This window comes from Macrotis lagotis, chromosome 1, assembly GCF_037893015.1.
Source record: "Macrotis lagotis isolate mMagLag1 chromosome 1, bilby.v1.9.chrom.fasta, whole genome shotgun sequence".
NCBI classification, from domain to species: domain Eukaryota; kingdom Metazoa; phylum Chordata; class Mammalia; order Peramelemorphia; family Peramelidae; genus Macrotis; species Macrotis lagotis.
The window spans coordinates 591,080,840-591,152,928 of NC_133658.1; positions in this window are offsets into that span (position 1 = coordinate 591,080,840).

The window sequence follows — 72,089 nt, forward strand, 5'->3', positions numbered from 1 at the left end:
TCCACCCATCATTTCTGTGACTCAAGAACAAAAATTCCCTTTTTTGGTAGGCTCTAAAGAAGGGACAAATTATCAGAGGAATTTTAGGAGAAAATAATTTCACTCTCAACAGAATGGGTGAATAGAAGCATTATGGAGAAATCTTTTAAATGTTAATGTGATGTTGGACTGTCTTTAGAAATCCATAGTGAGCAGGACTAGGGTGGTGAGGGTCACACAATTCTCTGCTATTGTCATAAAGCAGATAAAATACTGCCTTGCTGTAGGAAGAACATTGATAAACTGGACCATGTCCAAAAAAAAAAAAAAAAAAAAGAAACCAGGATGGTTTCTCAAGGAAAGACCTTGAGTTCAAGTCAAGTATGGATTACTTGAAATTATTGGTAATATTTAGCCTGTAGAAGAAAAGACCTGGACTTACGGCGAGGGCACCATCATAGTTGTCTGACTCTTGGATGAGGGTTTAGGTTTGTTCTCATTGGCCCCAAAAGGCAGAATTAAGAGAGAGGCATGAAATAAGTCTGATACTCCTTTCACACAATAGATCTTCAGGTACTTAAGGTCAGCTATTTAACTGGACCTTGTCTTCTCTAGGATAATTCTTCCCAGTTCCTTCAATTCTTATTTGGCATGATCTCTAGGTTTGATCCCTCTATTTTGGATACTTTTCAACATTTCATTGTCATTCCAGATATAATCTGTCTGGATTTGTTTGATTTATTGTATTGATTGTATTGATTCTCGAACAAGAACATAGTTTGATTACAGTTTCCTTTTTTCAACCATATGTTTCAATGAATGTAAAAACATTTTAAAAAATCTAACTATACTTTACTTATAACTTGTATTCCACTTAACATCGATATTTTTAACATGAATTATTATCTAGCTATATCTAACCTATCCCACTCATACAGCTGATTTTTTAAACTAGAATATAAAACTTCATTTCTATCCTTATTAAATTTCATTGAATTGTAATCAACTCCCTATTCTAGTCTGTATAGAGGTCTTTGTATCCTGATTTTGTCATTGAATTTTGTCATTTGTTTTCTCTCTTAGCTTTGTTTCATGTGTAGAAGTGATGACTGAAGGCATGAATTAATTCATGCAAGCCATTGATTAAAATATTGAACAAACAGAACCAAGGAGAGATCCCAAAAGCACTTCTCTTAGAATCCTCCTTTCAGTTTGATATCAGGTTTGATCATCTAAACCATTCTGATTCTACCTAATGATATTGGCTTTCAGGTCATTTTCATTTCATCTTATCCTCAAGGATACCATTAGAAACTTTGCCAAATCCCTTTCAGAGAACCAAATATATTTTCTCTACAGTATTTTCCTATTTGCTAGTTGAATAATTCTGTCAAAAAGAAAATCAGATTAATTTTGCATTTCCTACTTTCTTTTCTTTCTTTTTTTTAGGGTTTTTTTTGAAAGGCAAATGGGGTTAAGTGGCTTGCCCAAGGCCACACAGCTAGGTAATTATTAAGTGTCTGAGACCAGATTTGAACCTAGGTACTCCTGACTCCAAGGCTGGTGCTTTATCCACTAGGTCACCTAGCTGCCCATGCATGTCCTACTTTCTTGGATTTATGTTGACTCTTTAGAATCATGATTTCTCTTTCTAAACCTTTTCAAATCATCTTTTCAGCAATATTTTCTAGAGTTTTCCATAAATTGAAGACCAATTCATTGCCATAAAATATGAAAAATCCTCCTTTCTGACTAAAAAAAAAATTTGGATGTCTCTCATTTCACAGCGTTTTTCATATTATCTATGATATTTTAAAAAACAGAAATTTGACAGTCATGTCCTTCAAATTCCCCTCCTTCCTATTTTCTTCCATATTATTATGAGACTCTGAAGGGTTGAATTCATGGAAGGAAACCAGAGGTTTTCTTACCATGTTTCCACTTCTCTTGCATTTCAAATCCTTATTTTCATTTATTATTCCCCTTATTAAAAAAAATTTGTTCTTCATGGTAAAGAAAACAAATACAATAAAGATTGAATAGTTTTTCATCATCCATTAGTCAATCAGTCCATAATAATGATATCCTTTTTTATTTTTCCTTCTGCCTATAACATAGCTAAAAATAATTCTTTTTTATTGTCTATATCATTTATCACTAATCTGAATTCATTCTGAACTTTAACACTCTGGACACTATTCTCATAGGACTCTTATTAGTCAGCCACAATGGCCTGTTTTTGCTTTCATCTTCTTCACTCAGCTTTTTTCCCCAGACATTTCCTTTTTTTGTTATGAACTTAACTATCAACATTCAAATATACAACAACAACAGGACTGTTCATGAAACTGTATAAATCAATTATTTTGCAAACTATGTATTAAATTTAATAAGACAGTAACAAAATTGCTCCAAATCTGTGAACTTTTTAGAAATTTCTACTTTTTTATGTTTTTAGAAAATTTACTAATGCAATTCCTGTTTACTTTTGTATCTCTGTAACTTTCTACTGATCCCTCCTTCTTTCTACCTCCAGCAGTCGAATCTTTCTTTATAATAGTTATAATAAAATAACATAAAACATTGATTAAAGCATGTCTAACACATGACAAGACAGATCTAAAATTGCATGTTTCATTCTGTCTCTGATCTATCAACTTTCTCCCAACAAAGCAGAATGCATGTTTCACCATCAATCTTTGGAAAGCATGATAGTGACTAAATTAATCAGAGTTTTGGAGTCTCAAATTAATTTCTTTTATGTTATTGTTGAGATCATGTACTTTGTCCTCTAAATCGGTTCATATACATCTTCCCAAGTTTCTCTGAATTCACCATATGGACCATTTCTATAGTGTTGTACATATCTTTTATTTTTTTCTGGATAATTCAATAAATTTTATTAACCATGCCAGCATATTTATTCAAAAAGATGGCCATTTGGTCATCTCTTAGATCTGAGCAAATATTTTAAAAATTTATGTTGGGAGAAGAGTTCTTTGTGCATCTACACCAGGTCTCTTTAGATAGATCCCTATTCTTTCCTATTAGAATAATTTGTGTTTATATTGTCAAAGTTTTACTCCTGAAAACATTTCACTCCTCTTAGGTCCACTTTTCTCTGTAGAGTTTTAGGCCATGGAACTCTACTTATCTTTCCTCTAAACCCTTTGAAATCTGATCTGATCTCAAAATCTAGGATTGGTGTCAGGACTGGGTTTTTTCCTGCCTTATCTATAATGAACTCAAAGATGTTATGGTTTCTTCTTCCCAGTCTGCCTTTTTTTTTACTTTGGCGATAAATGCTCCCATCTTGGTCAGAATCGTATCCAGAACTTAATAGTCCCCCCTATTGCTTCCTCCATATTTTGAAGATTGAAATGATCATTAAAAGCAAGTCAAGATTTTATCAGCTGCTTTGCTTTTAGTAGAGAAGAGAGACAAGATTAATAACTTTTCATCATTTCTATAGTTGGTATAAATCATAATATGTGTGTGTTTGGTGTGTATGTGTATGTTTGTGTGTTTGTGTCCATGAGGTCACCAAGATGCAGATTACAAATGTCCCCCAAAACTTGCTCTCAGAAAGCTCCATACTTTAGCAAATCTCTTTACTTCTCTGGGCCTCAGCATCATTATCCAGTAAATGAGGAGTTTGAGCTCAGTGACTTCTGAGACCCCTTCCAGTTCTAACTCTAAACCCCAGTGGTTCATATTTACCTAGCACTCAGTGACACATTTTATCTTCTTGAACCTCTCTGTGGGCTGCTGGCTAGAGCCAAAGTGCATAGAGCACTAGATTTGAAGTCAGGAAGACCTATGTTCAAATTTGATGCCAGACATTTATTAGAAATGTGATTCAGGGCAAGTCACTTAACCCTTTTGGCCTTAGTTTCCTCATCTATAAAATGAGCCAAAAAAGGAAATGACAAACTATTCTAGTATCTTTGCCTAGAAAACTCTAAAATGGGGTCTTGAAGAATTGGACAGGATTGTAATTACTGAATAACAAAAACCCTCCCTGAAGCTTCTCCCTTTTTATCCTCTTCTTTCTCTTTCCTAGCTCCTGTATGCCAACAATCTCTTTCTGAATGACCATGAATCATATTTTATACCACTGATGAATTTCCAAATATTAACTCTTCATGTATAGTCTTTTGTTCACCACATCCAGTTAGTTTCTATCTCCTGAAGCAATCAACATTATTACTATTTCCCAATGCCAGTATTAAAGCAATAAGATGGAGTGGTTAGAGTTGTCCTCCCAGTTAGAAATATTTGGGTTTAAGTTCCACTTCTGATGCATGTTGTCTAAGTGACCCTGTGGAAGTTGCTTAATTTTTCCCAGTACTCAGTGCCTTTTCTAAAAGGGAAGAAAGTGCAGATCTGAATTATTGGAGGAAGTTTCCCTACCTGGGAGTTCCCCATATCATTAAAATCATAGATTCAGTTCCTCTCCCTCTTGTTAGGACAGGTAATAGCAGCCAGCTTGAGTTGAGAACTGTTCTTTCTTTTCTGGTTTCCTTAATGTCTGAATAGTTCTGTTCTTTTCTCCATCAATCCCCATCCAATAACAGGTAGATTCAGAAGAAATCTGCAAGGAATCATGGTAGTAGTCATTTTTGTAGACCATGAAACAGAAGTATTATCTTTCTCCCTCTGGTTTATAGCTTTTTTTCTGTATGTCTTCTTTTTTTAAAAAAATTTACAGGATAATGGAGTTAAAGGACTTACCCAAGGTCACACAGCTAGGCAATTATTAAGTATCTAAGACCAAATTTGAATTCAAGTCCTCCTGACTCCAGGGCCAGTACTCTTTCTACTGTACCACCCAACTACCCCTGTATGCCTTCTTGATATATAATGCCATTCTAATGTTCCTTTGTTAGATTCTATAAATTTAAAAAAATTAAATTTTTTGTTACATTTTAGTTTCCTGTCTCCCTCCCTCCTCCTAGCCTATTTCTACAGTAGGGAAGGCCACTATCTGGCACAGATTTATAAATCTACTCTGCATACTTCTATTTATCGGTTCTTTCCCTGGAGGAAAAAAGCATTTTCCTTCATAGATCTTTTGTAATTGATTTGAATATTTATGTTGCTTAGAATATCTTAACTTGACTGTTAATTATGCTTTGAATAATATTGTTGTTACCATTTGTTTTGTTCTCTTAGTTCTGCTTATTTCACTTTTTAGTTTTTTCATGTAAGTCTTTCCATGTTTTTCTATTATTCTGTTACTTTTGATGTCATACCCTTCTTTTTATTGTCATATTCCAGTCAGGGTTGCCTACTTTGCTTTAGATTTTCTAGTTTACCCATTTATTATTGACCCTCAGAATATAGAAGATATTTGATGACAATGAGTATTTCCACTTTGTCTTGAAGCACCAGAGCTTAACATGGTCCCTTAAAAATTGCTTAATAAATGGTCATTAACCTCTTCAGGCTTTGCTGTAAACATAGTTTTTGCTTCTACTTCTTCATTGTAGATGAATTACCCTCTCTGGTCTTTCAGTTCCATGACGTATATTCCAAGTAAGGGATGTTAGACTCCTTTGCATAATGAGGCAACCCATAAACTGCTAGGAATCTTTTGGTTGTAACCACCTTTCAAACTGTGGGGACACCCAACAGAAGAGGCAGTCAGCTGTGGGTGGAAGGTGAGAGGGTTGTATAGATGTCTATAGCTCCCCTAAGAGAGAAGTCAAGAGGTTCTCTTCATCCTAGTAATAGGTAGAGTAGGTATGTGAGGAAACCATAAGGTGCATATTAGCTATATCAAGCAGAGTCATTATTAAGTGAGAATAGGAGTAGAGAATAGTGGTAACAAGAAGGAAAGAAAGGAATCAAAGAAGATTGTAATTGTCAGAGTTGAGAGTGAATTAATGTGTACTTGCAGAGTTGTTTGAGTACAAATCCCTAAGCATTTTGAGCATATGTTTCAAATGTATATCTCTGGAAGTTTATGAGTGTCTTTGTGCATATCATTTCATAGAGTTTGGATTGCCCCTTTTGAAAATCTCAATCTAATGAGTATGGTGAAAGTGAGAATGAAGGCAGGCACCCTCTAGTGTATTAAAACTGTGAACTTGGGTACCATATACATTCCTTTACTGATGATAATGAATAAGTACTATTAGATGTAGATATGTGAATGTTCTGATCTCTCAAAAGATTTTTTATAGAAAAAAGAACACTTAGGTGGAGAGCAAAAGCAGACACAGAGAATTCCTTTGTGTGTGTGTGTGTGTGTGTGTGTGTGTGTGTGTGTGTGTGTGACAACCTTCCTCTCCAGGATACCTAATCCACAATGGTTTATTCAGATTCATAGGACCAGAGATCAAGTTGGAAGGGTATTAAAGGTCTGCAAGTCCATTCCCTTCCTTTTATGGATTAGTAAAATAAGGCACAGAGAGGTCAGATGACTTGCTGAGAGTTCCACAGTTAATGTCTGGCAATATCTGAACCAAGATCTTGACTCCAAGCTTAGTGACTCCACCAGACCATGTTACTTCTTATACATGGAGACTTCTCAATTGTAGCTTAAATGGAGGTGGGTTACAGTATCTCGGACTTTTCCATCATGCTCAGGGCTTGATTGTCCAAATTTGGAGAGTTAGCTCTATGAACCTTTCCACAGGGCAAACTAAGTGAGACAACACCCATTCCTTTATCCTCAGTGCCATTTGGATTCTGCTTGTAGTGAGCACAATGCTTTTCTTTATTGGAATTGGATTTCTCATAAAAATCAACTTTCAGTGAGTCAGCCTACACTGCCATGGCATTTTTTAAAAGGAAATGGGAGTAATTAATTGTCTTATCTGATGAAAAGTAATGCTGCTAATGATTTATTAATTATCACGCAGCTTATCTTTCCGCTTCTTATTAATCAAAGATGTTCCAGAGCGGGAGATCTTACTTGGCTCAACATGAGGAGAACAGATCTCTCTGAGGATGGGGGAGGGGCTCCCCCTTCCTCAACCCCTCCTTCTTCCTGGTTATTTCTCTTGTATGCAGACCCACCAGAGAGCTTGCTTTCCCTTGCTGTTTGATCTCAGTCTTCAGAACCTTTCCTGGATGAAAATCCCTCTTTCTGTTAGATGTCCCCACAATTTAAATGGAGGTTACAACCAAAATTTGGTCTAATTTCCCAGGAGCCAAGCTAGCAAGAAGAGAAATGGTGGGGAGCAATGAGTAGTAAGAACAGAGTTCACAATGACCTATATAAGGAGAGTGAATGTTAACTCTTTATGTAGTCTCTCTCCTACTTCCTTCTTGCTCAATATTCACTTCTTTCCCCAACATCCTAACCAAATAAAAGGGATTGAGCAACTACTATGTGCTTTTCTCCTCTGTGCCTTTCTCCTCTGTGCCTCTGCTCTATAAAGTCATATTTATATCTTCTTTTTGAGTCAATCAGGGTTAAATGACTTTCCCAGGGTCACATGACTAGTAAATTTTTAAGATTTAATTTGAACTCAAGTCCTCTTGACTCCAGGTGTGGTATTCTATACACTGTACCATATAACTGTTCCAGTTACCCGTACATCTTAAGGTCATAGGTCTAAAGTTGGAAGGGAACTTAGAAGCTATCTAAGCCTATTTCTTCATTTTACAAAAGAAACAACTAAGAATCAGGAAGCTTAAGTGGTCACTCAAATTGTAAACTTAAAAGATAAAATTTTAAATGAAGGAAAAACTTAAAAAGTAGGACTCATTTCCTCTGACTCCAGAATTGGGGTTCATTTCATTGTGTTACTCTGTTTTTCCATTGAAAATTGGATTTTTAATCTCTCTAACTCTTTGAATCTCTTTCCCATTGTCTAAAACATACTAGTCAGGTCTTCTCTATTCTAAATAGACAAAACAAAATGAAGCAAGCTTTACACCAAATCAAAAGTAAAACTTTTCTTTTTATTCTATTACCTCCTCTAACTATTACTCTAGATTCCCCTTTACCACGAACCTTCTAGAAAGAGTAGATGAAATTTATTACATATCCTACCAACTTGTACATTCCTTGTTGCCTTCTAATCTTAGTAAGGAAACTATGTTTTCTAAGATCTTTAACGCACACTTATTGTCAGATCTATTGGTCTTTTTTTCTATTTTCATTCTCCTTGACCAAAATCTCTATAGCACCTGGTATTGTGGCTTCTCAAACTTTGATAGGACTTATTGCTTGGCTCCTTGATATTGCATACTCATCTCATAATTCTCATCTCATTCTCATTCCATTTTTCTTCTTTTCTGGATCATCTCCCATACCTTTAAACATTAGATTCATTATATCTTTTGGGCAGGTAAATAGAAGAATCTAGTTTTGCTTCATTATCTATATTTATTATGTGGTTTTATTTTTCTTTTATTTTAAGTGATTATTAATGAAGGGAGAAAAAATAATTGCTTAATTTTTTAAAATGGAGGTATATCCTCCTAACTCCAAGCTTCTTTCTTTATCATTTTTCCTTTCTACTATACATTTTCCTTTGATAATTTCATCACTTAAAATGGCTTTACTTACTACTTTTCTGCAGATAAATCGCAAATCTAAACCACTGCTGCCAAATTCTCCCTAAAACTCTCATCCCATATTTCTGTTTGCAGGATATTTCCACCAGGATGTTCAAGTGGCACATCAAACCCGATACATCTTAAACTGATCTCATTATCTTCCTCCATTATCAACATAAATTTCTTTCTCTTTTCTTGATTTTCCTTAAAGATCAACCATACTTATAGCTACCCAAGTTCTCAATGAAAGTTATCTTGAACTCTTTTTTCCCCTCACTTTCCACATTTGATCAGTTACACAATCTCATAGGTTCCATCTCAATAATATTACACATATCATTCCCCTTCTTTCTAGTTCCACTGGCTCACTCTACTACATGTCCTCACTTGTTCATGCCTAGAATACTATATTATCTTCCTGTATTTTCTGCCTCTAGACTGTTCACTCTCTGGTCTTTCCAACATACTGTTGCCTAAGTAATTTTTTTTAATGTACTGCTCAGATCACACAGAAACTGTATTCAAAAGCCTTCGATGGCTTTCCATTCTCAACCAAGTAGACTATATAACCTATTTTTTAAAAAATCAATTTAAAAATCAATCAGTCTGCATTATGTCCCTCCCTACTTTTGGCTCCCCTCCTCACCACCATCCCCCTACCCTTACCCAGGCCACTACTCTACCCCCTGATAGAGTGTAACCTTTTAATCCTGACATCAAGACCTTCTACAATCTGGTTTCAATCTACCTTTTCAATTTTATCTTCTGCTAGTCCTACTCTACATTCCAGCCAAACAGGATTAGTTACCATCCTTCATTCTCCTCCCCTTATTCCCCAAACCAAGAACGATTTAGTCCTGATTCCCAAACTCTGCTTCATTTAAAGGTCTTTTTTATACTAAGATGACTGAACTCAGGTGCCAATCTTTATAAAGTTTTTTTCTGACTTCTCCCCAGTGAAAATGATCTTTCTATCCTCAAATTTTGCACAGTCCTTTGCCTCTCCTTTACGTTAATCACAGCTCCTTTTACATTAGTTATTTATGTTCATATCTCTCCAGTGTTTGGTTGTAAGCTTTTTAAGAGTAGGATCTATGTTTTATCCATCCTTGTAGTCACCTAATTGAGTTTCTATAATTAGTTAATATACTTGTATATATAGATATATGTATATGTATATACATATATATGTATTTAGTATCATAGTATCTATGTGCTAACCTAACACATAGTAAAATAAATATTTTCTAAATGACCTGACTTTATTCTAGAATAATTAAGTGGTATGGTGACTGGAGTCTTGGACTTGAAATCAGGAAGACTCATCTTCATGAGTTCAAATCTGGCCATAGACCATTTACCTACTTGCCCAATTGGGCAAATATTTTAATCCTGTTTGCCTGAATTTCTGCAGTTGCAGAAGAAATGGCAAACCACTTCAATGTCTTTGCCAAGAAAACTCAAATGGAGCCAGAACAAAAGCTGGATATGCCTGAAAATGACTGAAAAACAGCAACAATTTTATTCTAAATATTGGAAAGTGAATCAAGAGAAGATTCACTCCCATGCCTTTATTTTAAGATTAATAACAATATATGATATATTTCTTTTATCTCTTTTCTTCATATATTATATAATATATTTGTGCCACATCAATCAATAATCAACAAGAATTTATAAGCACTCACTCAGAGTCAGGAATATAAATACAAACAAAAAAATCAGTTCCTGCCCTCAAGGAGCTTACATTCTCATGAAGGAAGATAATACATAAAAGGAATCTGAAAAAGGAAGGATGTGTATCTCGAGAAGCATAGAGAAATTCAGATTACAGTCTAGTTAGAAATGAAGAAATGGTTGATCTGGGGATCAGCCTTAAATAATTATTCTGTTAGGACCATGCTATTAGAGGAAGAAACTGAAGGGGACTTTCAAGTTACCAGATCTAGGGTTGTACTGATCTTTCAGGATAAAAAGGTTGCTGGAGTATGGTAGAAAAGTAAGGAGGGCAGCCCAGAGAGAAATGAAGTCCTGACTTGTACCCCTTCCTTAAATGGAGGTTCTAGGTCTAGGAAGAATTATTTAATTTGAGGGAAAAGCCACAGTGGGGAGGGTACTTCTGAATTCCAGGACTGTAGTAATTTTCCAGGATGAAAATATTACTAGGGCTTTTATATATACATACATACATACATACATACACACACACAGATATATATAGATAGATAAATAGATAGATAGGTATGTGTATATACATTTATGAACACATATGTATATATCTGTGTAATACATAGATTCATAGATATATGTATGAATCTTTCTCCACACAACACACACACACACACACACACACACACACACACACACACACACTCATGTAGAGTAGAGGTAGCTTGCTATTGTGGATAGAAGTTCATTTCCAAACTGAAAAGAGCTATGTACAAGTACTGCCACTGGTTATATTTGGCTGTATGACCCCGAGCAAGTAATTTAACCTCTCTTGACTCTAGTCACTAAGACCTTAAGTTATAGGGAACATACTGATTTGCATTGGTAAATGGAGTTTTCTTTTTCTTAACTAAGGGTTTTCTATAGCAGTAAAGCTAAAGATCCAGTCCCCCTCCCATTTTATGCTACCTTCCTCTATTAGAATATAAGCTCCCTGAAAGCAGGAACTGTCTTGATTGCCTGTATTTGTAACCTAGCATTTAGCACAGTGTCTGGTACATATCAGCACTTAATAAATGCAAAAATAAAATAAAATTAAAACAAATAAATGCTCTATCTATTACATATTGTTGTTGCTTAGTTGTATCAGATTCTTTGTGACCCCCATATACCATAGCTCAACAATACTGTCCATGGGGCTTTCTTGGGAAAGATACTGGAGTGGTTTGTCATTTCCTTCTCCAGCAGATTAAGACAAATAGAAGTTAAGTGACTTGTGCAGGATCACACAGCTAGTAAGCATCTGAGGTCAAATTTGAAATCAGATCTTCTTGAGTTCAGTGCTCTATCCAATTGAGTCAACTAACTGCCTCCTATTACATTCATATTATACATATATGTATATGTATATACATATATGTATATACATATACCTATCCATATATATATATGCATGATGGTATATATGCACATGTATACCTGTATACATAATATATATCCCAAATTAGTGGCACATAAATACCATAGAGGTTCAGAGACCAGTATAGGTCAGAAGAATTAGAAGAATCTTTATAGAGAAACAATGACATGAAGAATGGCTGGGATTTGAAAAAGAAGCAAGGAGGAGGGAAAGCATTCAATGGGTAAGGAAAAGTATCGGCAAAGATACAAAATTGGAAATGAGCCTAGTTTGGGAGGATATACAAGCAAGTTAGAATGAACAGTCTGTGTGATGAAATTGTTAGAGTTAAATGAGTTAGGTATGGATAGAATGGAGAGGGACTGAAAAACTGGATGTATCCTGGGTTAGCACAACCTCCATTCTAACCTTGGATCCAGATTCTCATCTCTAAAGTGACTTATTCTAAGCTTCAACAGCATCTCCATGGACTTGCTATTCCAAGTCCTGGGAGTTACGGACTACAAATAAGTGAAAGAAGTGACAGAATAAAGATTGTGGGGCAATTGGGAATAACAGTTGGGGATAAGCAATTTCTATGTCTATATATGCAGGGGGCAGTGAGAGCAAGCAATGAATGAATGAATGGAAAAGCATTTGGTTCTGTGGGACAAGAAATCACTGGGGTTTCTTGGAATACAGGAAACCATATTGCTTTTATATAACATGGTAGTCACTTTCTCTCACCTCCCTCTTACTTAGTAATGTTCATATACCATCAAACACTACTCCCTCTCTCCCCCAAGGTGTTTTTTTGTGACTCTTTCTGACTAATTTTTTTCGAAGGAGCATGATGAGGAAAACATTAAGACTGTTAAAACCATGAAATTAGATAAATTAGAGAATTTGAAGATGAATTTCACCAAATATGAATCACAAATACAAATTCTTACATATACACAAACATATATCCTGTCTTACCCTTGAAACAGATAGTAACTCCTATACCTTTGTGTCTTCTATTTCCTGTGCCCTATCCATTATTTCTTCCTAAAGTCTACATTCTTTCTCAAAATCACCTATTCTATGCTTTATTCTCTTTCTCTACTTCCTCCATTTTTATCAAAGCAACCTTTCTTCACCTGTTCCACTTTCTTCCTCAGTCTCTTCACTTGGAGGGAACAGTTCCTTTTTTCTTCATTCCCTATCTTTCTGTGTTATTTTCATCATGATTATTCTGATATCAAATTTTCCCCTCTTTACCTACTCTCTCCCTCTGATCTCTTCCATCTTTCGTACCTTTCCCCACTCTCCATTTCTGATGCCTCATTTTTCCTCCATTCTCCTATATTCCTTCCAGCCCCTTCATATTCAGTCTCCCCATTTAACCCTCAAAATCTACTCTGACTTTGGTGCAGAGGATAGGGTGAAAGGGAGGAAGGAGAATGATTGAAGGCAGATCAGGGCCCCTAGCTGAACTTCACATGCCCCTCTGAGAAGGCTGTTCTAGCATTGGCACTCTGCTGCCAATTTCATCTGTTCTGAGCCTGGAGGGCTGGAAGGGTAAGGGGTGGGGGTCTGGCTCACTTCAGGCAGTTGGGCTCCAGATGCAAACTTCCAAACACATAGTTTTGGAGGTCATTCTGGCCCATTGGCTGTGGCATTACATTATTACAGTGATATATCTCTGAACAGACTGTAATTCTTGAAACTGTAGCTCATCTTTTAGTTAGAATCAGAGAACAGGGTTGAATTTTGACTCTGCATTTTGTCTCCTCCTCCCTTGGGACAACTAGATGGTGCAAGGGATAGATTGGATAGGAATCAGGAAAATTCATCTTCTTGAGCTCAAATCTGACCTAAAACACTAGCGATGTGACCCTGGGCAAGTCACTTAACCCTGTTTGCCTCATTTTCATCAAATGTAAAATGAGCTAGAGAAGGAAATGGCAAACTACTCTGGTATCTTTGCCAAGAAAATTTCAAAATGAGGTCATGGAGAGTCAGAAATGACTCAACAATAACTCTCAGCAATTTCTTTCTTTTTGTTTATTTTTTGGCAAGGCACTTGGGGTTACACAACTAGGAAGAGTCAAGTGTCTAAGGTTGGATTTGAACTAAGATTCTCCTAACTCAAGGGACCAGCCCTCTCAATCCACTGAGCCATCTAGCTGTCCCAACAATAATTGTTTTTAAAGAAAGATTTTATTTTGAGTTTTACAATTTCCCCTCTATTCTTGCTTCCTTTCCCTCACCCCTCCCAACAATAACTCTTAAAAAAAAGAAATGCTGATCTCTTAGCTGAGAGTTGAGGAAGAAACAGGAGTCATCCCTTTAGTTTTGTTCCTATCCCAACATTTTACAGTAAGAAATTTGAAGTCTAAGTGATTCGACTAAGGCCATATAATGAATTGGTAGTAAGATCAGGACTAAATTCCAGGTCTCCAGATGCCTGCTCAATTACAAAAACAAATTCCATAGATATACTGAATTTGTACTGCACTCAATTACTATGGTAGGAAATATATTACTGAAATTTTTGAGTACAGAGATGAAATATTCAGAGTGGTACATTAGGAAGATGATTTAGCAACAGTATATAGGATGAACTGAAGAGGGAATAAATTGGTTATGGTAGTAAATAAGGAGAGTAGTACAATAGCATACAATAAATTAATTAAAAAGTAGTCGGTGTCTACTGGATAACAGTGTTTTGCTAGGAGAAAAGAGGTGAGAGTCTGAACTGAAAGTATGAGTGAAGGGGTGAATTCAATTGCAAAAGATATTTTGGTGGAAGAAGCAATAGGAATGGGATGGTGAGAGAAAGGTTGGCCAAAGATAGCTATAAAGTTTGCAGCTTGGTGACTGGGATGGTGGTGGTACCATCCAGAGAAAGAGAGAAATTAAGGGCAGAATCAGATTTTAGACAGGATTCTAACCCATGGCAGATTATAACTGGGTCAGATGCTGGGATTTTGACACTACCCAGATACCTAGAATATCTGTCCTCAATATACTTATGGCTTATTAAAGAGGCTAAGGTAGATGCCCAGACAATCATAATTAAGAGCAGAATGTGATGTAGTATGTACAAGAAAGAAGTCCATAGAAAATGTTATGAGATATTTGAGGAGAAAGGGCAGAAGAGAGTTCTGGACTCATGTTGTTGAATAACAACTGGGCATGAAAGAAGTAACTGTAGGGCAAATAATTCAGAAGAAACAATGGGGAAGGTAAAAATTTGCAGTGTTGTCGGGATTATGTTCTGCCCCTGATTCTCAAACACTATTTTCCTCAACTGTAGGTTGGCTCCCCAACTGTTGATCAAAAGGCAAGTAGCAAAAAATATGAAAACACTATCTTCAAACTTTGACATATTGGTATTTTGAAAAGAAAATTGGATGATGAACCAACAGCTCTGTTTCTAATCTTGAGCCTGACATCAATTTATGGTTTAACACTGAACAACTTGCTTTGCCTTTCTAAGCCTCAGGAACTCATCTGCAAAATGGGAACAATAAAATTGTAGTATTCTCCCCATGGGGGGATGAGTGAGGAAGAAGGGAACATTGAAGGGTTTTTTTTAAAAGTATTTGAGTCTGTTCAATACCAAGAAACTGCCATCATCAATCTTCCAAACTCCAAGTCTTGAATATTCTGGCATAAAACCAGCAAGCCAGAAGGCTGCAAAATGGGCACAAAGGAGGATATTCAATGGGAGACTCTGCCAAAGTATTTTTTTTTCCTGTGGAGACTGTGGCTAGATATGCTCTGACTAAAGAAGGCAGCTCCTTTATAGTGATTCATCATATTCAGTTTAAAAAGAAGAAAAGGGAAAACCAACCAAACCAAACAGAACAATCTTATTGTGGCTTCATGGTTTAAGTGATAATTGCACAACACTTGGAGTTCAAGTGAATTTGAATCTCGATTCTGCCACTTCATATCAATATGACTTTAGAGAGTCATTTTAACCCCTTAGACTCAATTTGTAAATTGAAAGAGGTGAACTAGATAAAAGGTGACAAGTGCATCAGGAACTGGATTAAAATGTAATTGAGAAATATTTTTTTAAAAGTAAATCAGTGGAGAAAATGCAGCAAAAAATTTTAGTGGAGTTGAGTCTTATGTCCTTTTAGGACTTTCTCTTCACTCTGGGAATACAAGATCTTCTTTCAGAAGAAGCATTGTCATAATGATAGCTAACAATTGCAAATTTAAAATTTGCAAAATATTTGTTTTTAAGTTTTTGCAAGGCAATGGGGTTAAGTGGCTTGCCCAAGGCCACACAGCTAGGTAATTATTAAGTGTCTGAGGTCAGATTTGAACTCAGGTCCTCCTGACTCCAGGGTTGGTGCTCTATCTACTACACCACTTAGCTTCCCCACAAATTTAAAAAAAATTTTGTTTTATCTTTTTTTTTTCTTGACTTTGGATACCAAGAAGTCAACTGGGAAGAAAAACAATAAAAGGTTGTAAGTATTCTACAAATGTATATCTAAGGTGGGGGGGGGGCAGGACACTGAGAGAGCATATGTCACTTTCTTTGGGTCCCTCAGTGAGCATTGTTGCATCACAGGCAAGGCCTGAACCCTAAAACATGCTGCCTTGATCTACTGGATTTGGAATTTCTCCGTTCCTATATAAGACTCTATTGCTCAGTTAAATATAAATCCCCCAAGAAGGGAGAAGACATATTAACTCCTAACTTCTCATTGTAAAAGCATCTACCAGATGCTTTTCATTTGAGGTCATTAGGAGGCTTAGTGGCTAAAGTACAAGACCTAGTAAAAAATAGTCTGAATTCAAATTCTATCTTATCACACAAGCTGTGTGATATTGGGTAAGGCACTTCTCAGTAACTCTTTCCTCTTCTGTAGAAAGAGAATAATAACATCTATTATAAGATTCAAATGAGATGACTCAGAAAACATTTTGGAGGGGCGGCTAGGTGGCACAGTGAATAGAGCACCGGCCCTGGAGTCAGGAGTACCTGAGTTCAAATCTGACCTCAGACACTTAAAATTGCCTAGCTGTGTGATTTTTGGCAAGTAATTTAACCCCATTACCTTAAATAAAAAAAATTTTTTAAAGGACTAAATTCTTTCAGTATAGATACTGGCAACTCATTCTGTCATCTCCTCTTGAATAAAATATAACATCAGATCCACAAATGTGTTTGTGGCTTTCTAGTTTTGTCAATATGGACAAATGGAGCATTTAGGCTGTCTATGGTTATTCCAACATCTTGCTACATGACTGTCTCACCTTCTATTCCTGTCATACATCTCTGGGACAACATCATTTTTGTATCTCTTCATTGGAGAAATGTAGCAACCCACAGGACACCTTTTTATTGCCCTTTGGGTAATGTACAACTTTAATTTTTTGGAGGACTGCTGCTTTCTAAGATTCAAAGCCTTATATCATCACCAAGAGAATATTGATGTAAAAAAGATGGATCTTTGATTCAGAAGGGAGAAAGTTGGAGTCATTAATAGTGCTGTGCAATATTTCAAAAACAATCCAGATCACTTTATTCACCTTGTTCCATTCTGAACTCAACTCATTGCATATATATATAGCATCTGAAGTGGTGGACTGACAACTTAGTGAAATGAAGAGTTGTCATAAGCAGAATTTCTGAACTTTTCAAGTCTCTCAAATCATCTCAAAGAAGCAATCATCTACATGGAAGGGAGGCACTAAGTAAGCACTGAAAGGGAATGAGCTTAAGTTGAATTAAGGAGAGGTAGAATAATCACCAGTTAGGGAGATGTCTCAGTGGTTATACATTGGAATTTGGAGTCAGGAACACCTGAGTTTGTGACCTTGGAGATGTCTATTAATCTTACTGTTCAAATGCTGAGCAAATAAACAGAAATCCTTATCATCTCCTTCCCTCTACCCCTTCATTGCTATGAAGATCAAATGAATTAATATTATGAAGCTTTACAAACCTTAAGTCACTATATAAATGCTAGTCATTATTCCTGTATCAAGTACAGAATTGGACTAAGTGATTTCTATAGGTCCTTTCAACCCCAGAAATTCAAGGTTCTATATTTAATCATTTATTAGCTGACTTGGACTGGGAACTGAGTTTCTTTTCTATATATAAATAGTTCTTGTGAATATATTATCACTTTTAAAATTTTTCACTTTTTGTTTTCTTCTGGCAAGACAATGGGGTTAAAAACTTGCCTAAAGTCACACAGTTAACAACTATCAAGTGTCTGAGGTCAAATTTGATCTCAGGTCCTCTTGACTCCAAGACCAGTGCTTTATCCACTGTACTACCTAACTGTCCTCAAATTCTTACTTTTAGCTGATATCTTTTGCATTTATGTTATATTCATTTCTAAATATTTCTGCCCTCCTTATCTTACTCACAGAGGCATCCCTTGAAGTAGATAAAAAAATGAAAGAAGACAATTGTTTAGCAGAGCCAACACATCAATCATATCTGACAGTATATATATATATATATATATATACACACACATATATATATATATATATATATATATATATATATATATATATATATAATATTCCACACTCATAGTCCCCCCACCTCAGAAAAAGAGTTAAGGTGCAAGCATAAGTAATAATTCTACAACATTAATAATGATTTCAGAATCTCTTCTTATCCAGTCAGTTTCAATCATTCTGCCATTTTGAAGATTGAATCATGGTTTTAAAATGTTAATAAAAATTAAAAGAATACATTCAAAATATAGATAATATCCTCAGTCCTAATTTTGGGGAAAAAACAAATTCTGTCTCATCTCTCCCTATTTGGAACTTTCCTGCTGTACTTAGAGGTATTTGGTGAGCTTTTCACATCAGCCTCTGAATGTAGGCAAGGTCTTCTTATGGGTCTTTTCCCTCCCCATTCTAATTATTCTTGTACTCTAAAACTTATCCTCAGTGACAAATGCAAAGGGAGAGATTTCACCTTTTATGTAAAGGGAAAAAAAAATCCCAAAGAGTTGATGGCTGTAGCATTTCATCATTTCCAGTGCTGAGTTAATTGGAGTTGATGGACAGTGCACTCAGTTAAAGATCTTCATTAAAACCATTCTCTGTTCCTAATTATTTTAGAAGGATTGCTTTGTGGTGGTTGGCAATGTATTTGGTGGGATAGAAGGGCCTGAACTCCCACAGAAAAACAAGGGCCAGAACCTGAAACTCTAATAGAAGTATGATGAGTTTAAGTTGGGAGGCTGATTTAGTCATCCAGTTTGAGCTACAGCTGTACAATTCAATTCCATATTCGTTCAGAGTTTTTTGGGGGGTTGTCTTGGCAAAGATTCTGGAGATTGGTCATCTCCTTCTCTCTCATTAAAAAAATAGATAAGGAAATGAGGAACACTGGGTTAAGTGACTTGCCTAGGGTCACACAGCTAGTATCTGAAACTGGATTTGAACTCATGGAATTGAGTCTTCTTGATTCCAAACCCAGTCTTCTATCCACCATGCCATCTTGCTGCTGTTTTTGTTAGAGTAAGCCATCTACATAAGGACCATCATGTGCTAGGTGCTGCACAAAGAAAGGTAAGACCTAGACCCTATTCTCAAGTAGTTTTATATGTATTTAAGAGGTGAGGGTGGGGGTGGGGGAGATATGTAGAAATAAGACACATAGGACAGTATTCTACATTCAAGGGAAAAATCCAGGCAAAATGTTAGAAGAAAATCATCAGAAAAGGAGCCAGACTTTGTTAAATCAGTTGTTGGGATGTTTACATTTAAATGTCAGATTTGGCTCCAGTTTGTTTCATCAATAAAAAGAATAAAATATTTGCTGTTTGATAGTAAAGACTGAGTTCAGTGAGACACTCCTGTTACTGCTTTAGTGCCTTGCTCATCTGGATATTTAATCCTTCACTTGTTTATAACACTTTATATGTCCAAAAGGATGCACTTTATCTCATTAGATCATTGAAACAAATCCTATGGCTAGATAGAAACAGACATATATTATTCCTATTTGACTGAAGTGGGGAATAAGCTCAGACAAGAAGTATTTTAGTCCCTGAACCAGACTCAGGACCCAGAATTATTGACTCAGTCTGATGCTATTTCTACCATACTGCTCTACTCTCTCTGGTGTGATTTTCTGCAAAGATTTTATTTCCAGTTTATGCAAAAATAATCTGCCATGTATAGAATGTTTTATCTTCTCACCTCTGGGTCATAGAATCCTTGGCTTCCTTCAAAGTTAACTCTTACATGAAGACTTTCCTGACCAGTTCCTTCATTAATTACCCTTTCTAATTATTAGAAATTGTTTCCCTATTGAAATTTTATCCTGCTTGGTCTATACTTTGTATTTGCTTTACTCAGAGGAAAAAAGGCACAAAAACCCATCATCAAACATTTACAGTTGTATGACCCTGAGCAAGACACTTAGCTTAACTAAGTCTCAATTTCCTCATCTGTAAAATGAGCATAACACTTATTTCACAAGATTGCTGTGAAGGTCAAATGATTTCATACACTTAATACTCTTGAAAAATGTTATATGGTGACTGTTATTTTTACTATCACTTGCATATAAATTGCACTCCTTGGGAAAAAGTGAACTCCTTGGGGGCAGGGACAATTTTGTTGCCATCTTTGTATTTTTAGGAGCTAGTATAAAAACCTTGAACATAGCAATAACTAAATGTTTACAACTCAAATTGAATCGAAGCACCCTGAAAACACAATTTATAACTTCACATGGGTTGGCTTTTATTCCTCTCAGAGCGGGTCCTTTCCTTAGCATGAGAATCAGTGTTCCACAGGCACTTGGGTCTACTAATTTTTTTTAAAGCACAAGACTAGTCTCCTATTGGATCCAGATCTCCTGCTTTCTTGGTAGAGTTTCTACAGAATATCGACCACACAACAGGCCTGCCTGCTGGGGAGGATTAGGAGCAATCACTGAAGTCCCCAGCTTCAAAGATGCCAGGTCTTCAAATGCCGAGCAAATAAACAGAAATCCTTATTCAATGCAGCATCCCCTCTTTTTCTGCACTGACAGTTCTGAGGTTTGGCATCTTCAAACTCTTGCCCCTCCACCCTGCTTAACTCCCAATGAATTCTTTGATGTCCTTCTGTGATCAATACTGGAACCAGGCCTAGTCTGGCCTTAGGAGTCTATGAAGTACGTTACATGGTATGGCTTTAGGGCCAAAAAGACTTAGCCCATTCACAATTACCTTTCCCATACCTGGTTTGATGCCAAACATTCCATAATTGGAGCTTATCCTTTTAACTTAAGACTTTGACAATGCAAATCCCTTGCTTGGGGAGGGGTCATCACTTAAGCTATAATTTTCAGGGCCTTTCCTAGGAAGAGATTTAATGTGGGGAAGAAGATAAGAATGGTGAGAGAGGATGGCAGCATAGCCAAATGGGAGAGATACAGAGTTATGGGACAGTTTCTTCCTGAAACAATGAAGGATTTGTTGTTCAGTTGTTTTAGTTGTATCCATCTCTTTGTGACCCCATTTGAAACTTTCTTGATAAAAATACTGAAGTGGCTTGTAATTTTCTTCTTCAGTTTATTTTGCAGATGAAGAAACTGAGGCAGACAGGGTTAAGCGACTTGCCCAAGGTCACACAACTACTAAGTGTTTGAAGCTAGATTTGAACTTGGTCTTCTTAACTTTCAGACCAGGTACTCTATCCACTGTGCCACCAGGTGGCTCATCGAAAAATTACACTTAGTGAATAATACCCCAGACAGGTTGTTGGGAGAACTGATGGCCTTTCATTTCTAAATTTTTCTACACATTGACCTCTAAGGAATCTCTCCTACTTGAGGCCACTCCAAAGCACTACCATTCCTCCCCATCCCCACCCCCACCACTTGCTATTGCTGCCTCCCACTCCCCTTACAATGTATTTGCTTATCTTTCTAAAGTGATATTTTCTTTTGGCGAAATGTAGGCTTCCTGAAGGCAAGTTCTGCTTCCATTTTATCTTCTGTCTAGCACTTAGCATGATGATTGATGGATAGTAGGCACTTAAAGATGCTTGTTGAATGAAATAGAATTGAATCCTTAGAGATACCACTTCAATTTTCTCCTCAACAGATGACACATATAGTCCTTTGTTCCTTCTATGGATAGTGTCAAGATTCAGTGGCCATCACTAGTGTGATTCCAAGAGTATTTGATCCACTTTTCATCAGCCTGATGATTGAAATTTAATCACCAGAGTGTAAGTTTAAGTTAAACATTTTAATTTAAGCCTCTGGCCCTTTCTAAAACAAAATTCTAAACTGTTATCAGTTATTTATACTTAGGGGAAAAGTCTGGAGTAAAGAAAAATGGAGATTGGGGTAATAGAGGAAGCATAATATTGGCTGGTGGCTTGGGGGTACCTCTTCCTAGGAGAGGTCATTAATGAGTATCAGAGGGTACAGAAGGTGAAATCTGTGGGTGACAAGATTAAACTTCCCAGTCTTTACATTTTCCTCTGAAGGCTGGCTCTGTGACTCTGTATAGGCAACTAGGTGGTAAAGTGAAGAGAGTTAGATATGGAGTAAGAAAGACTGTTTGAATTCTGCCTTAGCGCAGTGTGATGCTGGTCAAGTCACTTAACAACTCTGTGTCACAATTTCCTCATCTGCAACATCAGGATAATAATAACTTTTTACTTCTGTTAGGTTCAAATATGATAATGTTCTCAAGTACATTTGGTTGACTAAAGAGAGAGAGACTGAAATCAAGAAAGTCAGTGTGCCCCAAAGGACAGGTGAACAAAATCTCTCTTTCCTGGAAAACATTCTGCATTTAAAATGCAAAGAATTTCATTAAAACTAGTTCCAAAGTATTTTTTGGTGGGGGGGGAAGAGAGAGAAAGAGTTCATTCTCTGCTTCCACACTCACTTTTGGCGTAGTCTTTCCGTAGTTCCCCTGCTTTAGAAAAATCCCGAGTCCAAACAATGGGAGAGTTGGAAGACTCTAAACCTATCATCATATGCTTACCTCAACCAGTCTTCTCGTTTTATAGACATTTTATAGAAGCAGAGACTCAGAGGTATTAGAGGGCTGCTGAAAGTCACATTAATAGATGATGGGGGATCTTGGAATAGAACTCAGGCCCTTTGTCTCCTAGCTAGTGTGCCATTCAAATCTTTGAGTCAATATACTTAATTTCTCATCTAATTACAAACATATTTCCAAAAGGATAAAGATAGTACTAGCTGAAATTTGGAAAAACACCCTTTGCTATATTGGTCCACCCTCATTCAAAATTAGGGGGCCCCCAGGTTATTGGTTACTCTCATCAGTAACAGGAAATGGGACACTTTGGAAAGTGTCCAGGAGATATTCTCACCTGAATGGTTTCTCATCTTTCCTGTGGACTCCCTAACCTCCCTCAGGTGGCCAATCCCAGGACAGAGGGAGACCAGGTGTTAGTGAGTATTTACAGAAGAGCACTCCAAGAATGAGTGGAATTCCCCTTACTGGCCACCCCAGCTGCCCCTGACTCTTGTTTCACTGTATCACAATCTCTCTCCCCATCGGAGCTCGTCCCAGTATCTGAGCAGATGACAGATCCTCAAACTCTGCCACCTGGCCTTTCTCAGTGGTACAGGCCAGAAAGCCCTGGGGATGGAAAACCAGATGGAAAGTGAAACTCAGCAGCAAATATCATCAAAGGCCATAGGGATGTGGTCACAACTCCTTGGTTAAGTTAGTTACTCTTTGCTAGTATGTCAGCTCTGGGGAGAAACTACACTTGTAAGAAATTCATGTTTACACTTCTCACCTACTGTTGATGGTCAAAATCAGTTTTTAGTAGAGGGAGAAGACCAGCCTTTAATGGAAGTAAATTCAGATTGCTATATATAGTATGATTTCAGAGGGTCTGAGAAAAATTCTTCCTGCCTCCAAATGTTACATTTTCCCCTCCGTCTCCCTCCACCTTACCTGATATCTACTTTATAATTCCTGCAGTGTTTAGGGCATTTCAACTGAGAATGATGATGAGAGAATTATTTGTTTGTTTTTACTGAGAAATACCCTTTCCCTTGCCTTTAAATGATCCCATACTGGTGATTGTGTCTTTTGCCTTCATGGTAGGTCAGTCTTAAGCTTGTTACCAATAGTTCAAGGCTTTTTCTAGAAATCTATGAAAGTGTTAAAAATGAAAAGGACCTCCTGCAGAAGAAATCCAAGAATATGCTATACCAAATTCAAAACAACAGAATCTCACCACTTTTGCCTATAATCAGCATAAATGTAGCAACTAGGTTTGGTTCAAAATCAAATAAATACTTGAACATCAACTACATTAAGAGCAACAGATGAAGCACTGAGGAACAAGGGAACACAGCATAAATGAAAAAAAGTCTTTTCCAGCTGCTTATAGTCTTTTTGGGGAGGCAAGGCATTGTGGCATTTAAAGCTTGACATAACAGTATATCTCCCATACCAACCAATAAAAGACTATGGAATTTTTTTTTTTTTTGCTATTGAATGTTTCATTTTTCAGTAGCTAAAGGGAAGAGGATGACAGATGAGAAAACCATTGGTCTGAGTAGAGACAGAAATCAACATTTACTCCACCTGCCAACTCTTCAAACCCATTCCTTCTCTTCAATAGCTACAAAGGGCTGTAGCTTCCCGGTCAGCTCTCATATATCCCTGAATCAATTAGGGGAGCCAGAGTTAAGGCCACATTTGGCACTGGAGGAACTAAGTGCATTTCCCTTGCAGCTGGAATGTGTCTGACATCCGGGGGGGGGGGCTTTGAATGTGAACATTCCCTAGTGATTTGAATGGCATCTGGCTTCAGCTAAAGAGTGCCCAGAGAAGAGAAGCCTTTCCCAGAGCTGGCCTACACATGCCTACATAGAATTCCCCATTAGCCTCTTCACATTTTCAAAAAGCTCAAGTGAAAGGAAATGTTTGGTTTTCCAGTATATGCTATGAATCATCTTCCCTCTGCCCCCCCCCCGAGATTTTTCTCTGTCTATTCAGGGGGCCACTAATAGGAATCTAGACTCTGGGGGGAAAGCAAGGGATTGGTTGGTATAATAAAGCAATGTCTTTAGAGCAAGGAGGAGCTTTCTCTACCTCAAGACAGCAGGAGAAAGAAAAATAGAAACTGAATGCAAGCATGAATTTATGTTTAAATCCTATGACCTCAGACAATTCTCCAAGCCTCAGTTTCCTCATGTATAAAACTAAGAGGTTAGATAATATGACTTTTTAAAAAAGAAATTTTTTTTTTTGCAAGGCAATGGGGTTAAGTGACTTGCTGAAGGTCACAGAGTTAGGTCATTATTAAGTGCCTGAAGGTGGATTTGAACTCAGATCCTTCTGACTCCTGGGCTAGTGCTCTATCCACTGCACCACCTAGCTGCTCCAATAATATAACTTTTAAGGTACCTTCCAGCTCAAGATTCATGATACTATAAAATGCTTTATATAAACGGTAACCTTTTAACCAAGAGTTCTTAAATTTTTGTTTGTTATGGATCCTTGGGCAGTCTGATGAAGCTCAGGTAGTCCTTTTCAGAATAATGTTTTCAAATGCTAAAAATAAAATACATAGGATAACAAAAGAAATCAAATATATTGAGAAACAGAAATCAAAAATACTTTTCTAATCTAAATTTATAGATTCCCTGAAATCTTCATTAATTCTTTGAAGTATATGATCCCCAGCTGTCTTTTTTTTAGATAGCTAATCATTATACATATATGAATATTTGGCAGCCAGGTAGCTTGGTGAATAGAGTATTGGGCCTGGAGTCAGGAATTCCTGAGTTCAAATCTGCCCCCCCACACACACACTGTGTGACCCTGGACAAGTCACTTAACCTGCTTGCCTCAGTTTCCTCATTTGTAAGATGAACTGGAGAAGGAAATAGCAAACTACTCCAGTATATTTACCCATAAAATCTCAAATGGGGCCACAAAGAATTGGACATGTCTGAAGTAACTGAACAATAACAAAAAAATAGCAAAATAGTATATAATCAAATATTGAGAGACCAGGTAGAGACAAGTGAAGTGTGAATATATGTGGGATGTTTCTGACAGTGGGATTGCTGGAAAGGAGGCATGGTCTGAAAGAGACTGATAAAGAAGTATATTTATCCTTTCCACATACTGACTTTCCCCATCATGATTTTGATATATCACAGGTAGGTTTTGCTATATTACAAGTCAGCAAAAGAAATTAAATGGGACCTTTTTGGGAGTTCTGCAGATGACACAGAAAAAGTTCAAAAACTTTAGAAATGCACAAATACATGTATAGTATTATACAATATTAACCTAAATTTTATATAAGGTACTTCAAATACCTCATAAAAGAAGAGGAAGAAATTTTGAACATCTTCTCTGGTACAAAGGGAGGGCCAAAAATTTTATGGAGATTTTCCAAATCAAGGAGGCTCTGTACCCCTAAACTTTTTTTAAAAAGTCTTTTTATTAAAAAAATCTTTTACTGTATACTTATACAACTCTCTGCCCCCACTTTCAAGAATCTATTCTAAACCTTTTATGTTTGAAAAAGTCCTAGTTTTTCCTTCTAATTCTAAGTGACCCCTGTACTTCCAGAATTAGCAAGAAGATTCAAATCTCAACCCTCACTCCCCCCTCCCCCCATTCCTACAAAAGGATAAATTAAATACAAGATAATTTTTTGGAGAATATTAAAAACTGGTGGTCAGGAAAGACCTTATATAGAAAGTTTCATTGAATTTGACTTTAAGGGATATTTGAAGCTTGGATAGAGATGGTGTGTGTGTGTGTGTGTGTGTGTGTGTGTGTGTGTGTGATCCCAAAAAGGAGTATGGCAACAAAGTTGGAATTAGGCTATGAAAGACTTTAAAAGTTTATTCCCTAAGGGCTTTATATATCTGCCATGCTGTAACTAGTTTGAAGTTACTACTAGAGTGGAGCCCAGCAGGTGAAAAGAGTGAAGGATCTCTGTGAAGGAAAACAGGTACCCCATTTGATGCTAAGTCTTTATTGCTCTCCCCACTTCAACCACCAATGGAAATGCTCATTAACAAGGAATGGAAATTTACTGAAAAATTGGGGTTATTTAGACTGGATAAGAGATTCCTAAAGGTGGTAGATTATGATTCTTCTCAAGCATTTGAAGAGATGCCATATGGAAGAAGGATCAGATTTGTACTGAATGTGAGCAGAACCAAAAGCAGTGAATTACGAGTTTTGAGGAGGGAGATTACACTTCCATATAAGAAAACACTTCCTAATAATCAGAGGTCTCTAAAAGTGAATATGGCTCAGGAGGTAATGACTATCACATTGCTGGAGTTCTCTAAGGAATACCAGATGGTCACAGAGAAAGTAGTTGACCTCTGAGGTGTTTTTCACCTCTGAAATACTATTATTTGCTTAGTCTAAATGTGGGAGAGACAGGTTTCCTGGGTGAGAAATCTGTCCAGATTGGAAAACAGAACAGTTCAAACCTCCTGTTCAGATCAGAATGGGATTAATTTGTGAGTAACTTGTTTTACCAGTCTGAGAGTAATCAGGAGACCGTCTCCCTCTTAAAAAATTAAGAGGTGTCGTTCTCTCATAGACTGACATAAAGAGATTAAATAGGCAACAGTGGGAAATAAAATCTACAAAATTAGACTGGAGCTAGATTTTAGAGGGTCTTGAATGGCAAGCTGAGGAGTTTTTCTGGCAGAATTGTTCAGGTGAGAAAGAATAATGACAATACCAGTTGGGAGGTTATTTTAATATTTTGATCAAGAAAGGTCTGAACTAGGGTGATCACAGTAGAAGTAGAAAGGAAAGGATGAATACAGGACCTATTTTGAAGGAGAAATCAATAGAACTTGGAAATTGATGAAGGGAGAAGGTGGGCAGGAAGGTTATTCCAAGTTTTGGAAGTTAAATGCTTAGGATAATGGTAATTCTCCCATTATGGAAATAAAGAAGTTAAGAAGTTGAATATGGGACAGAATTTGGAGGAATGATGAGTTTCATTTGGGGCATGTTGAATTTGATGTGCCTCTGGAATACCTAGACTTAAATGTCTAACAAGCAATTGGAAATATGAGAAGAGTGTTCAGAAGAAAGGTCAAGCTTGGAGATATTGATTTGCAATCTTCCATATGGAGGTGATTGCTAAAGCAATAGGAGTGTATTACATCATCAAAGAAGAAAGTGTAGGGAGATCAGAGTTCAGCAAAAGACTGAGTTTAGGTGGATGCCCATTTTTAGGGATTGAGGTGAGGATGAAAAACTAACTAGACAGAGAGGTAGAAGGTAAGCCAAGACAGCACAGTATGGAAGGAGCCAAGGGAGGAGAAAAAAATTAGAGAAGTTAATAGTGTCACATTGTGCAAAGAATTGAAAGAATATAAAAACTGATCAATGAAAGTAATAAAAAGTAATAAAAAAAGATCAGGGGGAACATAAAATCATAGTTTCAGAAAGGTGGTAGAAATACTACAGTGAGAGAAATGATTATTTCTTTCATATATTAATAACCAATTATTGAATTAGGACTAAAGTGTTTTCTACTTCCTCATCTGGCAATTAACCATTGTGCAAAACTTAGGGCAAGACCTACCCAGCAAGGAAAGCTAAGATCTAATCAAAAAGGATAAAGAGATTCTATGTTTAGGCAAATGGGTAGATTTTTACTCATTGTGTTTGCTCAGACAGGTCTGGAAAAATGTGGTAGATACCACCTTTGTCAAATGATAAGTATCTGACTAATATTGGATGCTCAGTGTCATGACCCTGACTAGAATAAGTCCACTTCTCATTATAATATTCATTCCCTTATTACTTGTTACACCAATCAGAATTGATTTCTACCATCAGGTACACACTCTACTAAGGGGAATAATGAACCCATTTCATTGACTGCTTCCTAGATGTAGTTAATAAAAATGATTATAATTTACCCAGAAACTCTGTCTCTCAAAAATTTTCCACTGTCACAGCTGTGAGCGGAGAAGTGAGTTTCAAGGAAATGGAGCCATGATTATAGAGAAGACTGATTGTAAGGGGGAAAGAGAATGGTATCTTAGGATAATAAATTTAAAGCTATAAGAGATATTAGAAGTCATATAATCTAATGTCTATATTTTACCAGTTGGGAAGCATGCCCAGACTGGTTAAGTGATTAGTCCAACCTCTCACAATTAGTAACTGGCTGAACCAGGTTTCATACCCTAGTCCTTTGATTACAAATCCAGTACATTGTACTTGCAGGGAATGTTTTTTCTTTGTATGTTTTCGTGTAGGAAAACCAGATTATGTTTATAGAAAGTCACAACATTGAAAATACTGGGGAAATGAGAAAATTGAGATACTTTGCATTTCTGAAATGCAATTGGTTATCTGCACTTTACTATCCTTTTATCTATTCCTATTAAATTGCTTGCAAGGGTTATTATGATTCTTCCCTGAGGTTTGTGTTGATGTGACACTCTGAGAAGGGAGAGAAAGGGAATGTGCAGTCATATGGAGACATGATCCATTGATTGGAGGAGTTATATTACTACATTTTAAGAATCCAAAGTAGATGTCAAATTGTGAAGCATGGTATTGGGTTGATAAGCATTTCCCCCTGTCCAAGGTCTTGATTTTTCTTGAAGGACTACATGGACACTCTTTATGTATTACACACCCTACTGATCTTTAAAAATTATTTTTTTAGGTTAACATACAAGTTTATTAATATTTCTTTAAGCTTGTTGATTATGAGGGCATATGTAGAGAACCCTGTAGAGAACCAGACCCTCCCAAATAAAGTCCTGGAACTAGGTTCTTATACATCCCAATATGAGAAGTAGAATCTGAAAAATTACTTTCAGGCTTTGTTCATCAAAGGAGTGACACTTAAATTAGAATGGGAGTGGGCTCCTAGTAGGTATGTTCAGGAGGACATTCAAGGAGGTCCCAACACCCAGGATTTTTGTGCCTTATCCATCATGCCAAGACTCTATCAAGAATGTAACTTTTTGCTCTTGATACAATGAGATTTGTTATTAGGGTTCAACAACCCCAAATGGGGTCATGAAGAGCCTGGACATGACTCAACAACCACAACAAAGTGTTAGAGATGGTCAGCCCACTTTTCTTAGTATAGCCAATCTTTTTTTTTTAATATTTATTCTCATTTTGTACAAATGTGTTTTTTTACATTAATAAAATATTCTTGTTTAAGAGTAAATAAAATACCCCCTCCCCCCGTAAATACAGACTTGCTTGAGCGATAAAGGGGAGAGAAAAAGAAATTAAAATTACAAAAAATAATAGTAATAATTGTAGGTATGGCCAGGTGGCGCAATGGACAGAGCACCAGCCCTGGAGCCATGAGCACCCGAGCCCACATCCGGCCCCGTAGACCCGACAATCACCCAGCTGTGTGACATGCAAGCCACCCCAACCCCACTGCCTTGCAAAAACCAAAAAAAGGAAAAAGAGACCCAAAATAAAATAAAATAGTAATAATAGTATGGGTGGCTGGGTGGCGGACAGCATTGGCCCTTGAGTCAGGAGCACCTGGGTCCAAATCTGGCCTCAGACAACCAACAATCACCCTGCTATGCTGCCCCAGGCAGGCCACCCAGCCCCATTTGTCCTGCACCCCCCCAAATAATAATAATAATAATAAATGTGCTTCAGTCTTTGTTCCAACACCAACAACTTTGTTGCTGGTGGATCACATTCTTTATGGTAAGTCCATCTCAAAAGTTATTTCCATATTTTTCCACTGTTGCCATTGCTGATCACAACTCCCTTCTTTTGTATTTCTCCACTACCATGTACTATATTTTCTCTCTCCTTTCACTGACTCTTCTGTAGGGTAGCTGAGTGGCACAGCAGACAGATCCTTGGTTCTGGGGCCAGGAGGCCCTGAGCCCCCATACCACTCCTTAGGCCCAGCATCCACCTGGCCCTATGGTCCTGGACAGGCCTTCCAATCCCAGCCCCTTGCAAGAAGTGAAAAAGAAAATGTGTTATATCTGACCACTCTCCCCCCATGGTCCATCCTCTCCTCCTTTATTCACAACCCCACCCCTTCCCCCATCCCTCTTCTCTCTTTCTTCCTCCAGATGTCTATACCCCATTGAGTATATATGCTGTTTCCTCTCCTAGCTACCTCTGATGAGAGCAAAGATTCCCTCATTCCCCCTTGCCTCCCCCCTTCCATATCATTGCAATAGCTCATTGTAATAAAGAAAAATCTTATTATATGAAATATCTTGGCCTATTCCCCCTCTCCTTTTTCTTTCTCCCATTACATTTCCCTTTTTTTCTATTGACTCCATTTTTACACCATATTTTATCTTCAAATTCAGCTTTCTCTTGTGCTTTAACTAAAAAAGCTCCCTCTACCTGCTCTATTAACTGAGAAGGTTCATATGAGTATTATCAGTGTCATTTTTCTATACAGGAATACATGCAGTTCATCATCATTAAGTCCCTCATATTTTCCCCCTCTCCTCCACTCTCTATGCTTCACCTGAGTCCTGTATCTGAAGATCAAACCTTCTGTTCAGCTCTGGCCATTCTAACAGGAACATTTGAAATTCTCCTGGTTCATTGAAAGTCCATCTTTTTCCCCTGGAAGAGGACATTCTGCCTTGCTGGGTACTTCATTCTTGGCTGCATTCTAAGCTCTTTTGCCTTTCAGTATATTATCTTCTAAGCCCTATGAGCTTCCAGTGTAGTTGCTTCTAAGTCCTGTGTGATCCTGACTGCAGCTCCACGATATTTGAATTGTGTCCTTCTGGCTGCTCGTAACATTTTCTCTTTGATTTGGGAGTTCTGGAACTTGGCTATAATATTCCTAGGGGTTGTTTTTTTGGAATCTCTTTCTCGGGAGATCTGTGGATTCTCTCCATTTCTATTTTTCCCTCTGCTTCTAGAATATCAGGGCAATTTTCCTGTAGTAATTCTTTGAAAATGATGTCAAGGCTCTTTTCCTGATTATGACTTTCAGGTATTCCAATAATTTTTAAATTGTCTTTCCTAAGTCTGTTTTCCATATCAGTTGTTTTTTCAATGAGATGTTTCACATTTTCTTCTAATTTTTTCATTTCTTTTTGGTTTTGAAGTATTGATTCCTGATTTCTGGTAAATTCATCAATCTCCCTGCATTCTATTCTTTGTCTGAAGGATTTGTTTTCCTCAGAGAGTTTTCTTATCTCTTTTTTCCATCTGGACAATTTTGCTTTTTAAAGCATTCTTCTCCTCCATAACTTTTTGAAGTGTTTTATCCATTTGACCTAAGCTGGTTTTTAGCATGCTATTTTCTTCAGCATTGTTTTGGATTTCCTTGACTAAGCTGCTGACTTCATTTTCATGTTTTTCCTGCATCTCTCTCATTTCTTTTCCCAGTTTTTCTTCTAACTCCCACATTTGATTTTCAAAGTCTTTTTTGAGCTCTGTCATAGCCTGATCCCAATTTCTGTTTTTCTTGGAGTCTTTAGATGCAGGAGCTTGTGCTTCCTCATCTTCAGACTGGGTATATTGATCTTTCTTGGGATCATAGATAATGCATTTCTCAATGGTGTTCCTCTTTTTTTCTCTGCTTGCTCATTTTCCCAGCCTAAGCCCGTTTTGGGGGTGCTTCCTGAACTTTTGGGACACTCCCACAAGGATCTCAGTGTGTGAGGCTCTGTCCTCCCTCCTGGCCTGTGAATGACCATATGCACCCCACTCTGCCACGGGGCTGATGTGTGGCGGGGCCCTGCTGTTCTACTGGGGTCCTAGACTTCAATGAGGATCTGAATGTGGTCAAAGCCCCAGAGTCCTGTTGGGGGCAGAGGACAGAGTTCTGCAGTCTCTCTCTCTTCACTCCCCTCCCTAGGTTCAATGGGCTCATGCCCTGGGGGCTCCTGCTTACCAACTCTGCCTGCTTCTGTTTCCTGGATCTGGGCTGCTGAAAGACCACGTTGCTTGCTGTGTGCCCTGATGGCTAGGCTCCACATGCTCGCTCTGGCAGAGGTCCCCCCCTTGTTCCCCCACTTTGTGTCCGGTGCAGGGTGTAGCTCAGGAGACTCCCCAACTGCTGTGAGCTGCGGCTCCCAGTGCCCTGGGGCTGCCTCCTGGAGGCTGAAGTTCTTTCCTCTGGTGGGCCAGCCCTCCAGCAGGCTGCCCCTCCAACCCCAGGGAGCAGAGCCTTTCTGCTCTTTTCCAGGTTACCTTGAGTAGGAGAACAGCCTCACTGGGTCCCTCTGTAGGTTCTGTCTCTTGAAAATTTAGTTAGAGTCCTTAGCTTATGAGTTTTATGAGAGAGCGCCTAAGACCTGATCCTTTCTTGTTGCCATCTTGGCTCTACCCCCCAAAAATTATTTCTATATCAATATAAAGTTTTTGATTTTGTCAGTTTAAGTGTCCTGTCTACAAACCACAGCTAGCAACCCTCATGATAATTTAGTTAGGGGTCTTTAAGGGTTGCTGTCACCAAAACAACAGTCACCTGTGTCCATTATAGTAATAAGCCTCTCCAAACTAATTTAAAAGATTCTCAGACAAAAATCCATTGTCAGACCCATTTTCAAAGTCTTTCCAGCTTGCTGAAAACTCCCAGAGCTTTTGTCCCATTGCCATAATCATTGAGAATCTAGGTCACTTCCCATATCTAAGTATAAGAGTAGTATTTCAGTGGAAATGTTTGTTTCTAAGTTACTTAAAATCACAGTTTTGTAACTGGATAGGACTTTAGAGGTTATCTAGTATAATGCCTGAAGGCAGCTAGTTTACCCAGTAGATAGACTCAGGAATTCATGAGCTCAAATGTAATCTTTGACACTTGCTAGTTGTGTGACCCTAGGCATGTCACTCAGTTCTGTTTGCCTCTCTTTCCTCATCTGTAAATGGGTTGGAGAAGGAAATAATAATCCACCCCAGGATCTTTGCCAAGAAAAACCCAAATAGGGTCATGAGGAGTTGGATATGACTTAACACCAACAAATATAATGCCAATCTGAGGCATGAATTCCATATACTAATTGCCAGGAAGTAATGTTCAAGTCCCTGGAGAATTTACAATCACTTTATCCACCAAATCCAAAGCAGCCTATTCTATGTTGGGCTAGATCTATATTGAAATCAAATATTTCACTCTGTAATTTCAATCCAATATATTTAGTTCAATTCAATTTAACTCCAATTCAATTAGAGTCAATAAAAAATTAAATGCCTACTATGAGGAAGGTGAAGTAGCTAGATAGCTCAGTAGATAGAATACTTAGCCTAGAGTGAGGAAGAGCTGAGTTAAATCCAGCTTCAGATGCTTCCTAGATGTGACTCTGGGCAAGTCACTTAAGCTCCAATTACCTGACAAAAATGAATACTCTGGAGCTACTGGGAAATATCATTGCCAAGAAAGCCCCAAATGGGATCATGAAGGGTTAGACATGACTAAAACAACTGAACAACAACATATATAAATTGTTGTGTTATTTACTAGGGGTCCCACTACCAGAAAGAGAAATATATGTGAGATATAACAAAGATAGAATTGATAGGACTTGGCAAATGATTGAATATGGGGGTGAAAGAGAGTGAGGAATGAAGGATGACACCTAAGTGTTGAGATGTCCAGTAGGCAGAGATGAGTAATTTGCTACTTACAGGACACTCAGTTCCCTAGGTTTTTTTCACAAATCCTTCTTTAGCCAAATATCACCATCATACTTTTATACAGTTAGCTTTTAAAGGCAAGTGTATGATTTTCCATTTATCTGTATTATATTTCACATCATTAGATTCAGCTCATTGGTAAACCTGTCAGAATTTTTCTGTATCCTAATTTTGTCATCCAATGTCAAAAGGAAGGTGATATGAAAGGGTTACAGTGCTTGACATTAAATACATGTTTGCAAGTGAGTCTAGGAAAAGATACTAACTTAATTTGAGAGGTGATGAATTTGTGTTTCATTGAACAATGAAATCTGCCAGAGATCCATTTTGACCAAACTCCTTTTAAAAATGGCAGCTGGGTGGTACAGTGGATAGAGTGCTGGGTCTAGAATTAGGAAACCTTCTCTTCTTGAGTTCAAATTGGGCCTTAAATACTTAAATACTTGGATGTCCTTGAGTAAATCACAACCCTGTTTGCCTCAGTTTCTTTATCTGTAAAATGAAGAGAAGAAGGAAATGGTCTTCTTGGCCATTTGGCTTTGGCCTTGACCCTTGGCAAAGAGTCTTTGCCAAGAAAACTCTAAATTGGGTCATGAAGAGTCAGATATGACTGAATAGCAATAACATTTTAAAAATAAATAAAGATCAAAAATGACAAAATGACTTGTTCAAGGTTTAAACCAAGTTAATAGTATTATATAAAAAAGAAATATTATGCTAGGGACTACATAAGCTAATGATAGACTATTAACCTAAGGAAAAATTCTCCATGCAATGCAAACTCATCTGTTTAAATGTTTTTACTTATATCTCCATTTGTCTTCTTTTCTCTCTCTTCATTTCCTTGACTTTTTCAGGCTGGAAAGTAGTAAAGATTTATTAATAATGTTAAAATTGATATGATAATAAATGACAGATCTAAAGTTTTTTTTAATTTTAGTTATTTAAGGCAATGGGGGTTAAGTGATTTGCTCAAGGTCACACAGGCAATTATTAAGTATCTGAAGCCAGATTTGAACTCTGGTCCTCTTGACTCCAGGGCCAGTGCTCTATCCATTGTGCTACCTAGTTGCCCTTAAAGTTCTTCTTTTCTTTTAAAGATTTACAAACCATTTTATAAACTATCTCATAACTGAGCTGAGTATATTAAAAATTCATGCTAACCAGCTTTATCTGGGTCCTCATTGTAGCAAGGCAATTATTTTATTCTTCATTAATTCATTCTTTATTTCAATATCCCCCCAAAACTTTCCCAAACCCTTTGTTCTCTCCTGAAACTTCCTGGTCCTCTATCTCTCTTCTCTGTCTAAGATGAGACCCTCGTTTCCTACTTTATTGAATTTTCACCCTTTATCTCCATCTCAAAATCCGTTCTTTTATTCTCTCCTTTTCCTCCATCATTTTCTAAGAATGAGGTGACCCTACTACTTTCCAAGACTAAGTCATCTACATATGACCCTCAATCACTATCAATCTATAATCTTCAACTTCTCTCTGTGTACTGTTTCCTTCCCCATCTCCTTCAAAAACATGACCCATCCTCCCATTTCCTGAAATAAACTTCACACTTCTACTGTTCCTTATCAAGTTAATATATCACCCTATTTTGCCACTCCTTTTCTTTTTTGCTTGATATTTTATTTTTCCAATTATATGTTATAAAAGTTTTTCAACACTCATCCACTTGCATATTTATGTTACACAATCTTTTTCTACCTTCCTTCCCACCCTCCTACCTTCAGCAGCAGTCTATTAAATGTTGTACATGCACATTTGTGTTTAACATGTTGACATATTAGTCATTTTGTGTATGTGGAATTAAGACCAAAGAAAAAGGAAGAAAACCATGCAATCAGAAGAAAAAGCACAAGATAAAATTTAGACAAGTGAACACAGTGTTCATTCAGGTTCTGTGTGTTCCCCCCCACCCCCCACACACACACTCTTTGGATGTGGGGATGATATCGTCCATAACAGATATCCTAGGGTTGTCCTAGCTCTTTGAACTGCTGAGAGGAGCTGCATCCATCAGAGTTGATCATCTTACAATGATGTGTTGAATGTATACAATGTTCTAGTAGTTCTGCTCCCTTTGCTCAGCATTAGTTCCTGCAATTCCATTCCATGCTTCTCTAGAGTTTGACCATTTATGGTTTCTTATAGGACAATTGTGCTTCATATCATTCATATATCATAACTTGTTCCATTCCCCAATGGATAGCTATCTCCTCGATTTCCATTTCCTATCCACTACAAAAAGAGCTGCTATAAGTAATTTGAACATGTGAGACTTTTTTATGATTTCTTCTGGATATAGGTCTAGTATTGCTGTCACAAAGAGTATGATCAGTTTTATTGCTCTTCAGAATAGTTGGATGAGCTTACAACTCTACCAGCAATGCATCGATGTCCCAATCCTCTCACAATCTCTCCAATATTGATCATTTCCCCTTTTAGTCATCTTAGCCAATCTGATAGAGTATGAGGTGATACCTCATAGTTGTTTTAATTGCCTTTTTCTAATCAATAATGATTCGAAGCATTTTTATACGATTGTATTTATCTTTAATTTCTTCATTTGAAAATTGCCTTTTGACCATTTATCAAATGAGGAATGATTTGTGATCTTAGATATTTGTTTCAATTCTCTATATATTTTAGAAGGGCAACCTTTATTGGCAACCCTAACTGTAAAAATTGTTTCCTAACTTTCTGTTTTTCTTATAATATAGATTGCATTGGTTTTATTAGTGCAAACCCTTTTTAATTTAATATAGTCAAAATCATCCATTTTACAATTTATAATGTGCTCTATTTCTTGTTTGGTCATAATTTCTCCCTTTCCATAGATATTACAGATAATTTATGTCTAAATCCTGTACCCATTTTGACCTTATTTTGGTATAGGGTGTGAGATGTAGGTCTATGCTTAGCTTTTACTATTTTCCAATTTTCCCAGCAGTTTTGTCAAAGAGTGAGTTCTTATTCCAGAAGTTAATATCTTTGAGTTTGTCAAAGAACAGATTACTATAGTCATTTACTATTTTTCTTTTGTACCTATTCTAATCCACTGGTTCCTTCCTCTATTTCTTAACTAGTATCAGCCAGTTTTGATGACTACTGCTTTATAGTATAGTTTTAGATCTGATACAACTAGGTCATCTTCCTTTGCATTTTTTTCATCGCTTCCCTGGATATTCTTGACCTTTTGTTGCTCCAGATGAATTTTGTTACTATTTTTGTTCTAGTTCTGTAAAATAGTTATTTGGTGGTTTGATTGCTATGGCATTGAATAAGTAATTTAATTTGAACAGATTTTCATTTTTCTTATATTAGTTTGGCCTAACCAAGAGCAATTGACATTTTTCAAATAGTTTAGATCTTATTTTGTTTATGTGAAAAGTGTTTTGTAATTGTGTTCATACAATTTCTGTGTTTGTCTTGGGAGGTAGATTCCCGAGTATTTTATGCTGTCTATAATTAACTTTAAATGGAATTTCTCCTTCTACCTCTTTTTTCTTGGGCTTTGTTGTTCATATATAGAAATGCTGATGATTTAAGTGAGTTTATTTTATAACTTGCTACTTTGCTGAACTTAATTATTGTAAGTAGTTTTTTTAGGATTTGAACCCAGGTACTCCTGACTCCAGGGCCGGTGCTTTATCCACTACGCCACCTAGCTGCCCCTTAGTGTTTTTTTTTTTAAATAGGAATGGATGTTGTATTTTATCAAAGGCCTTTTCAGGATCCATTGAGATAAACATGTTTTCTGTTGGTTTTGTTATGAATATATTCAATTATGTTGAATGTTTTCCTAATATTGAACCATCCTTGACTGCTATAAATCTTACTGATCATGGTATATTATCCTAGCAATAACTTATAATTTCTTTGCTAAAATTTTGTTTAAGATTTTTATATCAATGCTCATCAAGGAGATTGGTCTATACTTTTTTGTCTATTTTGACTCTTTCAGGTTAGGATTCAGCACTATATTGGTATCATAAAAGGAACTTGGCAGAATTCCTATTTTTTTAAAAAAATATATAGGATTAGAATTAATTGTTCCTGAAATGTGTGATAGAATTCACTTATAAATCCACCTGGACCTGGAGACTGTTTTTTTATTAGGGAGTTTATTGATGGTATCTTCAGTTTCTTACTCTGAAATGTCACATCTCTATTTGCTTTCATTTCTCTCACTTCTTAGATTTTTTTTTTTTTACAATAAATTCAAACTTTGTTTCAATTGAACAGAAAAGGAAGAAGTTTGGCCAAGAGGATCCAGGATCTCAGCGACCCTGGACTAGTTTCAGCAGTTATATCAGTTTCCAGGATAAAATCAGCAGGGTTGGGGCTGTGGCTGAAAACTCATTTGTCTGGGCATGACTGTATTTGCTGATCCTTTGGGCCTTTTCTCAATAGGCAAAAGGGAATAGATTTTTCTTCTTTGGACTACACACCTTTTATGTTTCTGAGTCTTCATCTTTGGCCATGCTGTCTCTCTCCTCCTTTCCTACTGAAATGCTAAACAGTTTTAAGGATTCAGGTGAAAGATCACTTCCTCCATGAAGTCTTCCCTATTTGCCCAAAATGAAGGTGTTTTCTTTCCTTCTTGGAACTTTTTGTACTCTCAATTTCCCATACCCATGCAGCTGAACAGTTGGTTAAACAAAGTTCATGTTTAAAAAAAAAAGAGACATCAGAGTTTTAGTAGATATTTGCTGGAGAAGTCAGTGGTATGATTTGGCTGATCCAAGGGCTAGAGTGCTTAGTATAAATATAGTTTCCATTACAAGGCAAACAATATTTCTACACTGCAAAGATTATATTCATGTTTGAATATCAAAGTGGTTTTCACACATGTTGTTCTCAGGTACCATCTTCATTATAAGGTTTTTACTGCATTGGCTGTTGCCCCCAAACTCCTAACATTTAACTGCTTTGTAGATATTTGCATTTACTAGCTTTATATTTATACTAAGTAAAGACATATGTGTATATACATATATTTATACATACTTATTCTTCCCTCTTAGAATTTAAGTTCATTTTGAGTAGGGATTGTTTCATTCTTTACATTTGCATTCCCAGCACGTAAACACAATGTTTTGCACACTACATACTTAACAAACTCTTGCTGATCGATAAATTGATAAGCAAGCTAGAGAGCTTTCAGAAGAAGGAGAGCGGGATGGTGAGAGAGGCTACAGTCTTTTCAGGTAAAACTTGGACAATTTGATATTTAATATGAAGAAAAGATTTAGTTGAAGTATGTTATAGTTGATTTTGAATATCTGATGGGATGTCATTCATTTTTATTTTTATTTTTTTATTTTTTTTAAATCCAGTGAAGGTGGTTATTTTGAAACTCCCAAAATTAGGCTGGCCTCCCAAAGGAAGACAGCAACTCAACAAAAGAAAGGTTGAGCTTTTAAATGGTGGCAATTAGGGATATACATGTATATGTGGGCTAAAACCTACTGGACTTGATCATTTCAGGTTAGACAGGAATTTATTGTTTTTTTATATTTAATATTTATTTTTTCTCATTTTGTACAAATAACTTTTTTATACATTAATAAAATATTCTTGTTTAAGAGTAAAATACCCCCTCCCCCCAAAAATATAGACTCGCTTGTGAGAAAAGGGAAAGAAAAAAATAAAATTTAAAAAAATTATAGTAATAATTGTAGGTATGGCCAGGTGGTGCAATGGACAGAGCATCAGCCCTGGAGCCATGAGCACCCAAGCCCACATCCAGCCCCGTACACCCAACAATCACCCAGACACGTGACATGCAAGCCACCTCAACCCCACTGCCCTGAAAAAACCAAAAAAAAAAAAAGACCCAAAATAAAACAAAATAGTAATAATAGTAGGGGTGGCTGGGTGGTGGACAGAGCAATGGCCCTTGAGCCAGGAGCACACAGGTCCAAAACCAGCCTCAGACACCCAACGATCACCCTGCTATGCAGCCCTGGGCAAGCCACCCAGCCCCATTTGCTCTGCACCCCTCCAAAATAATAATAATAAAAAATGTGCTTGAGTCTTTGTTCCAACACCAACAACTCTGTCGTGGGTGAATCACATTCTTTATGATAAGTCCATCTCAAAAGTTACTTCCATATTTTTACTCCATTGCCATTGCTGATCGCAACTCCCTTCTTTCCTATTTCTCCACTATCATGTACTATATATTCTTTCTCCTTTCACTGACTCTGCTGTAGGGTAGCTGAGTGGCACAGCAGACAGATCCCTGGCCCTGGGGCCAAGAGGCCCCAAACTCCCATACCACCCCTTAGGCCCAGCATCCACCTGGCCCTATGGTCTCAGACAGGCCTTCCAATCCCAGTCCCTTGCAAGAAGTAAAAAAGAAAATGTGTTATATCTGACCACTCTCCCCCCATGGTCCATCCTCTCCTCCATCATTCACATCCCCACCCCTTCCCTCCTGCTCCCCGCTCCTTCTTACTCCAGATGTCTATACCCCATTGAGTATATATGCTGTTTCCTCTCCTAGCCACCTCTGATGAAAGCAAAGATTCCCTCATTCCCTCTTGCCTTCCCCCCTTCTTATTATATGAAATATCTTGGCCTATTCCTCCTCTCCTTTTTCTTTCTCCCATTACATTTCCCTTTTTTCTATTGACTCCATTTTTACACCATGTTTTATCTTCAAATTCAACTTTCTCCTGTGCTTCAACTATAAAAGCTCCTTTTACCTGCTCTGTTAACTGAGAAGGTTCATATGGGTATTATCAGTGTCATTTTTCTATGTAGGAATATATGCACTTCATCATCATTAAGTCCCTCATATTTTCCCCTTCTCCTTCAATCTCTATGCTTCACCTGAGTGCTGTATTTGAAGATCAAACCTTCTGTTCAGCTCTGGCCATTTTAACAGGAACATTTGAAATTCCCCTGGTTCATTGAAAGTCCATCTTTTTCCCTTGGAAGACAACATTCATTTTTGCTGGGTAGTTGATTCTCGGTTGCATTCTAAGCTCTTTTGCCTTCCAATATATTATATTCCAAGCCCTACGAGCTTTTAATATAGTTGCTGCTATGTCCTGTGAGATCCTGACTGCAACTCCATGGTATTTGAATTGTGTCCTACTGATTGCTTGTAATATTTTCTCTTTGACTTGGGAGTTTTGGAACTTGGCTATAATATTCCTAGGGGTTGTTTTTTTGGGATCTCTTTCTCAGGGGATCGATGAATTCTCTCCATTTCTATTTTTCCCTCTGCTTCTAGGATATCAGGGAAATTTTCCTATAGTAATTCTTTGAAAATGATGTCAAGGCTCTTTTCCTGATCATGACTTTCAGGTATTCCAATAATTTTTAAATTATCTTTCCTAAGTCTGTTTTCCATATCAGTTGTTTTTTCAATGAGATGTTTCACATTTTCTTCTAATTTTTCATTTTTTTTGGTTTTGAAGTATTGAGTCCTGATTTCTTGTAAATTTGTCAATCTCCCTGAGTTCTATTCTTTGTCTGAAGGATTTGTTTTCCTCAGAGAGTTTTCTTATCTCTTTTTCCATCTGGACAATTTTGCTTTTTAAAGCATTCTTCTCCTCAATAACTTTTTGAACTTTTATCCATGTGACCTAAGCTGATTTTTAGCATGCTACTTTCTTCAGCATTGTTTTTGGATTTCCTTGACTAAGCTGCTGACTTCATTTTCATGTTTTTCCTGCATCTCTCTCATTTCTTTTCCCAGTTTTTCTTCTAACTCCCTCATTTGATTTTCAAAGTCTTTTTTGAGCTCTGTCATAGCCTGATCCCAATTTCTGTTTTTCTTGGAGTCTTTAGATGCAGGAGCTTGTGATTCTTCATCTTCAAACTGAGTGTTTTGATCCTTCTTGGGCTCATATGCAAAATATTTCTCAATGGTGTTCCTCTTTTTTCTCTGCTTGCTCATTTTCCCAGCCTAAGCCTATTTTAGGGGTGCTTCCTGTGCTTTGGGACACTCTCACAAGGGTCTCAGTGTGTGAGGCTCTGTCCTCCCTCCTGGTCTGTGAATGACCATATGCTCCCCAGTCTGCCATGGGGCTGAGGTGGGGGGCCCCCTGCTGTTCTATGGCGGGGCCTAGACTGTGATCAGGATCTGAATGTGGTCAGAGCCCCAGAGTCCTGTTCCAGGAGCAGAGCTCTGCAGTCTCTCTCTCTTCCCTCCCTTCCCTAGGTTCAATGGGCTCATGCCCTGGGGGCTACTGCTTATCAGCTTCTGTTTCCTGGATCTGGGCTGTGGTGGCCAGGCTGCTAGCTGTGTGCCCTGAGGACTGGGCTTCACATGCTTGCTCTGGCAGAGGTCCCCCACTGTTCCCCGAATTTGTGCCTAGTGCTCCCTGTGGCGTAGATCAGGAAACTCCCCCGCTGCTGTGAGCCGCGGCTCCCAGTGCCCGGAGGCTGCCTCTGGGAGGCTGAAGTTCTTTCATTCTGGCAGGCCACCCCTCTGGTGGATCACCTCTCTGACCCCGGGGAGCAGAGCCTTTCTGCTCTTTTCCAGGTTACCTTGAGTAGGAGAACTGCCTCATTGGGTCCCTCTGTGGGTTCTGTCTCTTGAAAATTTAGTTAGAGTCCTTAGTTCTGAAGATTTATGAGAGAGAGTCTGAGACTCAAAAGGAGATAAGAACCAATGAGTAGAAGTCACAAGGATATAGATTTCAGTTCAATGAAAGATAGAACTTTCTAGTCACTAAAGTTTTTTCAAAATAGAATAGGTTATCTCTTGAGTAATGAACTCCCTATTACTTTGGTCTTCAAGTGGAAGGTGAAAGATTATTTGCTAGGATTGTTGGAGAGAGTATTAATGTTTAGATGTGGTCTAAATGGATTACCTTGAAAGTTCTTTCCAATTCTAGGATTCTAGGATTCTCTTTCCTCTTAAGTAACTGAATACTTTCTTAAATTATCATTTATTTAATTTAAATTAAATTTCCCTTACTATATATCTCATCATCCCACAATTCCTTAAACAGGGCCTTCATATTTCAGGGGCAGAGTGCTTCATGTGAAAGAGTCAGTCAGTCGGGGCGGCTAGGTGGTGCAGTGAATAGAGCACCAGCCTTGGAGTCAGGAGTACCTGGGTTCAAATCTGACCTCAGACACTTAATAATTACCTAGCCCTGTGGCCTTGGGCAAGCCACTTAACCTCATTGCCTTGAAAAATCTAAAAAAAAAAAAAGTCAGTCAGTCAATAATCTTTAATTAAGAACTTGTTACATGCCAAGCTCTGAGGAGAGAGAAGGGAAAAAAGTTTCAGCCTTAAGCTTTCAAGGCATGTAGTGAATGTTGTTCAGTTATGTCCAGCTCTTTGTGACCCTGCTGACCAACTATCCATGGGGTTTTCTTAGTGAAAATATTGGAAGAGTTTGCCCTTTCCTTTTCCAGCTCATTTTACAGATAAGGAAACTGAGGCAAACAGGTTTCAGTAACCAAGGTTACACAGATAGCAAGTGTCTGAAGTTAGACTTGAACTCTGGTTTTTCTGACCTTTCTGACTCTAGGTCAGGAGCTCTCTCCTTTGGCATATGGAGAGTAGACATAAGGAAAAGCACTCATAGCTGAGGGACTAGAAAATACCCTCTACAGAAAGTGACTCCTGGAGATGAATCCTGTTGGAAGCCAGGGGGTTCTTGTAGATGATGAGAGAAACTATTCTACGCATGAGATTATTTATGTCTATGGTATTAATAAATATATATCTGGAAATTATGGTGAAAGATAAATGATAAAGAAATGTTCTTTGGTCCTGGCAAAGATTTTTTGGAAAAAGTTTCTATCTATGGAGGATTTTGTGGCCTTCCTGACTGCTAAGCAAAATCATTCAAGCAGATTCCCAGAGTTGGAAGGTCCAGAGGTGAATCTGTAACTGGATAAGAATTCAGTCTACAATATGAACAAGGTGATGTCTTAATGGATTGCGCCATGGACCTGAACTCAGAAAGGTCTGAAGTTCAAATCTGGGTGACCATGGACAAGTCATATAGCTTCTGCTTGCCTCAGTTTCCTCAATTATAAAATGGGGATAATGACAGAACCTGGTTCATGGGGGTTGTGAGGATCAAATGAAGCAGCACATAGTAGGCACCATATATGCTTTCACACTTTTACTTATCTAGCCTTCACTGAAAACCTGTAATGAAGGAAATTCATCTCTTCAAGGAAGTCGACTGTACTTTTTTGGTTGTTGTTATTCAATCATTTCAGTCATATTTGACTCTTCATGATCCCATTTGTGATTTTCTTAGCAAAGATACTGGAGTGGTTTGCCATTTTCTTCTCCAGCTCATTTTATAAATGAAGATACTAAAGGCAAACAGGATTAAGTGACTTACCCAGGGTCACACAGCTAGTAAGTGTCTGAGACCAGATTTGAACTCAGGAAGATGAGTCTTCCTGTCTCTAAGTCTGGCATTCTATCCTCTGTGAAACCTTGTGCACTTTGGGATGATTCTAATTGTTATGAATATTTCTCTTACTTTATATGTTTCACAACATCCTTAGATTTCTTTTTCCGTTCACAGAGGGATCCCACCTGATCCTCCACTACTTCCCTTTAGGGTCTCTATGACTCTAATCTGTCCACCCACACAATGTCATAAGCATATGTCATTCCTACCATATGGGAATCTCATTTTCCCATAAGCCTGAGCAAAACCAGGTGATGATCCTGCCCCTGAGCAGGCTTTGGGCAGATGGAAGTGTCTGTAGAACCCCTACTCTTATGACAGAATGAGCATGAGAAGAAATGTCATTTATGGATGCAAAGGAATGGAGAAGACTTGACCTGAATATTCCAAGACTGGTGGTACTAGAGGTAAAATGAGGGATTTTGTGATCTCATCTGAACTTCACTAATAATGGGGAGAGTTTAATGTGGGGCTTCTGTGATTATCTTCTTCTCATGCTGAGAAGCTGCTGCTGTGACCACCACTGGCTGTGAAGGAAAATCATTCTCAGACTCTTCCTCTGTGCGGTGGGAGCAATGTCTTCACCATTTTGTATCCTGGATAGCTACAAAGATGTTCAGAAAATTTCAGATTCTGAAATTTAGTGTTTATCTTTGCTGATGCCCTCCCAAAGCAGCCCACCTGCCCAGTAAGGCAGCAATAGGAAGTATTGGGGTATTTGCTGCATGACTGAAGAAGGCTGACAGGCTTCCTGGAGAGTATGCAACATTTACTTGCTATTAATCTCCTAAATTATATGTTCATGAGAGTTTTCACCCAAAGGTGGGGTTAAAATGATACTAGGAGCAGCTAAGTGGAGTGGTGCATAGAATTCTGATTCCAAATCAGGTCTCAGAGGCACTTACTGAGTGACCCTGGAGTAGATTTGTAACCCTATTTGCCTCAGTTTTCTCATCTGTAAAATGAATGAAGAGGGAAATGGCAAACCACTCTAGTATCTTTGTCAAGAAAACCCCAAAATGGTATCACAGGAAAAGTAAGACATGATTGAAATGACTGAACAACAAAAAATAACACAAGAGACTAACATTCTTGCTCCAGTGTCTCAAGGAAAATATGTCCTTATTTTCACATCAGACTGTTTTTAATATCCATAAATTCAAGTCAGCAAGGGAGAGAGCAGTATCATTCCAAAGTGCCTGGCTTTCCAAATAATAATAACAAGACTGGGATTAGTCAATTACACTGTGTATTCAATGGAATGTCCTTAAAAATGCCCTTATGGACTCTTCCCAAATCGTAAGCTGCTATGAAAACTGAAGTTGTATTCCTACTCACCAATAGAATTCTTTAAAATTCAGCTGTGAAAAGTCACTTTCACTGGTGTCAAATTAGTATCCGGTTAAAGGTTTGCAAAAATCTTATTAATCATAAAGAGAACAAATATGTCACATAGATTTTTTGGTCCCTTGTAAGTCTTCAGACTTTTCCTTGAGTTAACCTGTTGAAATAACCCAAGGTTCTAATTCAAAAGACATCAGTAGGTCAGATTGGGGAATGAAGAAGCAAGCAAATGTTAATTTTTATATTAATGACAGTAGTTATTGAACACTGACAATTTACCCAGACCTTTACAAAACACTAGATACATCTAGGTGGCACAAGAAGACTCATCTTCCTCAGTTCAAATGTGGTCTCAGATGCTTACTAGTTTTCTGATTCTGCAAGTCACTTAACCCTGTTTACCTTAGTTTCCTCATCTGTTAATTGAGCTGGAGAAGGAAACTACTCCAATCTTTTTTACCAAGAAAATCCCAGATTAGGTCATGAGTCATACATGATTGAAACAAATGAACAAAAACAAAAAAATATAAGATAGATACTGGAGGTATAAGAATCATTTTTCACACCCAAGGCAAACTTCACAAACTCTGCCAGGGACAAGCAGCACAAAAATGCCCTTGAATTAACTTTTTGAGATAAATTCAGTTTGTGGGAGTAAGGAAACAAAAACCTTGGGACACTAACTTGAGAGGAAGGAAAGATGAGTTCTTTTGGGGCATGGTTACCTGGTGTGAGGTAGAAGTGGGTATCAGATGGTCCCTTTCTATTTTTAGCTATTTTGTCTAACTGGAAGCTAAGTTCATTTACTTCTATACTGTTGAAGCAAAGTAAATACTATCAATGCCCCCTAAATTTTATCTTCCAAGGGCAAAATTCTGATTGCTCCATCCTAGTTAAAATTCTACAAACCACTGTTGGGAATACAAAAGGATCTAAGAGCTGGGTTTTTTTTTCCATTAAAGAGATCATAATCTAGGGGGTATAACATAAACACACATGAAAATAGTTTATGCATGAGATTATGTGTGACATGTGAAATAAGTGCTCCTGTCAATCATAGTTATATGAGTTTAGAGAGTCAACCAATCAATCAATAAGCATTTACTGAGTGCCTACTGTGAGCCTACTGTGTTGTGTGCTTGAGGAACAAAGACAAAAATGACAAAAAATCTCAGTTCTAAAAGAACTCATATGCCCTTACTACCTTCTAGGCTTTGATTAAGCACCATGTTCTATACAAAACTGTTTCTGATTCTTTCCCCTATCCCCATGGTGTTTAACTGATTGACCAGGGAAGAAGAAAGTCCTGGCCTAAGAGTCATACACTTATCTTCTAGTTATGCTTCTCTCACTAATTTGGGTCTTGGTCAAGTTGAGCCTATTCTTGTTTTAAAGTAAGAGCCTGGCATACATGGGTTCATGGGAGACAGTGGCACATGATAAAAATTTAGCTAGCTTTGGAGTCAAGAAAATCTGGGTGAAAGTCATGCCTTCGATACATACTCTTATGTGACCAAGTTACAATCTCTCAGTGCCCCTCAGATAACTCCGTAGGATTATAGATGACAGACAAGTTACAGAACTTTGTTAGTAGAGAGGGTTTCCACCCATCAGGAGCTCTCTACAGATGAAATTACAAATAAAAGTCACTCCCCAACATATACAGAAATACGGGCTTTATAGCATGCTTGAAGGTGGAAAACAAACTCATGAGTAGAGACTGTTTCATTCTTTCTATTTGTGTCCCCAACAACTAGTACAGTGCTTGCATATAGTAAGTGCTTCATAAATACTTGCTGATTGAATGTTGTTCTGGATTCTGTCCTTTTTAATGGATAAAATAATGCTGACAGGCTATGAGCCAAATCCTTTCTGCAGTTATCCATCCCTAACTCTGATGGCTTCCAATGTGGGACTCTGCTTAGAAAATTGGAAAATTCCTACTTTGAAAGTGGGTCATCCAGGTTAGCTTTTAAGACCATGAAATTAATGCATGCGGAGGTGGGATATCGACTCACAGAGAGATGACAGAAAGGGCAATTATGAGGAAGAAGCCCAGAAGCCCTTGTCTGGAGTCCTTAGGTTGTGTGGGGAAGAAGGGGTGGGAAGGAAGAGAAGAGTTCAATGTGATATTCCTTCCTTTTCCTCCATAAATCACAAGGCACTGAAATGACATCTTGAAGTGTCTCTGCCCAATTTGCATGCCTAATGTTGGCCTCCTGCCTTCCACATGTGGCCTTCCCAGAGTTGAGAGAGCAGGAACATGAGGGGGCAGGGAAGAAGCTGGCCAGGCTGCAAAGAGGGATAATTCAGGACTCTATTGGCCCATAGAACAGGAAAGGAATAGGACTTATGTCTGCCACTTTCTAAGTCCATGCCATCTATCACCCCCTCCCTCACCTCCTTCTGGATCTGACACTTAAAGAAAGAAAAACTAGCCATGTTTATGCAAGAAAATGGCTCAGGCTACTCATCTTAAGAAAAAGGAGTTTTAAAACATCTGAATGATATATGGCTGCCAATCATAGGTCTCTTCTCCCAAGAATGGAACCTGAAGGTCATCCACAAGGCAATGGAGTGGCATGTAGAGGGTGTGAGCAGGCAGCAATAGATTTATGAGCATGTAATGATGAAAGATGATAGCAAAGAACAGGCTGGGTACACAGAGTAAGAGCTAGCTAGGGCTTAGCTATAAATTTTCCAAATTCTCCATTGGTATGTTTTGAGATTTTGGGAGAGCACTTGGAGTAGACTTGTGGATGGCTATGAACCAGAGTCAAACAGGATAGGCAGGCATGAATGATAATCTACATTGTTGAAGAGAATATATTCTTTAATGAGATCACAGAGTCATTCAAGTATTTTGAGCTACTCCTGAAAGTTTTCTGTGACTATTCTAGAATATGACTTGTCCTTGCTCTGAACTCTGATGACACATATGGTGTGGCCTACAAAATCTGACATGGTCCAGCATGATTTTAGGGCAGAGCCAGTGAGCAACACAAATCACTATCCTGAGTTCACTACATCTGTCTTCCTTTACTTGATCCGACCATTGACTTGTCCTATTGTGGTTTTTAAAAAAAAATTATTTAAATTTATTTTATTTTAAAATCATGAAATAAGACAAGCATTTCCATAACATAGCATTATAAAGAAGATGATTGCACATGAAATTATAAATCTGTTATGTACAACTTTGCTATTCCTTTTAAATATATAACTTTATCATGTAAATTTCTTTTCTTCTTTTTTTCCTTCTCCCTTCTTTCCCCACCCTTGAGATGGTTATCATTAGACCTAAATATGTAAAATATGTGTAAAATTAGTCTATATATACTTCTATTTATTAATTCTTTCTGAGGATGCAAATAGTCTTTCTTTATGTCCTTTATAATTAATTTGGCTATTTGAATTTTGAGCTTCCTACTCAGTCATTTGTGACCCCAAGAGATAAAATCTGTGAAGTAGGCATCCCATTTATCATTATTGGTTTTGCAAGGCAAGGGGTTTAAGTGACTTGCCCAAAGTCACACAGTTAGTAACAAGTATCAGAGATTGGATTTGAACTGAGGTTCTCCTGATTGCAGATCTGGTTCTCTAACCACTACAACATCTAGCTGCTTCCCCCCTCCCCCCACCCTCCAGTCCACTTATTATATATCAAGTTTGTTCCATAATTTTACCATGTAAGACCAGCAGTTAGTGTTTAGAAGGCCCCTTCAAGGTACATCAAGGTCAATTCTCTCATTTTACAGATAAGAAAACTGAGGCCCAGGCAGGCTAAATGACAAAAGGTTATATAGGTGGTCAGAAGCAGGATTTAACCTGAGGCTCTGTAGTTTTAGAGGCTTTGCATCATAACATGCTGCTGCCCCCAACCTTTTCCACTCCTTCATCCATATGGTTTAGCTCCTCTAAGATTCAGGTTATTTTTTCTTTGGGAGCCTCCACAGTGGCCAGCCAAGTGTTGGGCAGACAGTAGGTGTCGAATGAGGTCTTATTAATTGGTGGATGCCTATTTCCTCCTAGAGGGTAATAAGAATTGTAGAATTCCTGACCAGCCAGGACTAGCCCTGAAGGAAGAGGTTAATGATCCTCAAATGGTTAGGTACTTTTTTGGGAAATCATCAAGTACCGATCTGGCTCCAGGGCAGATTGAGTCTGAATGGCTTCCAGAAACCACAACTCCTCCATGTATCACCCTCTGGAGATTATATCACTGCCCAAGAAACTTTCAGGTGGAAGCCAGAAGTGGCGAGGCCCTACAGCTGACCTTGGGGAAAATTGAGTGGTCAGTGACCAGGACTCCCACTTTTTTCATGTTTCTGTGTGTGGGGTTCTCCTTTTTCTTAGCCCTACCCAGTATGGACTTCTCAGGGTTTTTGTCTGTCAGCAGAGGTGGATTAGCATAATGACAAAAGGAGAAGTCATTCCAGGGTTCTTGGGTTTGAGGGGCCCCAAAGCTCCATTTTGCATTACAAATTGCATTGTGAATATAGATTCTTATTGGAGTGGTTCCCTGGTGATTCTGTTGCCCCAGGGCCCCACCTGTTCTTAATCTGGACCAGCCTGTCAGAGAGAAAGTGATCTAAAAAACTCATGCTGGTTTTAGAAACTCAAGATGTCTCACACACACATGCACATATATGATTTTATGTTTTATTTTATATATATATTATTTTATCCACAGCACATAATTTTAATTTAGATTATTTACATAATCTAAATTGAGATTATAAATTAAAATTATCATTATATTTATAATTGTATATATACATATATTAAAAGCACACACACACACACACATAAATGTTCAAAGAAACTTGATGAAGGTGAATGCTCCCCTATCAGCAGGGGGTGTGAAGACTAAGATGGCTATGATCACAGCTTTGCCCTAGGGTGACTTATTTGGGGAATACTTAAAGTGTCTGCAGTTCTTTAATAGCAGAGGTTAGCATACTTCCTACCCACTCACTTGTCTCCTTTACCATCTAACTCCAGAAGCTCATTTCTCCCTCTGATGGTGACTGAGGCCTGGATATAGGCAGGGGGTAGGTAGCAAAATACTGGGGGGGGGGGGGAATGAGGGAGGGGTGTTCTGCAGAAGCTCACAAGTGTTAGGAATGGTGTTGACAACCTGGCCTGGGTGACTATCTTCTCCCACTGCTAACAGTTCATTCAAACACAGACACACGCACATACACACATACACATGCATACAAATATCCACGCACCTACGTATGTCTCCGTCACAGAAGGAAATAGGAATCACCACATTATTTGTCAGTGGAAAGGAGAATTTCTATTCAGCTGTGAAAAGCATTACCCACCGTTGGAAAAAAATTATTTGAGGACACATGTCATGCTTAATGACTTGGGCTACCCAGATACAAAGCTCTAGTTCTGACCCTTCTCTCAAAAAAAGATCTTAAAAGTGGATTAATTGCATTATGATTAATTGCATTAAAAGCATTATGAACCTGAGGAAGGAACTTCAAGGAAAGCAAGGGGTAGCAATAAAAGGCAGAATATTTAACTAGAATGAATTGGACAGTTTGTATGTACTAGTATGATGACCTTCCCTCTGACGATGCAGGACTTTCAATTGCATTATATTCTAATAATTCTACATGAGGGTTGACTCCACATGCTTACTGCTCAGTGAGTCAGCTGAGCAGACTCAGAGAGGAGTTTTTCATTCCTTTGTCCCTTTGTACATTCCAAGTATTCTCAAATTTTTCATCACATTAAAGTCTTGATTACTAATAACAGTTTGAAGTATTTCCCTCCTCCAAATGAGCCAAATTTGAACAGTCTTAAGTCATAGAGATGATGTGCTAATGGTAGAATTCAGGCATCATTTTTGGATGTGAGATAATTCTATTGGATCTTTTTCCTCACTATATATTTTTCTTATTTAAAAAATAGCTCTATTATAAATTTATTCAACAAAAGAATCACTCATCAAATAGTTATTAAGTGTCTTAGAGGGTGCCAGGTAAAATGTAAAGTTTATATAAGGCATAGTCCTTACCTAGATGCAACTTTGGGGAATAAATGCCAAATACAGGTAATTGAAAGTAAAATGTGATATAAGAAAAAGCAAGTCATTATTTTCTGTTGTAAGACAAAAAACTTAAAATAAAACACCTATAGTATTTGGAGGGTAGTATTAGGTTTGGGTTAGAAAGGATATGGAAGAATTTAATTAATTAATTAACAAAAGAAGAAAAAGGCATTCTAGGGGGGAAGTCATGTTAGAGACATGAGGCAGTACATGGCAAAGTGGATAGAGAGCCAGGCTTGCAGCCAAGATGATCTAAGTTAAAAATCTGGCCTCAAACACTAATTGCGTGGTCCTAGGTAAATCACTCAACCCTGTTTTACCTCAGTTTCCTTATCTGTAAAATGAGTTAGAGAAGGAAATGGCAAACCACTCCAGTCTTGGCCAAAAAAAATCCCAAATGGGGTCATGAAGAGTTGGATAAGACTGAAAAATGAATAAATAGGGTTGAATTATTGATTGCATGAAGGAAAGAATATGAAATGTCTACAAAGGTAGGTTAGAACCAGTTTGCAAAGGATGTTAAATGCTTAAACAAAGAAGAGCAGGAAACTTCTGCAATTTTTTGAGCAGAGGGGTGATAAGATCAGAGCTATGATTTAGGAAACTATATGCAGAATTTACTATTATTATAAAGTAATGAAGATAGCAGAAGGGAAACCAAATAGAAATATAGAAATAACTAGCATTTCTGTAAATGCCTTAGGATATGAAAGTGATTTACAGATATCTCATTTTATCTTCATAACAAACCTATGAAATAGGGAAATATTCCCATTTTACAGATGAGGAAACTGAAGCACAGGAAAGTCATTTCAGAATCACACAGCTAGTTTCTGGGACAGGATTTGAACTCATGTTCTAAAATCAAGGAAGCAACTCATCTATAGGTTGTGGGGCACATTTTGTTAGTCTGTCAGTATATTAGACAGTCCCTAGGGCTGTCACCAGTCCTTTTGACTCATGCTACTTGACTAGGATGACCCTGGAGTAGAGAGTGAGACTGATGACTATGCAGCTCTGCCTCACTTAAATCTAATTCACTTGCAAGTTAACTGAAATGATGAAGAGCAGAGTAAACAGAACAGAGAGAACTTTGTATGCAGTAATAGTAATATTGTTTTAAGAATGACTGAGCAACTAAGTCATTTTAATTATTACAAGCACACAAGTTGAAAATAAAGGATGTGAGCAGCTAGGTGGTGCAGTGGATAGAGTAACAGCCCTGGAGTCAGGAGGACCTGAGTTCAAAACCAGTCTCAGACACAGCATGATTACCTGGCTGTGTGATCTTGGGCAAATCACTTAACCCCATTGCCTTGTTAAAAATCCCCCCCCCCCAAAAAAAGGAAGAAAAAAGAAATACCTTAAATTCATAGATAGATTCAGAGCTGGAAGGTATCTAACAGTGAGTTCACCAAGTCCAAAGTTATGAGTTTACAAAAAAGAGGGAAGCTGGGTTCAAATTTTCTAAGTAAATGGAATAATAGATTCAGATACAGAAAGGATCTTCTGGGCTGTGTAGTACAATTCCTTCATTTTTCAGGTGAGGAAACTGTAGTCCAGAGAGTTTAAAAGATTATTGTTGTTTAGTCATTTCTGCCATGTCTAAGCCTCTGTGGTTCCATTTGGAGTTTTCTTGGCAAATAAACAGGAATAGTTTGCCATTTCCTTCTCCAACTAATTTGTGAAATCTGTAAGATGAGGAAACTTAAGCAAATAGAATTAAATGACTTTCTCAGGGTCAAATAACTAAGTATCTGATGTCAGTTGAACTCCTGAAGATAAGTCTTCCTAACTTCAGGTCTGGCATTCCATCTATTGTGCCATTTAAGCCCAAAATTCACATAGGATATAACTGGTAGAGCCAGTCTTGGAACCCAGATCTGACTTTAAGCCATCACACTTTCCATGGCTATCATATTTAGCCTTTTGACTTCAAATTCAATGCTCTTTCTGCTGCATCATGTTGTCTCTGTATGTCTTAGAAAATGCAATTAGTTATCACTTTGAAAAATGTATTTTCTATATGTATTTCCCTCCTGCAGTACCAAGTGTACCCATTCTTTCTACTAATGATGTGTGCATACATGTTATGTGTATTTGTAGGAGAGTATACCCTAGATTTATGGGGGAAATATTTTATTTCTATTTTCTTTATTAGACTATTTTATTAAAGTTCTTTGCCTCCAGCTGCCCAGTAAAAGAAAACACATCAGCGGGGACCCATGAGTTTTAGTTCTGAGTGAGTACAGATGAACCTAGAGTAGTTTCATCTGCAAAGGGTTTAGGATTAAAAGCCTAAGTAAAAGAACAGTTCATGAGATCTATTTTTCCCTCAATAAAGATATTAGCCAGAATTCAATCTTTAGCTATAATATGAGTATACAGAGAGATCTGGAAGTGATAGGAATTTGGTTTGAACCCTGAATGATGCTGAACTGATGTCTTAGCATCTGGATTAGCCTCTTAAGTCATAGTTCATATAAACCAAAAGGACATGGTCCACATGAATATGGGGTGCCTTCCAGTGCTACATACTAGTTTTGACAGGGGTATAAATGGTTGATATCAGCTTATGATTTCTCCTTAAGTCATTTGACTTTTATTTGGGTCAAAAGAAAACCATTAATGATGGAATTCTAGATCTTGGGTCCTTTGGATAAAGGCAACATTTTTGGACTGGTTTGACTTCTCACAGTACTCAACATCCAACTGTTCCTATTAGTAAGGTTAGCCTCCACAACCCAACACTCAGTGAGTTGTTCTCCATTCAGATACTCAAAGATGTGGCTATGGTGCCACACTGTTAAGTCTTCTCAATATTACCAGATTAGAAATTGGTTCTAGACTGGGGCCAGAGCACAGGTAATGGGGAAATATGAAGCCGACACATTAATCTAACTCAAACAGCATGTCTCAAAATGTATTCTACCATGTCAGCTTCAATTTCCTGGAAGCTCACACTGGCTACATAGCAAAATAAGGGACAACACTCAGCAGCATTTTTGACCATGAAAGAGGTCTATTACAGAGAGATAACCTCTCATCTCTATCTCTCTCAAAGCAGGACTTTGAGGGTTTGACAGGATTAAGCAGGTGAGGTATTTTCCCCCTCCCTCTCACAGATGTGTTAAAAACATCATTTGACAGTCCCTTCAAGTGATTCTTCCAGAGGGAAGGACAATCATCCCTTTCTTAGAAGCCTTCTTCACATTTAGAAACAGGGGAAGCTCGGGCTCAGCTCTGGTGGCTAGTCCTCCTTTGACAGCTCTACTTGAGGGTTACTTCTTTGAGTATCTAAATCCTCTCAAGAGAGAAGAGCTCTCTTGAGCTCCACTTCCCTCCCCCCCCACCAAGTTTTTCCCTACCTACAAGGGAAAAATGAGAACCAGAAGCTGTTAGTTTTTCCTGGGAGGTCTGGCAAAAATGATTTTCTTTATGCTGAACAATCAGCTGACATTGGATAGTCCTTGCAATCACCCACACTAGCTCCTCTTCCTGTACCCCTGTGCAATCAGTCTGTCTGGGCCCGGGAAGTCAGGCAGTGGTCCCCGAGGACAAAGGCTCCCCTTGGACAGCCACAAAGGCCCCAAATGCATTCCAGCCTCTCTTATTTGGGGTGGAAAGTAGGGGAGTCGCTTTTTCTTCCTGTCTTCAGAGGGATGATTGACACAAAGAAATGATAGCTAACCTATCTAGTTTATTTCAATTTTATTTGATGAAAAAGAAAAAACAGAAAGGAAAAACCCTTCAGTGATTACATTTTCATTTTAGTTTTTTTTTATCAGTTGAAGGTTTTCTTTTTAAAAAAAAATGTTACTTGAAGTCAACTACCTATTGGGAAAGGACAGTAATTTTGGCATAGGAAAAAAAAATTAAGTTCAGATCTGTGGCTAGTCATGCATTTCTTCCATCATGTTTCTTTTTAGCTATCTGAAGAAATGGAAGCTAGATACCTTAAAGGCACAACAATGAACTGGATTTCAGAGAACAAATTGCATATGGAAAGGTGGGAAAAGAGGATGGAGCTCATTTTAGCAAGGGAAGAGTATGGAAAGGTCTTAGAAAGACTTTCAGGGGCTAAGATGTTAGAGTAAGTAGGAAATAAGCCTGAATTCTCCCAAATTCACCTCCAATAACTATAAATATTACCTCAAAATGAATTTTAGGAAGACAGGGCAAAACACTTTTCCAATCCAAGACAACTTGGAAGCTTAGTAGGAAAAGTCTGTTTTTACTTGGGTAAAGTGGTCCTATCTCAGTAAGTCATCTGGAGACCCTGAGAGCTCAGTGATGGTCAATAAGCAAGATTCCATGGACCCCAGTTCTGGTGTAGCAGATGAATGGTCAATCCCCCTCCACCTTTGGGGCCCCCTATCCAGGGGTTCAAAGCAGTACCAACTCCTATCATCTCTGTGGATCCTAATGTAATTCCATACTAACAGTCAAAATATCCCCACTCACTGTGACTCCTATGAAGCACAAGATACCTCCACAGTCCTAGTGGAATACCAAACTCCCTTTCCCCTTTTTCTGCACACTTAGGGGTCTAGTCAGTCCTCCTGTGATTCTGTCAGACTAGCAGCCAAGGTCTACAGTCCTTGGTACTAAAAGTTTGGAACAGTCACTCTTCTACCCCAGAAATAGAGCTCAACTTTAAAAGTGTTGAAATTGACTGGGAAATTTTTTTTAAAAGAACCTGATCATAAGAAGTTAATATGGTGACAGGGAAGATCAAAACACAAACCCAGAAGAGCATAGTCATGTTAAAACACCTATCTTCAGAGCCTCAAAGAAAAATGAGAACTGGTCTCAGGCCCAAAAGGAACTCTTGGAAGAGCTCAAAAAGAACTCAAAAATCAAATAAGAGAAGTAGGAAAAAATTGAGAAAAATAAATGAGAATGATGCAAAAAATGATGAAAAAAGAATCAAAACCTTCATTAAGGAAGCACAAAAATGGGATGAGAGGTACAAAGATTTACTAAAGAAAATAATGGGCTAAATGGAAAATGAGGTTAAAAAAGCTAACTGAAGAAAATAACTCCTTAAAAATTAGAAATGGTTGAGTGGAAGCTAAGGACTACATGAAACATCAAGATTCAATCAAACAAATCAAAAGCATGGGGGGAAAAAAGAAAGTATAAAATATCTTATTGGAAAAACAATTGACTTGGGAAATAGATAATTTTAAGATTATTAGACTACCTGAAAGCCACAATCAAAAAAAAAAGAGCCTGGACATCATACTTCAAAAAAAAATATAAAAGAAAACTGCCCTGATATCCTAGAACCAGAGTGTAAAATAGATGTTGAAAGGCCCCTTTGATCACATCCTGAAGAGATCCCAAAATGAAAACTCCCAAGAACATTATAGTCAAATTCTATGACTCCTAAATCAAATAGGAAATATTGTGAACGTACAGCAAGAAATAATTCAAATATCATGGAGTCACAGTAAGGTTTACACAGAATTTATCAGCTTCTGAATTAAATCATATCTGCATGGGATATGATATTCTGAAAGGCAAAGCAGTTAGGACTAACATTAAGAACCACCTATCTACCCAAAGAAACTGAGCATAATTCTTCAGGGGTGCTCATTCAATGAAATAGAAGATCTTAGACTGACAATGTTAAAGAGAAACACAGTTCGTGAATGTTTTCTTGTTTTCCCAATTAGCCAGAGTTTTGTTTTCAACTGTAACATGCATTCAACCAGACATTTGAAAAAAGAATGGAATTTGAATTGAGTCTTGAATGATACTGATCTTTGAAGTTCTTAGCAACTAGACAAGTCCTTTAACATATAAGTTGCACAACCAGAAGGATACCACAAAGACTAAACACTTCTTCATTTGTATAGCTTTTAGTATTTTTATCCATAATATCAGGAAACAAGTTGCCCATCTCTTTCTTTTTCTAAATGTATAAATTAACAGAATGACTTGACTTGATAAATACTGATGGTGATGTAATGTTGTCAGGAGACATAGATCTGATCTTTCCTAATAAGCTGTTTTATCTTGAGCAAAATATTTTGCTTCCTTGTGCCTGTTTCCCTATCTATAAAATGAAGGGATTGTACTAGTAACCTCAAACATCATTTTTAGATTTAAATCTATGATCATATGATTATTCTACTACTGGGATTATGGCAGTGGGTGGACATGTTCCACTTTGACAATAAAACTTAAGTTTCTCCCATTACCAATGAAGGAAAGAGAAAGAGAAACCTTGGCCTAACTCTGAAAAACTCAGAGCTTATTTTAAAATGCAGAGCACCATTGTCAGTTCCACTATCACGTGACATGTTGTTAAAAAAAATCATGATACTATGCAAAATTAGGCAACCATAGGCCTTATGAAGAAAATAGAGTTAGGGGCAGAGTTCTCAAAAAAGGTCAGGGACACATTAACAAGAAGAATATAATGAAAATCTAATAAAAATGGCAGTGTCTGCAACCTTGCATTGCTGCTCAGATTGTGTCCAAGTTCTCACCCAAAGTTGAGTCTCAAAGAGTGAGAGGACAACCTTGGTGGGAGGCAATTCCAAGGTCCTGACCTTATCCAAGGTGGAACTGTTGGGGAGGAGACTCAGTAGGAGCAGTCCCCCTCAGCCCACAGCTCCTATCTTGAAAAAGATCTGAAAATTTGCTTGTAGGAGTAGATTTTGGAAAGTTGGAAACTTTGGATTATTGTGAAGTGATACAGTTTTCTCTATTCTTTTGATGTTTCTCATGGATCAAATTGTGCATAGGCAAATTCAAAATTTCCCTTATATGCTAATTGTTTCTTAATATATTAATTGTGTTGGGAACAGATTTGTGTTTTCCAAACAAGTCTTAGAGTAGAACTGAATATAATTGGAATGATCTCTTTTCCTAAGGGGAGACATAAGTTGATAAAAGGGAATTAAAGAAAGGTTGTAATGAAAGTCCTCATATAGTCCAGAGACAACTGGGAGAATGTTCATCTGCATTATCTCATGAACAAACATATGATTCTCTATCTTTCCACCCTTTGCTTGCTGGTAAATGTTTAACAGCCAGCTCTCTCTGAGGAAGAAACATGTGAAGGATGAACTTTTAAGTTTCATATGAATTATTACCATTTTTCCAATACTTTCTTAAGTATAGACAGTTACCAAAACAGCAAATCAAGTACTACTTTGTAGCAATTGCTGATTTCTCAGTTATGATTTCTTACAGTGAAATTTTAACAATTAGCTCTTGTGAGTCAGGACCCCTGCTTTCAGTAGCTAAAATACTAGAGAAAGTGGTCTACATTTGGCTCTTCTATTTCCTTACTACCCATTCACTCTTCAACCTCTAGTAATCTGTGCTTCCATTAATTCTACTGAAAATGGTCTCTTAAGACATAGCCCTTCTTTGAAAAGTCAGCCAGCTCTGGAGGAGCAAGAGCTACCAAATAAATATTCATGACCCTAAAAAAAATGAAAATGATCTCTTCAAGATTCCCAGTGATTTTTTATTTGGCATTCTGACAAACTTTTCTTAGTCTACACCTTCCTTGACCATTTTATAGTTCATCCTTCCTACAAATTATTCTCTTCCTTTGCTTTTTATGAGATTTCTCTCTTTTGCTATCATGTTGTGCTCCTTTTAGCTGTCTGTTTGATCCTTCTTAGTCTCCTTTGCTGATTCAACATCTACCTTTTACCTCCTCCTTTCCCTTTAAACCTCTATCCTGAGTCCTCCTTTGCTATACTTTCTCCTTTGGAGATTTCACTAGCCCATAGTGGGTTTAGTTATCACCTCTATCCAGATATTACCATATTTCTGTATTCTGCCTTTAGTTTTCTTTTAAACTCCAGTTGGGTTTCTCTAACCACTCTTAGGAGGTCTCAAGGAAAGAATGTGGTTTTAGCCATGGTACCATTAGAACTGAAATCTAAAGATGTACCTTTTGTTCTGAGGAGTTAAAGCCCAAGTCACTTAAAAGTTTGAGCAGTGACTCAAACAAGGTATCTTTGAACTTGCTCCTCAGGAACTATGTCAGTTTTATCAATACTACAGCCTGATAGAGGCTATGTCATTGTTAATGACAATAGTGAATATTCTTCTTGTTGTCATTATCTTATTTACAAATCATTACAGATGAGAAAATTGAAGCTGAAAGGTTAATTGACTTGCCCAGGATCATACTTACGGGCATCTTCCAGAATATCAAGAGTAACTGATGGGGCGGCTAGGTGGCGCAGTGGATAAAGCACCAGCCCTGGAGTCAGACGTACCTGGGTTCAAATCTGATCTCAGACACTTAATAATTACCTATCTGTGTGGCCTTGGGCAAGTCACTTAACCCCATTTGCTTTGCAAAAACCTAAAAAAAAAGAGTAACTGATGTCTGAGTTGGTGTTAAAAATTAGACTGAGTATTAACTGCTGCTTCTTAGTCACAGACCCTTTAACTTAAGGGTGGGAGCTGAGTTTTTCCACAAAAATGTCAGAGGACCCTGAAGAATCAGCAGTTTACAATCTATGAATAAGGTCATCTGTAGGAGAGACTCTTGCACAAATAGACCAAAGAATCTTTCAACTCACTTCTGAAGTCAAAGGCGTTTCTTTACACAATAACAATGATGTACTCACCGGAACTGCTGAGTCAAGTAATTATATAGCTATCCCTTTGACCATGTCTTTGCAATTGGTATGGATCATTAGCTTTCCATAGGGATTGAGGAGCATTCTAAGGAGAAGTCTCCACTCATACCTCTGGCATGACTTTAGCAAAGCTGGAGTCTTTTGCTTAGAAGAAATATAGTCTATATTGATACTGTGCATCATCTTCAAATCTAGAAATTTCAATGTTTCAAGATTCTCCTGATTTGTCTCTTTATGGTGAGCTTTGTAAATCATTAAGTGCTATATGTGAATGGTCATCATCATCATCTTCAATAAAAATAATATCAACAACATTTAGTGTAAGAAATTTAAATCATGGGGAGCAGGACAATGTATAAGGTATTCCTATTGATCTGCCCATTGCTGAGGTAGTTCCAAGAATTTTTTCAGTGTAACAAGTCAACCAGTATTTGTTAAGTGTCTCCAATGTGCTAGGCACAGGGGATGCAAAGAAAAAGTTCAGACCCTGCCCTCAAGGAACTTGTAGTCTAAGGGAGGAGAGTGTATAAGCAAGATAAAGACAGCAGTCTACAGAAGATGACTTTAGATCCTAACATTCTTATTCAGTTATAAAATGTAGTTATTTTATCTATCTGCTCAATAATTCTTAGCATATTAAATGGAGAGGAACACTAGCTGGACTGTGACTTCTCCTCAGCCCATTTCTACCTGAATGAGAGAGAGAGAGAGAGAGAGAGAGAGAGAGAGAGAGAGAGAGAAACAGAGACAGAGACAGAGACAGAGAGACAGAGAGAGAAAAACAGAAGAATGAGAGGACAATAATAGGAGTAATAATAAAACAATAACTTGATTAATTGTTTTGCCTTTTCTCTTAACCTTGTATGGAGAGAGCAGCCAATAGAGAAATGGTAAGGGTAATGAATGTCATCAGTATGAGTTATCTGCCCAGAAAAATGTTTTTATTTTTATGAGGAAATAAAGTTTTTATTTCAGAAGGTGGTCATAATTTTATATTGACCACATTTCTTCCATAATATTCAGGAAATATGCATGTAATAGTATTGGCCAGAATGAATGTATTATGACTTAAAATTGATTCAGACAGGGAAAACTAAGAAAGCCTTTTCTTGTTGAGCTCCATCTTACTATTTTCTGTAGGTTATAAAGTATATCTGGCACACTTTCTCCATCCACCAAAAGGAATTTGTAGTTAGCTCCATCTTGTCACAGGAAAGAACGAGATTGATTCCATTGTGATCAATCAAGCTCCATGGTCAGTTGACTGCTTCCTGGCTCTTCCTGAACATCTCAATTTGTTTAATCTGATTCTTTACTTCATCTTTTGCTGTCCACCTAACACATGTAGTATCAACCTTCTGTGGGGATTCCTATCCTACCTGAGGCTTAGAACTACTGCTAGTATTTTCTAACTGTTCATTTGTTAACTGTCATTTAGCTTTTTTGCATGGTGGCAGACTTTGACAGGAGGAGGAACATATCTCAAAAGTCTTAGCATAACATACAAGAAAAGTACCCTCCTTGAGAAGCCTCTGCCCTGAGATACTCTTCTATTGATTAGTGATTTCCTCTTTGGTACTGCCATTTTACAAAGGATCCAAGTCATGTTTCATCTTTCTTCCAATTAGACTCTCTCTCTTGAGTCCTCCTCCTCCTCCTCTTACCCTCATGAGAATATCCTTCCTTTCTTCTCTCGCTCCACTTTCTAGCACTATGTTATGTGTTGTTTCCCCCACTATAATATAAATTCCTTGAATGTAAGGACTATCTGGATTGTATACATATGTCTAGTAGGTAGGTCAGTATCTGATACATAACGTATGCTTTAATAAATGTTCTGTCTATCTAGCTATCATCAATCTACTTTTCTAGGAAAAGTTATAAAGAAGTCTTGATAAAAAAATTCATGCAGATTTTGTATGTTTATTCTAGAAGACATAAATAAAATATCTCACAAATAACTGGGTTAGAGAGGTAGAGGTTCTTCTAGCTGAGGCCATAGATGTCCTTCCAAGAGAAGTGGTACCATCAATTGTCCTAGCAGAGTAATGAATTTGGTCACCCATTTTTGCATTTGCTTATATTCAATTTATTTTGTTTTACTTTACTTTTACTTCACTTTTGGTCTTATTGATGACTTTGGCTTTTATGTGATTTCCAAATAATCTACTCCTTCCTTTTTCCTCCTAGTAAAGCTTTCCCATAACAAAGAAAAACAATAAAGTTAAAAGAAAAAAACAACTTATATTTCTTAATAGCTAGGTACTATGTTAACTACTTTATAATCATTATCTTATTTGATCCTCACAACAATCCTGGGAGATAGGTGTTGTTATCCCCAGGTAAACAGAGGTTAAGTGATGTGTTCAGAGTCACACAGTTAATACATGGTTGAGATCAGTTTTGAATTCAGTTCTCCTTGATTCCAGGACAGTAGATGGCATAATAGATAGAGCATTGGGACTAGAATCAGGAAGACTCATCTTCATGACTTCAAGTCCAACTTTAGACACTTAGCAGTTTTGTGATGTGGTAGAGGGGATAGAGTGACCTGCTTGGAGACATTTCTTCTTAATTCAGATCTAGTCTCATAAAGTTATAAGCCATGTGACTCTGGGCAAAACACTTAATCCTATTTGCCTCAGCTTCCTCATCTGTAAAATGAGCTGGAGAAGGAAATGGTAAACCATTCTGGTATCTTTGCCAAGGAAACTTCAAACAGAGTCACAAAGAGTCAGATATGACTGAAACAGTTGAATAAAAACTTCCTGATTCCAGATCCAGAGTTCTATCCATTGTGCCACTTAGCTGCCCTATCTGACTCTGCTTTGCTACATGCCATGCCCACAGTTCTCAATCTGTTCAGTGAATGGAAGGAGGAGCATTTGTTTATTTTTTTTCTCTGGGATTGATCTTGACCATTTGATTATATTTAATTTAAGCATTAAATTTTATCTTGTCATGTGAATTCATATCTCACCAATCTAGACTAATGGTCTTCTTGAAAGAAAAAGATTTTTTAAAATCCTCTATGATAGTTAACACGGGGGGTGGAAACATACAAGAACAAAGTTAATACTGAATAAAATAGAATTCTGTATAAAACAGAATCTTAAGCACCATGAAGCTCATTTTATTGATGAAATCAATAACAAAGTGAGACAAGAGCCTGGGGTTAAGGCCTAGGGAAGTAAATGTCTCTTCTGAAGTCTTCATTCCATTGGTTAACAATGTGCCATGAGGCATGGATAAAGTCAGATTAGCTCTAGCAAAGAGCAGGTTTGCCCAAATTAACCTAGACCCAATTATGACTCAATAAAGTCTAGGGAATATGAGGCACAGATGAGAGTGGTGTGTGAGGGAGGCAATCAGCATAAGAAACTTCAAAGAAAGGTAAATTCTCATTAGTTTAAACATTCTGGTATCACAGATATAGAACTGGGAGGGATCACAAAGGCCACCTAGTGAGTCCCAGAGAGTTTAAGTAATTTGCCCAAGATCACACAGGAAATAAGTAGTTGAGTCAGGATTTGAATTGAGAATCTTTTGATCCCAGAACCAGTATACTTTTGAAAATTTTTTTTTTAGGTTTTTGCAAGGCAAATGGAGTTAAGTGGCTTGCCCAAGGCCACACAGCTAGGTAATTATTAAGTGTCTGAGGTTGGATTTGAACCCAGGTACTCCTGACTCCAAGGCTGGTGCTTTATCCACTACACCACCTAGCCACCCTTTACTTTTGAAAAATTTAAGGCAATGGGGTTAAGTGACTTGCCTAAGGTCACACAGCTAGGCAATTATTAAGTATCTGAGGTCCTTCTGACTCCAGGGCCAGTTCTCTACCCACTGCACCACCTAGCTGCTCTGCCAGTTCACTTCAACCAAGAAATTAAAAGTGTCCTTGTATCAGATACAAGGTATCTAGGAGAGACCCAGACAGACACATATAGACAGAGGAACAGAGAAATAGAGACAGCAGAGACAGAGAGAGATGCTGATGAAGAATGGAGGTAAAAGAAGACAGTAGGATGGAAAGGTAAAAAGATAATAAAGTATAAGATGGAGAGAGGAGACAATGGTAGGGAATGGAAAACTAGAGAAGAAAATGGGAGAATGCTGTGGAAGTGGAAGGTGGAAGAAAACATGTATTAGAGGAATGTATTAGGAAGAAAGAGAGCAGAAATTTGTTTAAACTGAAAAAGTCAAAGGAAGCTGCTATTGAAATAAATGAACAGCCACATTTGGGATTTTCCTGACCAAGACAATGGAATGGTTTGTCATCTCCTTCTCCACTCATGTTATAGATGAGGAAGCAGAAGTAAGCAGGGTTTTAGTGACTTGCTCAGGGTCATAAAGCTAGTAAGTGTTTAATGGTGAACTCAGTAAGAGGACTCTTCTGACTGTGGACCCTATACTCTGTGTTACCTAGCTGCCCAAGTAAGATCACAAGAAAAACAAAGAGGCTTAACCAGCATCCAGATTCTTATTGTTAATAAAAACACAATCATCTTGAATTTGAATTCAGGGGCTAAAAGACTGATGTCTAGAGAGCTTTTCTAGGTACCATACACAAATAAGTACATCAGTTAACTGTTCCACAACCCTGAGCATTGAACAAAAGCTTGGGTCTGATATAATAACAATTACCTTCCTAGTCATCTTTTACCATTACAACTCCCAGATTTTCCTTTTGTTAGCAAAACTCAGCTTTGCATTTTGAAATCTGTCACCATCTCCATTTCTTCATTTTTCTCCTTCATCTTCTGTCATTTTCTTGCCAAATTTGCCTTTCCCTCAAATCTCCTCTCCCTTAGGAGGCAATACATTTTAGTAAAAGGAGACCTGGCCTTAAAATCAGATGCCAACTGAGTGTAAATCCCACCTCTGATACTTACAAATTATGTAACTATGGCCAATCCATTTAACTTCTCTGGACCTCAGTGGTTTTTTTTTCACCAGTAAAAGGAATACTAATTTAATTCAGTTCAATTCCTTTGGACTTCCAAGGAAGTCCAAAAATAGTGTAGCTGATGGGAAATGGAGAGAAAATTTGTGTTGAGCCCAGGTTTTAGTAGGGGTCCTGAGGTCCATAGTTCTGCTCTTAATTCAAAGAGTACTGAGGTTTCAAGGATACTGATAGGATGTGAGAATCAGGCAGATTCAATATTGCAGCAAAATGAGATTTCCCAGTGATAAGCATGCTAGGAAAGGAAGATATGATAGAGACTTTTAAAGAAGTCCAAAAACATGTTTGTCTCTCCCAACAGAATGTAGACTTCTTGGGGTGCAGGAATCTTTCATTTTGTCTTTGGAATTCCTAGGGTTTAGCATGATGCTTGGTGTATAATAGGTGCTTTTTGAATAAATGATTGATTGACTGAATCTCTTCCATTTTTTGGAACAGCTGAACTGGCAGAGTTCAGGAGAAAGAATACTGCACTGAGCCACAGGAAACTCGGGTTCCAGTTCTGTTATTAACTAGGTGTCAGACTTGGACAAATCAATTCATCTCTGGTTCATTCTGTAAAATAAATGTAGGTTGATATTGATAATTGCAACAAATATTTAATAAGCAGAGACTATGAGCAAGACACTATGCTAAGCAGAGATGAAAAAAAGGTAGATATGACAGAAAGTCTATTTACCAGGAGGTTTCAATCTAAGGACAGAAAACATATACAAATAACTGTATAGGAAGGGAGAGTTAGATAAATTCAACAGAGAGAGATCTAGATAATATATGAGAAATGTGATTCAAGACACTTTCCTAAAAGATTGTATAAAAACTAAATTGGGGGGGGGGGGTTGGCTAGGTGGTGCAGTAGATAGAGCACTGGCCCTGGAGTCAGGAGTACCCGAGTTCAAATGGGACCTCAGACACTTAATAATTACCTAGCTGTATGGCCTTGGGCAAGCCACTTAACCCCATTGCCTTGCAAAAACCTAAAAACAAAACAAAACAAAACGTGTTAGATAATTTTCTCATTGACATTCATCTTCATTACTATTGAATTCGAATCGTAGTTATGGTGCTGAGCACCTAAGGGAAAAAAAGATATGCGTTTTGCATATTTTACATAAAGAGAAAATAGAATGAGTAAGTATCAGGGAAAGCTTCATCACAAAGTGGAATTTGATTTGGAATTTGAAGAATGGACAGAATTTGGATAAGCAGGAAGTAATTGAGGGGTATGTTCCCCAATGATGAGACAGAATGGACCAGTCATCTGTGAACTTTCCCATGCAGGTGTATGCTGGAGTCAGTTCAAACTGGCTCCTGAGACATCACAGTTAAAAACTCAGAAATTGAGAAATGCTATAGATCAGACTGATTTTATTGAATTTTCAATGTAAAAAAATGGGAATAGGTATTGACTTTTCTCTAGTATCATCTCTTATGAGCCCCAATCTGGTATATCTCTATCCCTAATTTTAGTCAACCAGCTATTATCTCCCTAGTATTATCAATAATGGTTAACATTGCAATATTAATTTACTGGCTGATACCTTCTTTTGTTTTTCTTGTTCTGTTGTGTTTGGCTCTTTGTGGCCACTTTTGAGGTTTTCCTGGCAAAAAACACTGGATCTATTTGTCATTTCCCAGATCAGTTTGCCCATGAAGAAACTGAGTCAAATAGTATTAAGTGACTTGCCCAGGGTCACATACCTAGTGTCTGAGATCAAATTTGAACTCAAGTCTTTTTGACTCTGGGTCTGGCATTCTATCCACTGTCCCACCTAGCTGCCCAAGCTCTTTATATGCATACTCAATAGACAATTGAAAGACTTTTATTTACTACATAGTACTTAGATAAGAAACAATCCAGAAAAACAAAGGTAGGTAGTATCTTTCCATTTAGAATCATAACACTTTTTGGAATCAGGCTCCCCAAGCTTTTAGGTTAGCTATGCAACAAGGAAAATATTACATGTGCTGCAGGAACTGTCCATCTCTTATTAAATAAAAGTAACTATGGTTAGTGTTTATACAGAGTAAGAAGGCTTAATAAATTGCTTTTCTCACCAAAAAAAGCTGTAAGATAAATAATACAGACATAATTATTATTTCCATTTTATAGATAAAAAAATTGAAGCTATATGTGAGGAGAATAAAAGGAATGAATGATATTTAATGGAAAATAATAGTATTTAGGTTTACAATATTAGGCAGACTCTTCTCAGTTTGTTCTCCATGACTTTTGCTTTCCTTTTCAAATTTTAGCTTATCCCCTCTACCAAGTTCTTTGAAACTCTTATTCTTAGAATTCCACTTCTATTCTAAATCTATTGGGTCCTTTTCTTCAAGACCTCTCTTCTTTCTGTTATTATCTCATACCCTTCTTTTGCATGTGGCAATGCTAGATAGGATTTATTTTGTTAGTTCTGTTTTCATATTTTCCTGTTGCAAGTATTGGGGCTGCCTCTATTTTCACTAGACCTAGACCTAAGATGGCACATTCTTGCAGATACCTTTACAGTCATCATTTTAAAACCTTCACTTGAGAAGGAATTTATCAATTCCAAGTAATTTTATAGCCAAGTTATTCCAATTTCCTTAACACTAGTGTAATCTTGTGAATTACATTCAAATCCCATAACTTTAAGCCTTGAGTCACACTTATCAATAAGCAGAGTAGGATAATGATAGAAAGTAATTTCAGGGAAACAGTCCTCTGAACCAAAAAATTCTTCCCCATATGCTCACTGTTCATCAGCTTAGAGATGAAAGATCTTCAAGATCATCTAGTCCAAGTTTTCATTTATTGTTGGTGAAACAGTCTCAAAGAGATGAAGTGATTTTTTTTTCTCAAAGTCACATAGCAGATAATGGCTTGTAATCCTCTAACTAAATGTAGCACCCTTTCATTCCATCATGTTTATAATTCTCTTTATTACTGCTTTGATTCCCATTCAAAATAAAAGATTCCTAATAAAGAACTACTATCTCAATTTGAGCTATAGGCTGTTATTTATATCAATATATGAATGATCACCTCTAAAATCATCATGGCACCTGATCATGGAATGGAGGTGTTCTTGAGTTCTCCAAAGCTATGACTCTCTATTTCAGTAGGCTATATCAAGCTGGGAAGGTTTCAGAGGCAGATCAGGCACTATATGATGTGTAGTCATTATCTGAACTAAGAGACACTCATTAATGGAAGGTTAGTTGTTATTGTGGAATTTTTGTTGTTTTATAGAACAACTTGTGATCACTTTATTGCTTCAATCTACTTTGGTAAAGTCAGGGTAGCTATACACTAAATTGAAGTAGAATAGTACATTAGAAAGAATACTGAATTTGATATGAGAATCCAGGTTCAAATCCTCAATCTTCCATTTATTATCTGTGTGACCTTGGGCAAATCTCTATGAACCTTAGCTTCCTCATTTTCAAAATTAAGGTGTTGAGATAGATTGTCTTTGAGGTCTCTTCTTTCACTAAGTTATTGTCCTATGAGGAATCAAAAGAAATGACTAAAAACCTGCTTATCTAAGGGCAAAATGGGATGAGGAGAAGCACCAAAAAGCTTATGAGTCACTGGAATAGAGGTTGTCAGGCATTATAATGGAGATCTCTCTCTAGTCTCCCCTCATCTTCCAAGAACAGATTTAGCTGATTTAACCATTTTTTCTGAAGCCCCATGAGTCTATGAATCTTTCATGAGTGAAATGGAGAGAGGAAGGATCTAGGAACTCCTTAGTTGGGGTTACAACAGTAGCAATTGTTTTATCTTGGCAAAAGCAATAAATTTGCTTCTTAAAGAGTCTTTCTTGACTCTTAAGGACTATGAGGTATAGAAGGATTTTGCTATGACACAGGCCCTGATTTTTATAATGTCCAATTATTAAACTATTGCCTATGAAACTTTATTTAACATCATTTACCAGTCCCATCAAAACACAAATTTTAGGTGAGACGGTGTTGCAGGGACAGTTCAATAGAGGTGAGAAAAGGAATAGGAAAAGGAGCTATAGACAATGGGAAACCCCAAAATATTAAGGGTCTACAGAGATTACAGTGGAGCAAGATTATAGCTATATTGTTGACTGGAGAAGACATTTATTAGATACTAGGATAGCAACCAGAAGAGTATAATGAGCATGGTGAAGGACTTCATGTTCATACCAAAATAGGGTCAGTCAAAGGAGATAGGGCTGTTTAGTCTGGAGAAATGTAAGACTTGAAATGAGGAGGGTCAAAGCATGAAAGCTGACTTTAAGAATTTGAAGAACTATTATGTAGAAAAAGGGATACAATAAAAGGAAAAAAGCAGTTCTTCCCCTCAAAGAGTTTTCATTCTGATGGGGGAGAAAACATCTATAAATAGTCATATATAAGATAAAGTGGAGTACTTCAAGCAAAAGTTGGATAACCTCTTGCTGAATATAGATAAGAGGGAACTATTTTTTTAAGTTATCAATTAAACTAGATGGCCTCTGAGGTTCCTTCCAATCCTAAAATTCTGAGATTCTTTAATATGTAGCATTTGTCTTTACTACACCCTTATAGTAGTTTTCTCACTAGGAGGCAGCAGATGTATCAGTGTGACAGTTGATTAGGCCTTATGTATATCATTCAGGTCTTTTTCAGTTAACTCAGTTAGATAACCAATCAATAAACATGTTTATAATTCAACCATCATGTGGCATTGATAACCACTTACTTAATCCCATTTTAAAAAAAGGACCTGGACCTAGGGAGTCCCATGGTTGCCATGATGGTTATGAAAATGTACCCCACTAGAATCAAATTCTAAGAAAGCTGAGCTCTCTGTGGTTCTCATTGAGTCATCAGACCACTATAATCAGCTCCACCTCTTTCTGTTGGCCAGATATGTGTAAATTTTTGATTTACCACATTAGAAATCAGTTTTTTCCCTATTCACCCTCCTCAAATACACACACACACACACACACACACACACACACACACACATACTCCCCTATTTTTGAACTGAATAGATTTCTATATGCCCTAGTCATTTGACTTGTATAATGGACTCAACTCTCCAAAGAAGCAGACAAAGGTGTTTAACTGCATCCAGTGATTTTAATTTTGATGTTGACTCTGTAACCAAATAAACAATATATGACAATAATATCACGCTTACCCCATAGGTCCTCAGAAAGATAAAAAAATTGCTCTGAACCCAGAGTTTCTAGGAAATGCACACTTTGTATTTGTTTAGTGCTTTGATTGAGCAAAGAAATATTTCTCCCCTTAAAACTCAATCCATACAGCCAATAGTCAATAAACATTTATTAAGAACCTACTGTGTTCTAGGTTCTCTATTAAGTATTAGGGATACAAAGAAAGAAAGCTTCCTAAAAGAAAACTTCCTAAAAGAGCTCACAATCTAATTGGAAAGAAAATACATAAAAAGAAACTGAAAAGGGGATACTCCACTTAGAGGCATTTTGTAGAGTGGTAGAATTGCTTGTTCAAACCTTCCATTTTATTGATGAAGAAAAAAGGGAAGGGCATGTGGCAGGAAATGATTTGAAGAAGTATGACTTACAAAACTTAATTCATCTTACAGAATGAGGAGTGTCTGCAGATCATGAAATCCAGGAAAGCAACTTGGTGGAAAATGATGAGAATTCCTTAGATTCCCTCCTTAAATGGTGGAGGATTTTAGAGAAGCTCACCAATGCATACTGTCCACCATCTCCAGTCAGACAGAGGGGAGACTCCAGGGGCAGGGATTGATGATAAGTTATGAAAATCAACATACACGGTCTTCAGGTGAAGATAAAGAAACTCAGTAGGCTCTTTTGATTCATTAGTTGGGGCATTCAGTGACCTGCATAGTTGGGGCATTGAATGACCCAGAAAGCAAGGTTTTGTTGAAATAGCAGACTACTTCTGCTATTTGCCACCTATGTGCCTCAGCTTGACCTATAATCCTTTTTTTAAAGGTTTTTGCAAGGCAAATGGGGTTAAGTGGCTAGCCCAAGGCCACACAGCTAGGTAATTATTAAGTGTCTGAGACCGGATTTGAACCCAGGTACTCCTGACTCCAAGGCCGGTGCTTTATCCACTATGCCACCTAGCCACCCCAATCCTTTCTTTCTTTATCAATAAAATGGGAGACTTGAGTTGCTTCAGTAAGGTCCTTTATAACTCTACTGATCTATTAAATTGTGGATGAAGGATAACAATAAAGTATGGACACTTTATTATAGTATAATAACTCTGTAATGTATTGACTTTTGAAACTGTCACCATTTCTTGTGGGGATTGACTCAGGTTATTGTTAAAATGACTCTATAGGCAGTGAACATATATACTGGTTTCAGGTAAGGAGAATTGGTTCACAAATATGTTGGGGACAACTTTATAATCTACAATGCATAAAAATTCTAGATAGGCAACTGAGATTTGACTATGGGTCCTGATACAGTAATCCTGATCCAATGGTACTACATGTTTGTTGAGTTGAATTGAAACAG